Source organism: Oryza glaberrima, chromosome 2 (genome assembly GCF_000147395.1).
Source record: "Oryza glaberrima chromosome 2, OglaRS2, whole genome shotgun sequence".
NCBI classification, from domain to species: domain Eukaryota; kingdom Viridiplantae; phylum Streptophyta; class Magnoliopsida; order Poales; family Poaceae; genus Oryza; species Oryza glaberrima.
The window spans coordinates 12,074,681-12,146,769 of record NC_068327.1 but is presented as its reverse complement, the minus strand read 5'-3'; the positions used below and the strand labels follow the sequence as shown (position 1 = coordinate 12,146,769).

Here is a 72,089-nt window from a genome sequence, read left to right as displayed (position 1 = left end):
GACAATGGTGGTGACGGCTGCGACAGCGGTGGTGGCCGCTAGATTAGGGTTCAATTTTTTTTATTTGTTTGTTTCGATTTTTTATTTTCCCATGCGGGCGGCTTAAGCACCCGCACGCGAAAATCACGATTTTCGTTGACACCTCGTTCCCGATGGGTGGAAGTTCCGCATGCAAAAATCAATTCCGACTGCACGGAAAAATCGTTATTGTACTAGTGGTTTGCGCTTGTGTCATCCATCACATTTAATTTTATTTATATCTTACTCCAAAACGATCCTCTCATTTTCTACTCAAATTTAAGCGCTTCTTTGGAATAGAGTATCCTTAGGAATTTAAAGGATTCAAATCCTAAGGAAATTTTGGTTGTTTGCAACGTAGGAAAATTCCTTTGGATTACAATCCTATAGCCAAATTCCATAGAAAATTTTACACGTAAGCTGCAACCTCATTTTAACTTTTTGTTTAAGAAGTCCAATACTTCCTTCTTCTTTTTTAGGGTGAAGTTCAATACTACTTCTTATCTCTTGGTCTCTCTTTTCTTTCTAAAATCCATCCAAATTCCTTTTTTTCCTGTGAGCTATCCAAACACACAGTCTTGTAAATTTCTGTGTTTTGCAGTCCTGCGGAATTTGCTTACACACGACATTTCATTTCTATATTTTTCATATTCTTGTATTTCTAAATTTTATGTTCCAAATAAGCAGTAATGTATTTGCTATAAATCCCTCAATATGGGGTACATGCCTAGCAAAGATCGAGGGAGGACACGGCGGCAAAATCTTTTGGCGGCAGGCAGGCAGGCAGAGTGACTTTGGAAGGTCGAACGTACGTACAGAGGGTCGTCGTAGATGAGACACGCCTAATCATTCGGCACGGGCCTCGATCAACCCCGTCCCCGTTCAAAGCTCTCACAAGCCAGCTCAGGCTCAGGCTCGTTGGACGCCACCCCATCATGCCCCCTACCACGGGCAGGCCCGAACCCCGACCCATCATCAGCCCGCCCGCCCACGGTCAGCAGATCGAGAGAACAATCCAAGATCCACGGCGAACTGATTCGCTTTTGTTTCGTCCGTCCCAACTCTCTTTCTTCTCTAGGGGCCGGAAAGGAAAGCAGAAAGAGGAGAATAACCGAGGAAAAGCATCCGTCGCAGGAGCACAAAAAGACGGAGACGGAGGAGGAAGGAAGAGCCAGCCGGTCGTAGTAGCATAGCATCATCCCATGGCCTGCCTTCCGGGTTCCGGCCGGTCAGCAGAGCCCATGATGGGGCATCATCCGTGCATGGATTCCAAACTCCCATTATGATCTTGGGGAACCCCAACGTGTACCCGAGTACCACGCTACTACTACACCAGTTCTTTTTTTAATCTCTCCTCCCTCTCTTTTGAACCCTCCTTTTCAAATTTTTAAACGTATACTGCCCGGTAATAGTAGTACTACTCGCCAATCGCCATGCTATCCGGCAGCTAGCGGCCGTAGTGGCAGCATATGCTATAGAGTAAATTGAGAGAGAGCAAGGATCTTGCAGGTACTAGCCCCCGATGCCAAAAGGCAACGAGACGAATCGCAATCGGCCGGCTAGCTATAGCTGCTCCGGCTCTGTTCAGTGTGTGTGTGCGCGGTGCATGGGTGACGACGGGGGGAAGGGAAGAACGCGGCGTGCGCGGTCATAATTGGGCGCATTGTGAGGCTCGTGGCGCCCAAAGAAGATCTGGCGGGCGGCACCCGGAACCGTGCCGGATCGGGCGCCATCATCACCCACCCCCCATCCCCCCTCCCCGCGCGGGCGCACTCGATTACGCAGCCCGCTCGCTGCCCCGCACCCCCCGCTCGCCCTCGCCTCGCCTCGTGCACACGCGCACGCACCCCCACCTGCGACGACCGACGAGGAGAGGAGCCGTATCGGCTCGGTCACTGATCTCCCTCCCTCCCATGCCGTGCCATGCATCCCCCACGACACGACACGACCAGACCATGCATGCATGCATGTGCTTGTGCGGTGCGGTGCGGTGCGCGCGCGCATCATACTAGCGTGCGTGCGTGTCGTGTACTGCGCGCCCCGTCTCGCCTGCGTGCGTTAGTGGCAGCTGGTACCAACAGTAGCCGCATCGCCAGCATACTAATGCGCACGCGCGCGGCTGCGCGCTGGGCCTGGGCTACACACTAGTGCAAGAAGAAGCTGGTATATCGATCGAACGGCATGGGCGCGGGGGGCCGCCAATCAGGGTCGGCTGGGCCTCGCCGTTGCCGCTGTTGCTGTGGCTGCTGCCGGCCGACCGCCACTATACTGCGTTTGGTTTGGGTCTTGGGGTTGCCTCGGCGCGAGGACGGCATGATGGCGGCGATGATGATGGCGTCCATCGGCGATCGAGAGGACGCCGCTCCCGACACCTGCACGCCTCGGGAGCCACTCTGCACCTTGGACCTGGTCTACGGTGGACGCCGCAACCCATACATATTACCGCCACAATCATCATCATGCCCTCCATTACTCCTCCTAGTACTACTTCATTATCTCTCCATACTGATTCATCTGCACACTGGAGTAGTAGCATTTGCAATCCTGCATATTGCACCGCTACACGAACAAAAAGTTTCACTAGCCCCCTCTGCATTGCGGGCCCCACTTCTTAGCACACAATCACACATGGAATTAAATTTTAAAATATACTGTTCATTTTTTCTTTCTCGCAAATATGCAGGATGCAATTTTATTGATACAAATATACCATCAATATTGCAGTGCCACACGACGAATGGGCGAGACTATACTCGATGTCGTGTGGCGCGGTCTCGCATGCCCAATGAGCGAGACCGAATAGTCGCTAATCATTCAATTTCAGAACTGTCATCACACAAGAGCGCTCGGTCTCACCACGTCACTTGTGTGCAAGAATTTAGCGATATCGACAGTATATTGTGCTAAACAAATTACATTCAGGATATTTATGAGAAAAAGAAAAATGAACAATATATTAATATTTCAAATTTAATTCATCGCACGTGACTCTCGGTCGGTGACATATATATAGGCACGCAACTAATAGAAGTTAGTTTTCGTGCTCCATCCATGTGTATGCAGTATGGAGTATGGACTATGGTCTATGAGTATATAAGTATGCATGCATTCATACGCAACGTGTTAGTGCTTAATTGCATGCGGGTGCTAATTAATCTTGTTTGCATAAGGTGACTGTCCTGTCTAGTGTTGCCGCTGATCTTTCCATGGAATCTGCTGCTGCTACTACGAATAGTACTCCATTTTACAAAAGGTGCAGGGGATCGAGGGCGTGCAACTACAAATGTGAGGCCGCACTAGCGTATAATTGTGGATGAATGCATGCGGGCATGTGTTTTGGCCCACCTGCCTGCCCATGTGGGCGCATGGTGTTTCCGCTGTCTTTTCTTAATTGTGGGTGTACTCAAGTTCGGTTGGCCATAACAAAAATATTTGCCAATTGGTGGAGAAACAAAGTTCTACTCCCGCCACCCCAAAATAAATTTACTTTTATTCATTTCACAGATATTAATACAACACTGAAAAAAAATAGAAAATACTATCAAATCTCAAATGGGCATGTTCAGCTGTCCTATAGCGCGGCTGTATAGCCGTGGCAGCTTCAGCTGCCACTATATTTCTTCATTGTATTTTCACTGTAGCTCCTGGTTGTCAACTAGCAGCATCGAACAGATCTAATGTGTGTGGTATGGGTATTCTATTTTTTTTATTGATATGTATGGTACGAGTGAAAAATGAATTTATTTAGAAATGAGGCAGTACTAAACTACGGTTTGCTGTCAAATCTCAAACGTGTGTGGTATAGGTATTTTAGTTTGTTTTTTTTTTTTTGCATTGATACGTGGTGTAAGTGAAAAATCAATTTATTTTGGGAGTGAGTAGTAGAGGTTGTAGTACTAGTACTAAACTACGGTTTGCTGTCAGTTGATCACTGATGCTATACTGCATAATGCATGGTCAATGACTGCCCCGGGCTAATGAACAATCATGGACATGATCAGGTCGCTCAAGAACAATGTGGACAAAGCCACAGGGCCAACGTCAAGTACACCTCCCAGTTTGACAAACAAGTGAGGGTACCATATCGTAGGACTGTAGTAGGCTACTCCTATGGCTAGTAAGTAGGGTGCAGCGGCGCGGCGGGCATGATGCTGCCCCCAGTGGCCGTGACGCCGCAGCCCTCATTTGGCTGTCAGCGTCCTTGGTCCCACCGGTCAGCGTCCCGTAGGGTAGGGTTGGCTCTAGGGGGCGGCTTCTGTTCCGACAAGGTCGGGCCGGTTCGGAGGTCGCGTGGGGCCCACCCTGCTGGGGCAGTGGATTGTGCGCTTTGGCACGCGCGCGCTGGATCCGACGGCTGTCCACCAGAATCCGACACGCCCGGGCCTGCGCCACCGCTGCCCACGAGGACGATCCGACGGCCACGATAGCACGATGCGATGCGGGCTCAGCCTTTTCAGAGAGAGTCTGACCTGTCGCTCGTAGCAGCGGTGCCTGGATTTGGCTCTTCTGCCAGGACGCATCATATCCTGGCGTGCACGTTTGATTGCACCAGACCAGATCATCCATCCATGGCAGAGGACAACTGGAATATTCGTTTAATTTTTACTCATACAATGGCCAGTCTAGATCCTACACCAAAATTTTTCACCCTATCACATCGAACATTTCAACATCTGCATGGAGTAATAAATATAGGTTAAAAGTAACTAATTACACAGATTGCGACTAATTTGCGAGACGAATCTTTTAAGCCTAATTGCTACATGATTTGACAATGTGGTGCTATAGTAAACATTTGCTAATGATTGATTAATTAGGCTTAATAAATTTGTCTCGCGGTTTACTGACGAATTATGTAATTAGTTTTTTTTATTAGTGGCCGAACACACCATGCGACACCCTATATAATACCCGATGTGACACACTAAAACTCTACACCCCTGGATCTAAACACCCCATTAATGTTGTACTTTTTTTATTCCTAATATAAGGCCCCGCTTGGATCCTACTACAAAATTTTTCACCCTGTCACATCGAATGTTTAAACACTTGCATGAAGTATTAAATATAGGCTAAAAAATAACTAATTGCACAGATTGCGACTAACTTGTGAGACAAATCTTTTAAGCCTAATTGCTCCATGAATTGATAATTTGGTGCTACAGTAAACATGTGCTAATGATGGATTAATTAGGCTTAATAAATTCGCCTTGCGGTTTACTGACGGATTCTGTAATTAGTTTTTTTTATTAGTGTCCAAACACCCAATATAATATCCGATGTGACACGCTAAAACTTTATACCCCTGCATCCGATGTGACACGCCAAAACTTTACACCCCTACATCTAAACACCCCCTAAGTGCAACTTGGTGTATTTGTGACATATCCTAAAACTAGTCCTAGAAATATCACATATATACTAGATTACATTTATATTGGGACTGAGGGAGTAACTAAGATCAAACGATTTTGTACCTGGACCGAAGGTAAGCTATTTCGATATTCTGCATCGTTTGCTACTCCCTCCATTTCAAAATGAAGGGCTTGTTTGACTGACGGGTAACGTACTTCACTCATAAAATCAGCAGCGTGTAGCCATAGCCTAGATGTTGAACAGGCATGTAGTTATTATTGTTATGAATTTGGTAGCCAAAAATAGCTATATTTTACTATAGAGAGAGTAATAGTACTCTCTCTGTCTCATAATATAAGGGATTTTGGGTGGATGTGACACATTTTAATATAATAAATCTAGACAGATGTGTTGCATCCACTAAGACGGAGGGAGTATTAAACTCTAAGGGCGTTCACAATGCACACACATGGCGTGTGGCAAAGTCTATCCACCTAAGCACAATGCCTGCGTGGAGGAGAAAAGGAGGTGGGACCCACGTGAAAACCAGGTTCGCGTGGCTTGTTTTGGCTCCGAGAACCTCAGCGAAATTTGTCAGAGAAAAAGCATGCCACACACAGAGCAGGAGAGAGAGAGAGGGAAGAAGCTCGCCGGAGAAGCCACTTCCGCGTCGAAGAAGCTCACCGGAGAGGGAGTTGAGTAGGGGCGCCGACGCCACCGCCGTCGTCCGCAGTACCGCGGCCGTGAGATCCACCGCACTGCTCGACGCCGTTTCCGTCTTCTGACGTGCCACTCGAAGGCCGCTCAACGCCGCCGCCGTCTTCCGCTGCGCCGAGCTCCACCAAAGGCGGTGAGATACGGGGAGAGAGAGGACCGGACGAGAAGCGACAAGGAGGAGGCGAACGGGAAGGCATCTGGCCGCCCCGCCGCCGTCGCCGCCGCTGCTTCGGAAGAGGAGAGGGGGGTTGGATCTCACCGTCCTGCTGCCCTCGCCGCTCGCGCCTCGCGCCGCCCTCGATCCGCCGCTGGCGACGTCGCTGCTCGCGCTGCCCGACCGCTCCGTCGCCGCTCGGACCGCCACCCGCCGCCCCTCACACCCGGCCCAAGTGGGGAGAGAGAGAGAGAGAGAGAGAGAGAGAGAGAGAGAGAGAGAGAGAGAGAGCTGTCGGCGGCGAGGAAGACGCGGACGAGGCGGCGGGGGCATGTGAGAGGAGACGTGGCCAAGTCCGCCACCGCCGTCGAGCGCCGAGCCCGCGGGATGCCGTCCGCCGTTGAGCGCCGAGGCGGGTAGGGGAGGGAGGCAGGCGCCGGCGCGGGCGCCGACGGGTCGCCCGGAGACTGGAGAGGAATCGGTTGGGAGGGGATGGATTGGAATTTTTGGAAAAGGTAAAGAGGAGAGAGAGAGGTGAAAGATGAAAAAGTGATGTTGGTGGGGCTCATTTCAATTAGCTTGCACTGTGAGTTAAGTTGCTTGGTACAAATTACATCCAACGTGGCACCCCAGGCTGAACAAATACCGTGACGCATTGCTTTTTCCCTAATAGGACAACATCAGATATACAGATATTCGCTTACTCGGAGGAGCCAATGTTACGGTGCGCCCGTGCACGATACGAACAATAATACAGAGCTGTGCGTACGGTAGCTATTCCTGCTGTAGGCATAGCTGCTAGGGTACAAACAATGCCTGGAGCACTTTGGCATAGCCAAGCTCATGATCACCTTTCCTTAGAAAGAACAGCTAGGCAAGCTCATGATCCGTCCATCTATCGAGAGCTCTGCAGCTGCTGCTGCAGCAACAACACATGCATGCAGGCAAGTGGTGGGTGGGTGCGGCTCGGATCGATCGAAACACGCACGCTGGAGAGCGGAGCCGAGCATTTCGCTGGCCGACTCGATTGGCCCGGCCGTGCCGTCGTCAAAGGATCGGATTCCCCACTTGTCCTATTCGCGGGCTGCCTCTCTCGTCTCAGCATCTAAGGGACTGTTTAGTTCCTAAATAAAATTTTTCGCCCTGTCATATCAAATGTTTGGATGCATGCTTGAAGTATTAAATGTTGAAAAAAAAATCAATTACACAGTTCACCAGGAAATTGTAAGACGAATCTTTTAAGCCTAATTGCGTCATGATTTGACAATGTGATGCTACAGTAAATATTTGCTAATGAGGATTAATTAGGCTTAATAAATTCGTCTCGTAGTTTACAGCTGGTGGCATCTGTAATTGTTTTGTTATTAGACTACGTTTAATACTTCAAATGTATGTCCGTGTATCCAATGTGACATACAGAGATAAATCACTGGTGGAGACACCATCTTTGGTCGGTCGGCCAAAATACACAATAGTCCCGGTTGTAATATAAACCGGGACTAAAGATATCTTTAGTCCCGGTTAAAAAGGTTAGAGTTTTTTTTTATCTTTAGTCCCGGTTGGTAACACCAACCGGAACAAAAGATCACCAACCGGGATTAAAGATCTATTTATAGTCCCGGTTGGTAACACCAACCGGAATAAAAGATTGGCATGCGCAACATGGGCGGTGGAGAGTACGACGAGGAGCAGTTAATATATTCTATCTTCTCCCTGGTCTTATCTCTTCCTCCTCCATATCTCTTCCTCTTCCTCCTCCTCTCCTTTTAACTTCTCTCCTCTAACTCCTCTCCTCCTTTTCCTCTTTCTCCTCTACGAGCGCCGGCGGGCGGAGGAGGGCCTGGTGGCCGGCGGCGTGCCGGCGCGGCAACCGGAGGCCCTGGCGGCCTTGCGGGCGGCGCGGTGGCTGGGCGACGCGGCGGAGGGCCGGGCGGCCTCGCGGCGGGCGGCGCGGCAGCGGCAGCGGCAACGGCAACGGGCTTTTTTTTTCTTCTTTTTAGAATTTGTGTGTGATGTGAATGTGATGTATCTGTGATGAATTTTGTAAAATTTGTGATGTATCTATGATGTATCGATTTGGGGATAATTTATTTGGGATTTTCGGATGGGGATGGGGTGAAATCAATATATTAAAAACAATGAAGAAAAGAAAATAATAATGGAGCAACCGGATCTAGCTAGCCTAGCTCTTCTTTAGTCCCTGCCAACCGAGACTAAAAAGGCTCTATCGGGACTAAAAATAGATTTTTACTCCCGGTTTTTTCACTCGGGACTAAAGATCAGTCCCGGATTGGTAGTCCCGGTTTTCAAACCGGGACTAAGGGGGATTACGAACCGAGAGTAAAGCCCCTTTCTCCACCAGTAAATTTTTTGCCAACTAAACATGCCCTAAGAATGAAAAAAAAAAATTTGGTGGAGACAGGATGCAAATTAACAGGCTCTCATTCAACCCCACCCTATATAGCTGTCACGTGGACAACCGAGCGATCGAACGTCTCAGCTGGGCACGGCTCCAGGCGCAGGGCAAATAGAATGGAGGAGCTGAGTCACCCGTCATCTCCCAAGCCTGTCGGCTCACGGGCTCAGAGCCTCAGATTGCATCGGCATATTTACTTTGCAAATCCGCTGACGTCGTCTATCTCGTCGATCAGCTCTTTTGCCCGTTGTCCGCGCGCTCACCAGCGATGGCTAGGGCGAACACCGTTGGTCCACTCCTCCTTGACATTGGACGTAACCCACTGCGGCAGGTCGATCCATACCATTGTCATTTCGCTTTCGGCGGGATGCTTGCCGGTGAGGAGCTTGTGGATGGTGACGCCAAGGCTGTAGGCCGTGTCGGTCTTGGCACCCGCCTTCTTGAGCATATTTATGCCATTAGAAATAGTTAGCATATCAAGTATGCAGATTTTCAGATCATAAGGATAAAACCCAAGAAATGCAATGTGAGCGTGGAGCAAATTTGTTCAGAGACAGATAGCTGAATAATATTAATAATAAGTAAAGCTCATGAAGAAGTTTGAAATGTCATTAGAAAAAACGATTTTTCTGGATGAGATCCTCATTAGGTTATAGACGGATCATAACTACGTCTACAAAAATCGATCTCCAGTTTTGCATACGGCTCCTTAAGAGACCCACATGCATTGGTCGATTTTTGCAGCGGACCTTTTAAGGAGCCGCTAGCAAAAATGAGCTTATTTTTGCATGCGGCCTCTTAAGAGATCCGCATGCAAAAATCGATTTTCGCAGACGGATCTATTAAGGAGCCGCCTAGAAGTCTGACCTGCCTCCTATTTCCCTCTCAACAGTTCAAAAATTTTCAACTCAATCTTATCTTCCTCTCTCTCTCCTTCTCCTCTTCGCGTCCTCTCGTCTCTTCTCCTTTTCAGCCGGCGGGTGGGTAACGAGGCGTGACGGTGGGCGACAGTGGCTACGGGAATCAGTGGCAGGCGGTTAGCGGCGGTCGTCCCCCACGTGGAGGCTGGCAGAGGAGGCGCCCAGTGACGGCGTCCCATCCCCCGCGCTGGTCCGGGGACAGCCGCCCTCCCCCCACGCAAATCCGGCGGCAGCGCCCTCCCCCGCGACGACGACCACCTCGGTCATGCGGCGGACAAGAACAACGGGAGCCCTTTCCTGCGACAACGACGACGACTAGCGGAGGCCCTTCCCTTCCCCGCCCGGATCCAGTGGCGGTGGTGTTGATGCGAAAAACATACACTGGCCTGGAAGATCTGCTTAACTTCAGTGCAGGTCCAAAATCTTGCTTTTAGGTTCGTGAGCGTGCCAGTTGATTTGATCCTGCAATCAACAAGAAAGAAAGACAAAAGAAACCGCAGTTAAATCCATAAACGATAGCCGATCGGCCAGTCGCCGATGACATATCATTTATTTTTGAGCTGATGTCATATGTTAATCGATCGGCAGTTATAAATAAGCAAGATAAGACTAAATCTACTCGATCGGCTGTAGATATTAATGATATATAATGTTTCTGTCGATATATATTGAAATCAAGTGATTGAGATAGATCGGTCGCCATGCTGAGACAGTATAAATCACTTAGATCGAAGTATATGTTAACATGAAGATTATAAACGCTTATAGCATAGCCGATCAGATAGATCTAGCATGTATCGGCTAATACTCTGATACCACTCTATATTAAGATATTAAAACAAATAGAATATATCAAACAGAAACCTAATATACGTTATTGCGATAAGATCTTAATATAAAGGGCAAATCTAGCATATCAATTAAGCATATAAGATATAAAGCTAAATCAGGTAAGATCGGCTGAAACCCCGATACTATCTCTCTCGATGATCATAAAACAATCTAGATATCATAATTATAGATATTATTTAATTGATCGAACTCAACCGATGCAGCATTAAGCATAAAGACAAGTACAAGATCTAGGCAAGATGATGAAAACCTATAAGAGATGGTAGATACACGATACAATCTAGATTAATGACAAAACATAACTCTATCGATTGTTTCCTAACAATAAGAACCAGCTGATAACAAGTTATATAGCGCAACTAACATAGATTGCAACATGTATATGATAACTCGACGAATTACATAAACAGAGTTAAAGTATCATAAAGATGGAAGCATTAACCACGAGAACGCATGCCGCCATAACAAGTTTTACCTCTAGTTGAAGATCGAATCGATGCAGCTCAACCCGAAAGCAAGAACGCGTCGAAATAAACGAAAGTAAAAAGGGTGGCGATGCGTCGAGATTGTATTGAACGATTGTTAATTGATTACATGGGTTCGGGTCATATTTATACCCGAGATTACAAAATATGTCCTTGCCGGACACGACACTTATCTCTAACAAACTCTAAGATACCATAAGTCTTTGCGGCAGACTTTTGCCCAAACATATCTCTAAGGAAATTACATGAAATATCCTAATTAATAGATACAATTGCCTAATCCAAGAGCTTTATCTCCATCGTGGCAATCCCTGTGAAGCACTTTGAACGATTCTAGAAACAACCTTGAAACCATTTTCATCGGAATCGGCTGCATCACCTCTATCGGCTGTCCTCTGTCCGATCCATCTCAGCCGATGCAGACTCCAGCCGATGCCTTCGCAGCCGATGCACACTCTGTTCTTCGAACCGATCTCTTTATCGAATCCGCCTCGATCCCAATGTTGAACCTGGTTCACAATTTACCAAATTTGATCGTCAACACATGCCCGCCAAAGTCCGCTATATTTGTAATGTGGCGGATTTGCTAAAACTTCTTTTCCGAGCCGATCTAGGGTTTCCAAAACCGATTCCATTTTGGCTGTTACCGCGCTCCCTTTTAAATAGTAACCACCGGTCTTCTCGTTTTTCACGGCGTCACTTCCGTTTTAACCGCTCTAGCCAAAAACTTTTCCCAATCCTTTTCCTCGAGCCCTCCGGCGACGCTTTCAAGCTTTCCGGCGATCTAGAGGCGATCCTCGCAGGCATCAATCTCCGCCAGCAACGATGTCGTCATTCGCCAGCCCTCCGAGCGCATCAACCGCGGAATACGTCGAGGTAAGTTCCCATTGGCTAAAACTCCCTTCTTTCTGCATTGGATTGGTTCTTCTCCTTTTCTCAATCTTCGATTCCCTCTCTTCTGCAGCATCTTGCCCATCATATTGTTGTCCCTAGCATTGCCGATAACCTCCAGCTCTTCCTCGGCCCAATCGGCAACTTAGATTCCACTGAGTTCATAAACGGTGAAACCAACCGAATCCCTTTCAGATTTGCCAACCCAGATCTCAGTTCTTGGAAGGGTACCTTCAAATCCTGGTCATCGGCCGAAATCACATGGCCTGCTTGGTACAAGAGTATGTCGGCCAGCAAATCGGATCATTGGGATGAAATCGGCATATCCCAAGCTCTGGCATTAACCGCAACAAATGTGGCAAGGTATGAACCCATGATGGCAGCAGCTACTTATTTCTGGTCCACAGCCATAAATGCCTTTCTGTTTTCCGAAGGACCGATGACGCCAACTCTTTTAGATATTATCATGATCACCGGTCTAGACATCACCTCATCGGCTAACCTGTCCAGCCTCAACACCCAACTCACACATGAGTTTAAATCCAAAAGCATAGGCGTTTGGGGTGGTTATATTGCTAAGTACATGGGAACTGGGCCGGTTACCCCAAGGGAACATATAGCTTTCATCATGATGTGGCTAGAAAATTTCTTGTTCTGTGGTCCAAGCTGTGGTCCGACTGCAAACTGGCAAAGGATAGCGGAAAACTTAGTAGAAAAGAAACACTTTCCCCTTGGCAAGTATTTGTTAGGCTACTTGTATCAAACTCTCAATACTGCAATTGACAAGATGGCTTCTGGAAAAACAAACGGCACAGGAGGCCCATGGTGGTTGCTCCAAATTTGGCTGAATCTGCACACCAGAAAAGTCGCCAATCGGCCAGAACTAACCGATGTAGAATTTCCAAGATTCGAGCCGATCATCAAGGATGATGGAGAAACAAGCACTACCTGCCGATGTAGGTCTTTTGGAGAAGCAGCATCGATCAGCTCTGTATGCAAGCTATCGGCTGAACCCTTCAAAGAGTGGTTCAACAACTTCTATGATGGATTCCCAAGAAATGACAGGATCTGGTTCGCATATGAAGGATCGGCCAGCTTTGAACTCCCTGATGACTTTCGGTTTGAAGAGATCAACTCTGAGAAGTATGATAAATCCAGGGAGGTGCTTACAACAGCTATCAACCCTTGCATTATCCCCGTCGGCATCCATCAGGGCAAAAATATCCAGATAACATATGAATTTTACCATCCAATAAGTGCTGCAAGGCAATTTGGCATGGGTCAACTCCCAATCAGCCTATTCTTTGCCGATAAGATCCAGAGTAGAGGCGAAATTACATCATTCCTTATGATGGATCGGTTACTGAACCTAGAAGGACCACCTTTAGGCACTAATGAGAACATCAAGCTAAAGACATTCAGGAGTGTAGCCTTTGACCGATGGTGGATAGAGTAGAAAAAACATCTGTTTCATCAGTCGCCATCCATGTATCTCACAAATCTATTCCCTGACGATGTTCCTCAGGTAAAACCTTTCACCTTCAATCAATTCTATCAACCACAAGCCGACGCATTAAGTTATATGATTCTTGTTTCTTGCAGACGACAGAATCTTCTCCTCCTCACCACAGCATAAGTGGTGTTGAAATCGATTATGCTCCAGGGCTCCTTCCTAATGGTGGTGGTTTAGCTCCACCAGTCATCGGCTACCATGCCCCCAAAACCTCAACACTGCTGCATGGTATGCCCCGTGTGCCGATTGCTCCTGTTGCTGGAAGAAAAAGAGCAAAATCGGCTGCGGCACCATCGGCTGTGAAGAAGAAGCCCAAGAAGCAAAAGACTGCTGCCGATGATCTGCCACCCATCGATCCAGTTGTAGCAGACTTCTTGGAAGACAAAGCAATGTCTGAAGAGGTGAATGAAGCGGCTGAGCACATTAGCGAAACAAGGGAACAAACGCCTCCAGCCGATCCACCTGGTCTGCAAAGAACACCACCTCCTCCAGTGCGTCCAACTTATCAACCCAGGGTATGCATCTCTTTCTCATCCATTGCCTTCATAACTTAGAACCGATCTCTAACTTTGTATGTTACAGAAAAAGGCCGCTGCCAAGAAACCACAAGCACCAGCTCCACCGGTTAACTCTGATTCCATCAACTCTCTTTACTTCATTTTTAAATTAATCGATGCTAATTTATACTTGTATTTTCAGCCACCTCGACCTCAGACTCTGATACCTGAATCCAGCGAGAGCACTCCATCGGCTGCAGGAAACCATCATATGGAAGATGAAGAAGAAATGATAGCGCCAGCTCCAGCTATCCCTGTAAGTACTTATCTTAACTCTGAAAATCATGTCGGCTGTCACCCTTTTCTAACTTACAATCTTCAATATTTTCTTTCTTTCAGGTTCTAGACGATATGTTCTCCTTTGACATCAGGCAATTCTTGGACATCAGGCAATTCTTGGACGAAGAAGAAGAAACAACAAGCCAAGCTCTGGTGCCTCTAGCCGATGACCTCAAGTCAACTCTCTTGGACATCTCAAAAAGACTTGAAGGCTCCTTAGAATCTCTGGTGGCAAGTTGTGGATCTATCCGAGACAGATTCAATGAAATCCATGACAAGATCCCAGATGAATTAGCCGATGCCCTTACTCCAGCGGTCTATCTTGAACAACATCGGCTCAAGCTTGAAAAGGCTTAAAAGAGGATGGCCGATCGTCGTGAGAGAAGAGACCTTGAGGCAACCATCCAAGCCAATAGGGTGTCTATCAATGAAGAAAAAGCCAAACTTGATGAACTGTAGGCTGGCCCTAACTCCGCTCAAGCCAACATCGATCGGCTTAATGCTCGCAAAATAGAACTTTTGGCTGAGTTACAACAATGTAATGCAGAAATCGCCCTTGAACACCAGAAGCTTGCAGACTTGCCAAAAGCTATCGAAGATCAAAAATCAAAGTTGAAGGCATCTGTCAAGCATTTGGCCGAATTAACCAAGTCCCTGAAGCCGATTTCCAGTTCTGATGCAGCCGATGCCAAGATGATAGATGAAGTAGATCAGATTAGGCATAGGGCAATATCGGCTATTCAAAAATATGTATCTGACTGAACCAATCTTTGTAAATCTTCAACTTTAAACTTGCAAACTTTTGAGCTGTAATGAATATCTTCTGCTTTTTAGATTTCTATCGTTAAATTTTTGCTTTTTGAAATCCATATTTTCATGTATCTCTGCCCCCCTAATTTTGCAATGTTGAAGACATTGATAAAATTATAATTTGGACTAAGGGCGATATAACGAATATCGGCCATCATACATCGGCAAAACACAACCGATTATGATAAGAAAGAAAAACAACTAAGGGCGATATAACTTATATCGGCCATCATACATCGGCAAATCACAACTGATTATGATAATAAAAACTGCTAAGGGCGATATAACTATATCGGCCATCTCAAGGCGATGTAAACACATCAGCTAACATGTATCGACAACACTCTAGCCGATCATGAATTGACCCAAACACTTGGGTAGTATTTCTTCAGATATTTTCCATTAAGCGCTCGTCCATAAACTTCGCCGTCAAGTCCTTGCAACATATAAGCCCGTTTGGACACAACCTTGTAGATCTGAAACAGTCCTTCCCAATTCGGTGACCACTTGCCGAATTTGTTATCTCGAGTCCCTATCGGCAAGATTAACTTCCAAACAAGCTCTCCCTCAGAAAAAGACTTAGGCACCACTTTTTTGTTATAATGCCGAGCAACCCGTTCTTTATCCTTAGTCACCTTGGCAAGAGCTCTCATCCTTGATTGAACTAAGTCTTCTTTTTCATCGGCCATGAGATTATAATATTCATCAGCTGTCAACTCACTCTGCAAATCCGTCCTTCTCGAGCCGATTCTAACTTCCCATGGTAAAACTGCCTCATGTCCATAAACAAGCTTATAAGGAGGAACCTGAATCGATCCATGACAAGCCATCCGATAAGACCACAGCGCTTCAGCCAACCTTGTGTGCCATTGCCGAGGGAAATCGGAAATCTTCCTTTTGATCAATTTAATCAAACTCTTATTAGATGCCTCGGCTTGCCCACTGGCTTGTGCATAATATGGCGAAGAATTCAATAACTTGATACCCAAGCTATCGGCAAACTGAACAAACTCATTGGACACAAAGATTGACCCCTGATCTGTTGTTATAGTCTGAGGAATCCAAATCGGTAGATAGTATGCTCCTTAACAAATTGTATAGCATCCCCCGAATCAACTTTCTTCAAAGGAATAGCCTCTACCCATTTGGTGGAATAATCGGTCGCAACTAATATGAATTTATGCCCCTTACTTGAAGGAGGATTAATCTGACCGATCATATCCATACCCCATCCTCTGAATCGCCATGGCTTAATAATAGGATTCATAGCCGATGCTGGTGCCCTCTGAATTGCTCCAAACTTCTGACAATCTTGACATCCCTTATAATATCTGAAGCAATCCTCTAACATTGTCGGCCAAAAATACCCTGCGTGTCGAAGCAACCACTTCATGTTGTGAGCCGATTGATGAGTACCACAAATACCTTCATGAACTTCGCCCATTACAACTTTAGCTTGATCGGCACTCAAACATTTAAGCAACACCCCATCTTTTGTGCGATAATACAACTCATCATCCAATAAGGTGTACTTCAAAGCTTTGTAACGCAACTTTTGTGAAGCCGATTGAGATGGATTCTGCAGATATTTAAAAACATCATATCTCCAACCATCGGCTGTGATCATAGCTATCTCCACCTCAACGTCCTTTATCATCGACTTGTATCCTGATGCCCCTTGAGCCAAATCATTAGCTTCAACATTTTGCTCCCGAGATACATGCTTTAGAGTTACCAGCCGAAAACTATTCATCAATTCTCGGCACTTCTCATTGTAGATCATCAATGTATCATTTTTGCATTCATATTCTCCTGCCAACTGACTGATCACCAACAACGAATTACCCATAATTTCAACAGCATCGGCTTCAACCTCCTTGAGCAACTGCAAACCTTTGAGAACTGCTTCATATTCAGCTTGATTGTTAGTTGCATAAGGTTTGATAGTATAGGCAAACTCAAAACTTGCCCCCCGAGTGGAAATTATTACCAAGCCGATATCACATCCATGAGTGCAGACCGATCCATCGAAAAATGAAGTCCAAGGCACAATATCAACTGAGCCGATTGAATCATCACGATGTTCCACAATAAAATCGGCTATAGCCTGCCCTTTGATTGCCTTGGGTAATTCATATCTAAGATCAAATTCTGTTAAGGCAAATATCTACTTTCCAACTCTTCCTTTGAGAAAAGGAGCCGATAGCATATATATAACCACATCGGCTTTGCATACCACAGTACATTCATTGGATAACAAATAGTGCCTCAACTTGGTGCAAGAGAAATACAAACACAAACATAACTTTTCCACAGGAGAATACCTTGTTTCTGCATCCAAAAGCCTGCGACTCAAATAGAAAATAACCCTTTCCTTGCCTTCAAGTTCTTGGATCAAAACTGAGCCGATCGACTTCTCACCAACCGATAAGTACAACTTGAATGATATTCCCTTCTGTGGAGGAATCAATACTAGAGGAGAGCTAAGATATTCCTTAATATTATCCAAAGCTTTCTGCTGCTCTGCCCCCAAGTGAATTCTTGATCGGCCTTCAACCTTAGCAATGGTGTAAAAGGTTCCAATCTCCCAGATAAGTTAGAAATAAACCTCCTAATAAAATTTACCTTGCCGATCAACTTTTGCAGCTGTTTCTTTTCTTCTGGAGGTAGAATTTTCTTGATTGCATTAACACTCTTCTGAGTTATCTCAATTCCCCTCTCATGAACAAGAAAGCCCAAAAACTGCCCAGCCGATACGCCGAAAGCACACTTAGTGGGATTCATCTTCAGGCCATACTTCCTCGTCCTCTCAAAAACCTTCTTCAAATCGGCTATGTGGTCCTGCACCTTTTTTGATTTAACAACCACACCGTCAATGTAGACTTCAACCAACAAACCGATCAGATCATGGAATATATAGTTCATGGCCCTCTGATATGTTGCCCAGCGCTCTTCAAGCCGAAAGTCATCACAACCCACTCAAACAAACCGGTTGCACCAGGACATCTGAAAGCAGTCTTGTGAATGTCTTCTTCTGCCATAAAAAATTGATTATAACCTGCATTGCCATCCATAAAACTGATAATCTTGTGCCCCGAAGTAGCATCAACCAATTGATCAGCAATCGACATTGGGTACTCGTCCTTAGGGGTACCCTTGTTTAAATCTCGAAAATCTATGAACGCCCTAAGCTTGCCGTTCTTCTTGATGACCGGGACTATGTTTGAAACCCACTCAGTGTATCGGCACTGCCTGATAAAGCCAACATCATACAATCGAGTTACTTCGGCCTTGATAGCATCATACATATCAGCGTTGCATCTCCTTGGAGGTTGTTGATAAGGTTTGTACCCTGGTTTGATAGGAAGCCAATGTTCAACAATCGATCGGCTGAGTCCTAGCATCTCGTAATACTCCAAAGCAAAGCAATCTCTATACTCTTTCAAAATCTCTATCAACTTGGTTCTGAACTCTGCCAATAAATTCTTGATGATAAATGTCGGCCTTGGCCTATCTCCTGGGCCTATGTCAATATCTTCTAAATCATCAGCCGACATGAAACCCTGTCCCAGTTTGCCATCGAGATCATCCACCGTGTCCTTGGTGTAGAAATTTGAACCCTGCACGACGCCCTTAAAATAATAATTTGGGGTCTCCATCTTCAATTGGCTGTATATCACAATCGGACACTTTTAGAAAATCTCCATCCCAAACTTTTCCAGATAGGCAATCAATCCCATCCATCTCCCAAAGAGCTAAATTGACACTAGCAACATTAACTGACCTGTCGGCTAGCACGATCTCAATCTTGTCACTTTGCCATTGAATCACGCACTGATGCATGGTCGAAGGAATACAACAATTAGCATGAATCCAATCCCTTCCAAGCAACAGGCTATAGGAACCCTTCCCATCGATGACAAAAAATGTTGTAGGGATAGTCTTGCTGCCGACTGTCAGCTCCACATTCAAAACTCCTTTGGTCTCCGATGGATTGCCACCAAAGTCTTTGAGAAACATGTTTGTCTTGATGAGATCATCTGAATTTCTGCCCAACTTCCCGAATGTAGCATATGGCATCAAATTCACAGCAGCCCCACCATCGACCATCATCTTGGACATCGGCTTCACATTGACATAACCGTTAAAATACAACGGTTTGAGATGCCGATTTTCTGTCCCCTCTGGCTTATAAAAAATAGCTTGCTCTGGCGACAAAATCAATCTAGCAGAGGCCTCCTCAACTTCATCAACATCGGCTTGCTTGGCTTCGTACTCCGAAGGTAAGAAAAACACCATATTTACCGATGTAGATGCAACACTCTTTCCTTTGGCCAACCTCTTTGCCTTGTCGACTTTAACCTCATCGGCTGTTGCAACCTTGCTCTTGACACGCCACTCTTGCCTGGGCTTTGTCCTTTTCAGCCGATGGTTGATTTCCTGTTCCACCTCCTGAAAACGCTCCCTGTTCCTCATCCGCTGAACCCTTCTCTTTTGATTCTTTGTGAAAATACTAGAAGGGCACCATTGTGTCTTCCTGCCCTCGTCCTCATCTTGATGACGATCTTGATTGACCGGGCCCAACCTTTGATGAACATGAATTCTGTTTTGACTCAGCCGATTGCTTCTGTTGTAAGATCGGCTTGAACTCCCTACACTATCGCTACATCCAGGGCAATCTTCAATCGTTGGTAGTCTCATCCCCTCATTCCAGCAAAATCTGAAGAACTCACAACCCCAATGAGGATCGAAACCATCATCATCTTGCTCGTAGTATTTCGCCTGTTGCTTATCATGCCTTTTCTGATATTTATTGATAATCCTGGCTGAATTCAACTGAGAACCTCGAGTTTTCCCTCCATCGGCTGCTCTCCCAGCTGTATGCACCATGTTGACGGGGAAAGGATGTCCATCTACCTTCATTGGCTTCTTAGAATCATCAAATTTGATCTTTCCTCCCTCAATGGTTGTCTGGATCTGCTCTTTGCAGTCATTGGTGGAGTGGGAACCAGAATTGTGCCACTTACAATACTTTCTTTTCCCTAGCTCCTCAGCCGATGGGATTATGTGGCCAGCAGGAAGTTGTATTTGCTTCTCCCGAAGTAGCAAGTCAAAAATTTTATCAGCTTTAGTAATATCAAAGTCATACCTTTCTTCCTTTCCAAAGTTCTTCACCCATTGGCACGGTATAACCTTTTTGCATCTCACCCATTCAGCTGCTGCTACCTCAGAGTCATCTTCTTCATCAGAATCACACATATAAGGATACACGTGATTGATCTTCTTGAAACTTTTCTTAGCCTCTGCGAACCTTTGCTCATGCAGGGTCACCTTCTGTGCAAGATGAGATAAGCTTTCAAACTCCTGTGACGAAAATTTCTCCTTGATCGGAGCTATCAAACCCTGGAACGCGAGATCGGCTAACTGAGAATTTGTCAAGGACAAACTGTAACACTTGTTCCTCATATGTCTAAACCTCTGGATGTAATATTGCATGGTTTCATAATGCCTCTGCCTAACCGCCGTCAGATCGGAGAGCTTCATCTCATGGGTCCCACTGTAGAAGTAGCTACGAAATTGTTTCTCCAAGTCGACCCAACCTTGAACAGAATTGTAAGGCAATGAAGAAAACCATGTAAATGCTGAGCCAGACAAAGAGAAAGGAAACAACCGAACTCTCAAGGCATCAACAGCCGATGCTTCCCCACATTGAGCTAAGAATCGACTGACATGCTCATATGTTGAAACATTGTCCTGTCCTGAGAATTTTGAAAAATCTGGAACTTTGTATCGGTTAGGAAGTAGAACTCTCTCAAACCACTCAGGGTAAGGATGCCGATAAAAATTCCTAGTGTCTTTTGGCTTAAGCCCAAACCGTTCCCTCATCACATCTGCAATCATGTCAGCCCATAGTCTCTATTGAGGTACTCCTTGCACCTGTTGTTGTATCGGCTCTAACTGATTGAGTTGAGGAACATATTGAGGCTAAGGTGACCCCCCTTGTTGGTACTGATTGCGAGGCGAAGGAGGTTGGTATTGGTAATTCAAGTTACCCCCTTGATAATTCTGGAAATTTGGCTGAATATTGTGCACCAAGTGCTCAGGAATAACTTGGGCTGCAACCGATTGATCTGGTTGTACAGTATGCACCAAATGCTTAGGGATAACTTGAGCCACATTTTGCTGTGTTTGCCGATTATCAGGTGTCCTTAATCTAGTCGGCATCTGCTGCGCCGTCTGCTGCTGAATCTGCTGGACCGTTTGCCGTTGAATCGGTTGAACCACTTGTTGTCTTGGTGGCGTCTGCTGAACCGGCATCGACTGAACTGGTCCGATAGTCAACTGAGTTGGTATAAACATTGAGGCAATTTGCTCTTGGGAGGGCCGATTGATATTCTGACCAGCATGTTGCGGTTGCTCTCTAGACAAGAGACGAGGATTGACTGCTTGCCTTTGTGCCGAGGATGGCGCGGCTGGTGCTGGAGTTGAAGCTGTCGCCGTCGGCTGAACTGGTGGTGCATTGGAAGCGCTCTGTTGGTTACCTGTCACCAAGCTCCTGTAGTTTGGGAAGACACCACCTGGTAAGTAGACTGGCCCCGTGGTTTGATGCTCAGCTATTGTGCCGTCAATCACAGATTTGATTATATTTGTTAATGTATTGACAAGCACTCCGGACTGGTTGATCAAGGCGTGTTGTACGGCTTAATCAACTTGATCTTGGAAATTGGTGCACCTAGGAGGTTCTTCCTGCACTTCATTATCATCTTCACCAAGATCTTCAACCACACCATCTTGAAGCCCATCACCTTTATCGCCCGGGGCACCCGGAGCACCTCTACCACCTTGAGATGAGTTCGAGCCAACTTCATCAGCAGCAACCACTTTCAGCTTGTATTTCTGAACAATTGTCCCTTGACGGGTTTCCTTGAACGAGTTCATGAACTTGTCCTTCACGCCATCATCTGTTCAAGCTCCTGCCTCTGCTCGGACATCAGTTTGTCTAGTGTGATTGGAATAATGTTCGTCTCATTGACCACGGACTCAACCCCAGTTGATGGTAGATTAGTTCCTGGAGGCTTCGGAGGCTTCATTTTCGGAGGAATTGGCGGCTTGCTTGACGACGATGGAGACTGCTTTTCTGTTGACATTGTTGTCACTTATCGGTCCCACCAGGCGTGCCAAAAGCGTGTTGATGTGAAAAACACACACTGGCCTAGAAGATCTGCTTAACTTCTGTGTAGGTCGAAAATCTTGCTTTTAGGTTCGTGAGCATGCAAGTTGATTTGATCCTGCAATAAACAAGAAAGAAAGACAAAAGAAACTGCGGTTAAATCCATAAACGATAGCCGATCGGCCAGTCACCAATGACATATCATTTATTTTTGAGCCGATGTCATATGTGAATCGATCGGCAGTTATAAATAAGCAAGATAAGACTAAATCTACTCGATCGGCTGTAGATATTAACAATATATAATCTTTCTGTCAATATATATTTAAATCAAGTGATTGGGATAGATCGATCGCCATGCCAAGACAGTATAAATCACTTAGATTGAAGTATATTTTAACATGAAGATTATAAACGCTTATAGCATAGTTGATCAGATAGATCTAGCATGTATCGGCTAATACTCCGATACCACTCTATATTAAGATATTAAAACAGATAGAATATATCAAACAGAAACCTAACATACTTTACTGCGATAAGATCTTAATATAAAGGGCAGATCTAGCATATCAATTAAGCATATAAGATATAAAGCTAAATCAGGTAAGATCGGCTGAAACCCCGATACTATCTCTCTCGATGATCATAAAACAAGCTAGATATCATAATTATAGATATTACTTAATAGATCGAACTCAACCGATGCAGCATTAAGCATAAAGACAAGTACAAGATCTAGGCAAGATGATGAAAACCTATAAGAGATGGTAGATACACGATACAATCTAGATTAATGACAAAACATAACTCTATCGATTGTTTCCTAACAATAAGAACCAGCTGATAACAAGTTATATAGAGCAACTAACATAGATTGCAACATGTATATGATAACTCGACGAATTACATAAACAGAGTTAAAGTATCATAAAGATGGAAGCATTAACCCCGAGAACGCAAGCCGCCATAACAAGTTTTACCTCTAGTTGAAGATCGAATCGATGCAGCTCAACCCGAAAGCAAGAACGCGTCGAAATAAACGAAAGTAAAAAGGGTGGCGATGCGTCGAGATTGTATTGAACGATTGTTAATTGATTACATGGGTTCGGGTCATATTTATACCCGAGATTACAAAATATGTCATTGCCGGACACGACACTTATCTCTAACAAACTCTAAGATACTATAAGACTTTGCGGCAGACTTTTGCCCAAACATATCTCTAAGGAAATTACATGAAATATCCTAATTAATAGATTCAATTGCCTAATCCAAGAGTTTTATCTCCATCGTGGCAATCCCTGTGAAGCACTTAGAACGATTCTAGAAACAACCTTGAAACCATCTTCATCGGAATCGGCTGCGTCACCTCTATCAGCTGTATCGGCTGTCCTCTGTCTGATCCATCTCAGTCGATGCATTCGCAGTCGATGCACACTCTGTTCTTCGAATCGATCTCTTTATCGAATCCGCCTCGATCCCAATGTCAAACCTGGTTCACAATTTACCAAATTTAATCGTCAACAGGTGGCGCTCTCCCCTTCCACAGATCCAACAACAGCTACCATATCTCGTGACGACGGCGGCGACCTCGGCAATGACAGTGGGAGGGAGCAACGTGCACCGCCGGTGGGAGCGGGCGAATCTCGAGAGTGGCGATGGGCGGGCGGCCGGCGTGCTAGGGTTTGGGATTGTGCAACCAGCAGCGGCGGAGCTGGGTTTTCTTTTTGAGAATTTTATTTATTTATTTTGCGATTTTTTTTTTGTTTTTGCATGTGGTTGGCTTAAATGCCCGCATGCGAAAATCAGATTTTCGCATGTAGTTGTGCTGGTTGCATGCGAAAATCAGATTTTCGCATGTAGATTTTTTAGACCTTTGAGCTCATGTGGGCCATTCACACGCATGCAAAGATCGATTTGGGCCATATGAAAAATGAAATTTGTAGTAGGTGTCTCTTCTTCAAATTCAGATAAAGATATTTGTTAAACAAAAGTGTGAAATGTGTGCACTGACCAAGTGACCATAGAGAATAAAATGCTCAATTCAGTAATAAATATGGGATACGTTTATTCTAATTCCTAAATAAAAGATACCAGTCTCCAAAATTTTCAGCATGCATGTATCAAATCTACATGACGAAAGAGCTAAATCAACCCCCATTATTTGTATATGACTTAAATAGTTATAGAATAAATTGAAAAAAATAGTAACATAGATTGTGTTGATATTAGTCTATACACAAACATATATGACTAAATTTGATCTACAACTAGAGAAACAAAAATAATAAAATCAGACAGTGAATAGTACTCATATAGATAAAATTTGTTATTTTTGTTTCTACATATGTCTATCGAATTTAGACTTGCATGTTCGTATAGTGTCTTATATTATTATAGTCCATCTTATCAAATTTTACAAACATACATGACTAAATTTGTTCTACAATTAGAGAAACAAAAATAACGAAATCAGACAGTGAATAGTACCCATATAGCGCAGATAAAAATATTTTTTTCTTCATATGTCTATCGAATTTAGACTCGTATATTTGTATAGTGTCTTATATTATTATAGTCCATCTTATTAAATTTATAAATTTTTTATATAACTGTTTAAATTACATGCATAAACCTAGGTTTAGAAAATACTTTCCACAGCACAGTTAGAATCTGAAATGTTCTGACAATGTATCTTCTGAAATGTAGAAGCTAACAACTGCACTAATTTGAGTACAGAAGCCCAGATCAAGCGAACTAATCAAATCAATATTGCAATTCTGCACAATGCTAATTAAGAGGAAGCGAGCTGAAGATGCACAGTACTCCCTCCGTACTAGCAAAGGGAGTCGTTTTGCACAATGACACGGTCTCCAAAACACAACTTTGACTTCTTGTTTCTATAAAAATATTTATTGAAAAGTGTTATATGTATACTTTTATGAAAATATTTTTCAAGACAAATCTATTCATATAATTTTTACATTTTCAAACTCAACAACTTAAGAGTTATTTATGATTTATAATTTTAAGGTTTGACTTAAACATTATTTTAAACGACTTTCTTTACGAGTACGAAGGGAGTACAATTTATCAGTGCTCCAAGCACAGAGTTTGCAAATGCAATCAAAGAGACAATTAGATTGATCATTTATGTGTTAATGAAACTGCTTGTTGATAATTGCAGTGCTACTACGTACTAGTGGCAGCGGCATGGTAATTAATGGAGCCCGGGAACGTGGCACGCTGGTTGCTGGCAATTAGGTGGACTCCTCGTCGGCGGCACGTAGTCTTCGTCCCCGGCGACGGCGGTCACCGCCGCGCGGATGACGAGAGAGGTGGCAGCGGCGACCGCGCGCGGCGACGTGCGGATCGATCGGCTGCTGGCTAGCGGCGTAGCGCACGCCGCACGCTGGCCACCCACCTCCACCTCCGCCGGCCGGTACGTTTATCCACTGACCACTGGCATGCACGGCGAGGCGCCGCGGTGGAGGCGAGTGGGCGACACGTGGGAAGTGGAGCCGACGCGTCAGGACGAGGAGGAGCTACGCCGACTACGAGAGTAGTCGGGGTGAGCTGGGTTGCCGAGGCTTTCCGGAGCAGGGAGAGGGAGCACGAGGCACGCGCACCCACCACTCCAATCGAGTGCCCACGCAGCCACGCTCGATATCATCCCCCTCTTCGCTTCATTAATTCCTTCTTCGATTCATTCCTCACGCACACACACTCTAGTACTAGTATGAGTAGTGAGGAGTAGTGAGTAGTATCATCTCTCTCTGTCTGTATCTTCACCTGTATCTACTCAAAAGGAGTGAAAGGGAATAAAATAGATTGGGGGGCACGGTGAGCCGGCCTAAAGACTCCCAGTGAAAAAAAACCCAGACCCTTTTATAAACCCTGTGCCTGCCTCCTCGCCAATTCGCCGTTGCAACAAACCAAACCTTAGCTCCTCTCGCTTTGGCTTCTCACCCCGCACAGCCAACTCTTCCCGTCCATCTCAATCTCCACTGATAATCGAGACACAGGCCATGCCGTGGGTGCGCTTCCTCGTCCGGTTGGTCGTCTTCTTCCGCGTCATCGTGTGAGTAGCGCTCTTTTCTTCCCATCACCCATGGCTGCATGCAGCTCTTGTTAGACATTTGACGCGCGCCATTAGTGAAATGAATAGCTAAAACGATCGATCGTGTTTCAATTTACAGGTGAGAGCAAGCTAAAGCTACTCGATCCGTCGATCGGCCGGCGGTGACTGACTGAGAATGTGCATTGGTTTCCAAGGGAGCAGGAGGAGTAGCAGCGAGACGAGCGCCGCCGACGCGGTGATGAGAAGTGGCGCCATCGCGTACTACCACACGCTGACCAAGGTTTGCCAGGTGCTCGATCATCGCATGTATTGCCTCTCTATCTCAGCTCCTTGATTTTTTTCCCCCCTCAATTTTCCCTACTCTGCTAGAGTAGTTCTACTCTCGTTAACGTCTCTGTTTCTGTGGTGTTTAATAAGTCCTGTCTTAATTTTTTTTTTTGACGCTAAGTCCTATCTTAATTGAGAGAGTTAATCGCATGCGTGCATATGCATATGCGTTGGGGGGCAAAAAGAAGAAAACGTTTGGCATGTCAGTGTTAAAGTGGCACGTCCTGTTAGCTTGTTAGTCTTCTGATGACAACAACCGTAAGTCAAGTGTCGCACAAGGTGATATTGCTTGTGCAGCTGTCAAGCTCGCGTCAACCAACCATATCTTATGACCTCTTACTATTTGTGATATATTAACTGACTCAGCCACATTTCCATGGACACACTGAGTATACTGCTAAACAGAATTAATTAAGTTCTCTGTTGTGCTGAACCTCTTGAAGACTTGTTGCGTGTCATGTTGTTGTTAACTTGGTATGGTGTTGTGCCACTGCATGCCCACTCCTGGAGTAGATTGCACGGCATGCCAAACAAACATTGCGCCCGATCACGCGCGACTTTGCCTAGCTAGCTAGTGCATTTTGCTTGCACGCGCTCAGTCCGGATCGCGGCGTGCCCTTCTTTTCCCAAAAAACGCTACTAAAATTAGGCCGCTTTCCCCCCTTCTCTCCCTGCTTGTGTTCACAGCAATAGCAGCTCAGGTTGGCTTGGGACACTTAAAATATTGGAGCAGAGCAGCAGCAGCAGCAGCAGTAGTAGGCACCACTATGAATTGCAAGTTGCCTTGTCCCCTGTTTGCACTCTCACGAAACCGTTAGTTCTGTGCACATCTTTCCGGGCATGCCCCACCTTGTGTGGACAACAGTATGCTGTATGCAATGTGTGTGTGGGGTAGGCCAAAGTTGGTGGTACTTGCAAACAAAAAGTCGCTTTAATCTCGCACCAGTTGCTTGACCACTACAGGAACCGAGATGCGTTGCCATTTTGCCTATTCTGATGATGCCATGATCTGGGGTATATTTCTGATGTGTTGTTTTGGATTTGTGATCGTGCAGGCCGAGTACTTCCGTCACCTTCTCAAGCCCGTGACGTAGGTTGACCAGTACATAATCCTCCTCCTCCCTTCTTCACCCGACGAGAGAGCTAGCTGCGCAGCTTCTCTCACAAGAAAAAAAACAGAGACAAACAGAGTTTGGAAGTTAAGAGCAGAAGAAGATGCAGGGAGACCACGGGTACTACGGCGGGAGGGACTCGCCGCCGCAGGGGTACGGCTACGGCGGCGGCTACGGCTACGGAGGCGGGTATGGCTACGACGCCGGTGGGTACTACTCCGGCGGCGGCGGCGGCTACCCGTCGGCTGGGGCGGCGGCGGCGGCGTACGAGGACCCGATGGTCGGGAGGAGGACGCACGACTTCCCGGCGCCGATGAACGAGCTGGAGTTCCAGCCGTCGGCCACGTGCCCCAAGAACTACGTCATCTTCGACCAGACGTGCACCAAGAGCCGGGTCATGTTCCACCCCTCGCTAGCGCACAAGTTCGGCGGCGGGTCGTCGGCGTACGACAACAACGTGTACGGCGGCGGCGGCGCGCACGACGCCGCCAAGGGCGCGTACAGGGACAACGTCGGCTACGACGACGACGACAGCTGCTCGGTGCGGCAGAAGGAGGACACGGACGAGATCGACGCGCTGCTGAGCTCGGAGGACGGCGACGAGGACGACGTGGTGAGCACGGGGCGCACCCCGGGGTACCGGGACGGCAGCTCCCCGGACTCGACGTGCTCGTCCAGTTACGGCGGCGGGCAGGCGAGGCCCGGGCGCAAGAAGGAGCGCATGAAGAAGATGGTGCGGACGCTCAAGGGCATTATCCCCGGGGGCAACCAGATGGACACGCCGGCCGTGCTCGACGAGGCCGTCCGGTACCTCAAGTCTCTCAAGGTCGAGGTCAAGAAGCTTGGCGTGCGCGGCTCCGACAACTGATCATCATCATCTCCAACACCGGCAGAACGGAGGAAACAAACAAACAAAAAAAAAAGAGAGGCAGCTGCAGCGGCAGCAACAGCACCAGCAGTCAGCAGCAGCGATCGAGTGCTACTACTGACAGTACACTGCATCTGCATGCACGACATGTACCCTACTCCATCATCCTCCATTTCTCCATGCCTTGGGTCGGCATTGGCATCGCCAAGCTAGCCATAGCTAGTTGATGCCCTTTTCGCAGTGCCATGATCTGGCCAAACTCTTTTTGTGCGCTCTACTTTTGGCGACGGGCTTTATGCTCCGTCCATGATGAGAGAGGGAGCATGGGAGGGGGCAGAGGAGAGGCAGCGATCATCATCAATGTACTACTAGTACTAGCTAGTGCTCATTTGCTTTGGGTGTACTATAGTAGTAGTGGAGAGATGATGGATATGGATTATGGAGTTCTAGTTAGGCAGAGGAGAGGAGAGGGAGAAGGGCAGCATTGCAATCGCATATTTGCATGCTTTGGCTTTGTCTGCTACTACCCCTCTTCATTTGTTGCTTGCTTGCTTTTTTCCTTTCTGCCCCTGCCATGTGGCCCCCCCTTCCCCTGCTGGATGAATTATCCATTGATGATCCCCTCCTTCGTTAGCTTGACGTGTTCAGTTATACTGGTTACTGTTTCTGCCTTTGTCTTGTTCCATTTGGTCTCTCCATCCATCGATCCATGAACTAGCATGATGCCATGATCCATGCATGCATGGATGGATGCACTGCTAGTGCTTACACTCTCAATATGCCATCATTGTGACGATGTGTGGGTGTGCTGCTAGCTCATGATGGCGATGGCACGTTGCCACCCCGTCTCCCGTGGGTATATGTTTGTGTGCATGCTTTGCTTGCTTGTGTAATGCACAGCATGTTCGTGTTGGGGTTGGCACTAGCGGGAGCCTGCCTTTTTGGCGAGAAGTGATCGAGCAAGCATCGATCCCATCCCGGCCGTCTCTCGCCCCCTTTTGTGTGCTCGAATCCCACACGGGAAAAGGGGGGGTTTAGCAATGTCAACTTGATGCATGCTTGGTAAAAGTTGTCCTAATGATGCTCATTAACTATTAGTTGTTCCTGCTAATTAACTCCATGGATCTGGTCTTAAAGCACTGGGATGAGTAGCGTGTCATTTGCTTGTTGATGTTCAGATCAGAGGATGGGTTTGCGAGTAGTAAGCAGCTTTTTAGGGATTAATTCCCTTGGCCAATGATTGGACAAGAGGCTATATGTTTCTTGGCGTACTAGTAGGCTTTCTGCATGCTTTGAGTGCCACGATCTTGACCCAAGCTTTCACGTAACAGTTGACAATTTCTACATCGCCATCAGGCCGTATCGGTCGGGCTACAGTACACCAACCAATATTTTAGCTTTGGTTACCTCAGCGAGTCAGGAGCCTCGTTCATTCGTTCTTTAAAGATGTGACTCCTGGCCTTTTTTTTAAGTTCCAAACTTTTTTTTAAAACTTTTAACTTTTTCATCACAACATTTTAATTTTAACCAAACTTTCAATTTTAGCGTGAACTAAACACATCATCTATTGAGGAAACTCCACCCAAACAGTAGCGATTTACGACACAATCGAAGAGACCACCTAACCTCTTTTTTTTTCTTTTTCTTTTTTTTTTTTTTTTTTGCTGTGGATGAATGAGAAAAAGGGGGGAGGGAGAGATGAACTCTATTTGTCAGACCGCTCAGCTCAATATACGAGCAAAAAGTACTCGCAGAGTAGCGACATGAAGGGAGTATATATTTGTATTTTGATCTAGCACAATAGCCAGCATATTTGGGTTAGATTTACTTCAAAGCTTAGGCCTCCTTTGATTTGTTGGAAAACATTTTGAAACTTGGAGGATTTCAATACTATAGAAAAAAAATTCGTACAAAGGTCTTTGGAAAAAAGATTGAATCAAATGGATAATCCTACAACGATTTTGGAGGAACATTTCTTTTTAAATCTATACCTCTCATTCGATTCCTGCGGCTTAATCAAAGGACCATTCCTATGTTTAGCAAATTCCTATGTTTTGCAATTCTTTATTTTGTACTTACGTTTATGTCAAAATCTTATGCTTCTTTTATTTCTTTGTTTTCTCAATCTTGCGTTTGAAATGAACCCTTATAATTGCATATAAATTTGTTCTTTTGTCATCTTTGAATGGTACATTAGATTATTTGGTTTATCTTAGTCGTTACCCCTCCTAGTTTAATAAACTCTGTTTAATATTTGTCTTCCATATATATATATACGATTATAAATTTGTAGTGCTGTGACACTAAGTGCAACCAAGTGCTATTATTGTCTACATTGGCCAGCTCGCCACCTTGCTCCAATTATACAAACCTCCTTTTCCTAAGTTGTCATTGTATGAACTTATGGTTGCATAATCTTGTATCTCTCTTTCTAAGTTGTCATTGTCTAAACTTATGGTTGCATACTTGTATAGGTATTTAGTACATTGTTACTAGCCATATATGGGCATGTGTACTACATATTTTAAATAATTTATATATATATATCAGCGTGGTATTTATTAATTCATTTAGAATTATTAAGTCATGGATATATTATAATTCAGATTACAACAAAGAACAAGCCATTATCAATTTATTTTCCAAGTATCAAGCCATAAAAACACTAATTGAAACTTGGGAAGTACAACACAATATATTTATTTGCGGGGTACAACCCAATATTTATCAATTTCGAATTCTAGATTCGTTACCGAGTACAACTTGGTTTATATTAATTATAAATTTCAAAATTATTAAATCATACAAAAATATATAAAGACTCTAGACCGAGTACAACTTTATATTTATTAGTTTCGGGTTTTACGATTTCTAAACCAGGAAAAACAACAATTAGGAGCCCATTAGAAGTTGATTATAATCTTTGTGGTAGAACCTACCTACTCCCTTCGTATCAAAATATAACTAGCTTTAGATTGTTTAGATTATATGTAAAGATTAAGGAGAAGGGGTAAAATTAAGTAGGGATGATTGTCATAGGTTGAAATGAGTAGGCCGATGGAGAAATTAAATACGGAAATAGCTGTGATGGGTGAAGATGAGGAGGTAGGTAGAGCTATATTTTTAGAACAAATTTCGTATTCAGAAGGTACCTATATTTTGAGATAAATACTTGAGGTAAGTTTTTGACTCAGTAACAATGCTCAATAATTATTTTTTTAAGTAGTAGGCAATATGTTTGTCGGCAACAAGATGTATGTACGGTGATTTTGTTAATCTTGAAATATATGCTGCTTAGTCTTTTAGAGGTGTTCTTAGGGTTAGAATATGCATGTGTGTGTTCATATGGATGAATATTGCATTTTCAAAAAGAATAATACAATTAGATATTTAATATTTATGAATTTAATAAACTCATTTTGTGTGTGTGTGTAAGATTTCAATGGTAGATTTGATCGATGGATGAAGACAATATGATGTTGCCTTTTTTTTATTAACACAGGAATTTCTAGTTTTTCTGATTGAGAATTTCTATTTGACATATGGACGCATATGCATATATTAGGATAAATCTGGGTTTCAATAATTGGGAAAAAGAAAAAGAAAACACCGATTGGCGATATCGTGGTCCACTAGCCCTTTCCTGCGCCCTGCAGGTTGTCTTCGGAAAAGACGACCGATGTATATGCCATCCATTTGTTACATTTCTTCCACAGGAGCACAGGACGCACGCATGCTAGTTAGCGTTCGGCGCCAGCCACGACGACACCAAAATGGCACCAGCTAGCATCGTGCAGCGCTATGTGCGTTCGCATCTATTCTACGCCGACCTAACAAAATTAAAAGTCACTTCTTTCACTAGCTACAAACACACGTACTCGTGCGAGTGATCCAGGAAAGCTCTCCGCACTGCTCTGCACTCGTGAAAGGAAATTTTGTTGGCGCGAGAGAGCTCCCCGCATTTCAACCGGTCGACCATCCATCTATCTATCAGCGCCCCGCGTGCGCACGCGACGCGATCGAGCTACCGAGATTTCCACCGGCCGGCCGCTACTATAGCATCGATCGATCCAACCATCGCATCCTCGGTGCGCGCCGCTCGTGCGTGCATGCCTCCATCCACACCGGCCACTATATTTGCAGTGCAGTGCAGATGGATAGCGCGCGCGCGTGCACGATGGGTGGGTGCTTCCGCCACTATTAGTTGCGCCGTTGCACGCACGAGTAGTACTACGGCCGATTAATGGAGGCGTACATCGATCCCTGCCAACGTCCACGCGGGATGGCTCCATCGATCGTGGCATGTCAACTCGATCGTCTCGAAATAAATTAATGTTTGCGTCCTTGTTTGGATTCGATTCCGCTGGCACTGCCTCGATCATTTTCTCTGTTTGTGAGTTGTGACCTGCACACGCACTGCATGCTTGCAGATGGTTGGAAGGATCACGTAGAGCTAGCTAGGGTGGTCCAGATCGGGACTTGAGATGAGATCACCGTGCACTGCACACGCGCACGCAGGGGTGCACGGCCAAATCCATCCTGCTACTAGCTAGCAGCCACATCCATGCATGATCCATGTCTAGAACCTTCGATTGTGTCTTCACTCCGTTTTTTCTCTGCTCTCATGCACAGCCCACTCGCGCACAGCACAGTGCACCCGCAGCACTCGGCGAATTGAATGGCACACGGTGCGCGGTGCGCGCGAGAGACAGAGCACGCGCACGCACCGATCGAGTACGAGCGTAGCTAGTTCTCGGTTGATTCCACCGTACGTACGCCGGCCGGCCGGCAAATGCACGATGTAGTGCGGCAACGAGACGGATTAAGACTATCTGATTGTGAAGTTAATTAGAAGAATCGTGGTTTCCATCGTTCACAGGCCAATATATATATCAGTGACTAAGTTAAGAGAAAGTTCACGTCAGAGTGTGCGCTTTCTAATAACGAGATGTGCATGCGTATGTTGTGCGTACCGTCTTGTAGCTATCCGTGCCGGTGGATACGTAGTACGTAGTGCGACACAGCGAGGCGCCCACCCACGCGTACGTAGTGCATGCGGCCGTAGTAGCACCTGCACGCAGGCGCGGGCGCGCGCGTGGTGATGGAGCGGCCCGATCGATCGATCCAGCCGGCCGGGGGACGTCGTACGTACGCCAGTGCGCGCACCGCACGCGGGCACGCGGCCCGTCGCACGTACGTCTCTCGATCCCTTCCGGCCGTCCGCCACGAACCGCGCGCAAGGCCCGTCACGTCTCCGCACTGTACGTGCGCCACCATCGATATCATCGGTTTAACAGGGTGCTGGGTATTGTGTTGATTGGCCAGCTACACATTCTCTATACCGGCCGTACGTGCCCTGGTTTTGGCACACAATATCGCCCTTTCACTTGCCAGATTGGGATAAAAACCTCTGGATTATACTGTGACCAATTAATTACCTTGTGAGCGTGAAAGAGCACGAGTCGCGTATAGCTGGCCATATTGGTTCTGCGCCAACGAATATGGAGGATGGGGGATGGCAACAAGCACGAAAGTAAACTTAGGGTGTGTTCGAGGAGAAGTGATTGAGGAGATTGGGAAGATACGTAAAACGAGGTGAGCTATTAGCTCATAATTAATTGAGTATTAACTATTTTAAATTAAAAAAATGGATTAATATGATTTTTTAAAGCAATTTTAATATAGAAAATTTTTTAAAAAAACGCACCGTTTAGTAGTTTAGGAAACGTGCACGCGGAAAACGAAACAAACGAACTCACTCTCTCACCCTCTCGAACGCTGCCTTAGCGCCAATGGCAGCTAGCAGTCCACCAAAAGCTTTTATATATATATGGGATTAATCGGATCACCAAAACCATATATACGTAGTGACGGTACGGGTGAGCATAGATTTCTCTTGTGTCACCGATGGTCGGCACGAAGAAAATGGCGCACGATCACAACTGGACATAAGGAAGAAATTCAAGTGGTTGGGTTGCAATGCACCAATTGTGGCACTAGGAGTATGTGGTGGTTCTTTTTCCCGATTATATGGGAATACTATACGCATACACAGACCATTACATAATACTTTCTCTATTTTTTTAATATACACGACGTAATTGAATTTTAGACATATTTAATCATTTGTCTTGTTTAAAAAATACATTAATATTATTTTTTTTGTTAGACTTATTTTAGCACTATTTTAATCATGACTTATATTTTTTATATATGTATAAATTTTTTAATAAGACACAAGACAATAAGTATATCCAAAAGTTAATGACGTTCTATATTAAAAAAGAAGTATTCCATCAACCAACAATTTCTTTTGGGCATATACAAATATAGAGTCTAATATGAGCTCTTTATACTAATCAATATCATTAGAGACTATCCTCCTACAATAGTAGAGACTATAAGGTTTCTAAATCATTAATGCACTAAATAATTTTTTATTACACTTCTTTCCTTTTCTCTACACTCATGCAACAAATTTTCTGTTAATAAATGCTAAGAATCAACTTTAAGCCGTTCTCATGCGTAGCAACGATATTTCTCATTCCTTCTCTCTCTTTATTCCACATCACTAAATTTACTTGCATGACAATGAAGAGAGCCCGTCATTAGACACCATTGTACATGCCCTTTTATACGTGTGATTAAATGTACTCCAACACCATTAAAATGGAGAGGTAACAAACTCAGCACTTGTACATATCAAACAAAATCTCATGCACGCAAAGATTTTTCATACATCCATCCAAACATCTCATCTCACCACATTCAGGATCAACCAATCAAGTCAACCAAATAACCTTCTTGCATCTACTCAGCCATGCTAAAATCATCCTGGATGACACGTTGAGTAAGGGCCAGGTTCAAATGGTTCAGGCAACAAAACAGACCCTAACCCTCTTAGCTTCCACTCAACCAGGCTCAAACCATCCTGGATGACATGCACGAGTCAGAATGAAGCGGTGCAGGCAATCAAATAGGCCAATAGAGAGCAGCTGATGGGATGGGCGCTTTAAGAATTGTGTTGTCATGAATTGGAGGGGCCTAGCGTGATGGATAATAGACATGATCTCATAGGACCATTTTTCCCCAATTTTCGTATATACATGTAACCATTTAGAGCACATTAGAAAGTACATGCGTTTCGATGCATTGCCAGGAAAAAAGAACGGGTATACATATCTAAACTTTCATTCAAGTATCACAAGGTAAGCAATTAACCATAGTCCTAAAACTTTCATTTCAACCACATTTTGGTATGGAAACACGCTATATCTGCACATACTTTCTTAAGGCAATGCACGTATTTGTTTCTCAAGACCAAAGCTCCAAGTCTATAACACTACAATAACAAGAGTAACAAACACACTTTCTCCTCGGGTCAGTGTTACGTCAATGAAATAAACAGAACTCCAATGTCCAAGCTTAATCTGAAACATGTTACTTCATCGACATGTTAACTTAATCTGTTCTTTAATTATTTTACAAAGGTAGGGGGAAACTGGTTTTATCATTTAAATGAACCAAGCAATCTCTCCTGTTTCTGTTACCTGCCTGAATATATTAAAGTTCCTGTAGAAGTATGCACAAATTATTCTGACTTTTTCCAAATAGAACTCATGCCAAAGTATAGCCACCCTTTGGCAGGAAAACATGTTATCGTTCTAGAGTATCAATTTTTCTGATAACTCACATTCAAACAACAAAAAACGTTAATATAGCATATAGACTGTCCAAAGCACAATAATACATAGCTAGAAATTCTGTATTTTTGTCTAGAATGTGAATCCAACAAAATCCATGCACAGTACAAGAATTCTGAGAACTAATCCATAGCTCCACACAAATTCCATTAGTATATATGTTTCTCACATTTTATTTTCTCTGCAAAGGTCTATTTTCTCATAATCATATCATTCACCCTTTTGCCTTACTACTATGGACATCAGATGATTAGCTTATAATTGTCTCATGAAACAATTCCCACAAAAATGTTTGGTAGAGCACCAAAGCCTAGAAGCTGCTTACACTCATTTCCCCCTTCTTCAATGAGGATCTAAAATCTGGGGTTAATATTAGAAACTTCGTGGCACAGTATTAAAATTTATTGCTTGAAAAATCTAACCTATGCTAGTAAAGAAAGAGAGTAACTAACCCAAGAAACTGGTAACCCAAATTGAAAAGCACAACATAATCTATATTAGCATGGATATTTGTATGAAAGGTTCTAGCACTACAAAAGTGTTATGGTAAGGTGAAAATAGCAGGGAACACAGACAGGACAGCATATGATAAAGTGAAAATAGGAATATTCAAACCATTGTTAACTTGTTAAGAGAAAAGTGTTTTGCAGCAAGCCAATTTCAAGCATTCAAAATGCAAATATGACCAGTATAAATCCCTAATAAACTACTACCTCCGTCCCATAAAAATTGTATTTCTACTAGTGAATTAAGGACAGATTAGTAGGATAGAGAAATGACCACAATAACCTTATTTATTGAACACAATACATGCACACATTCCATATATAAATTTAATTAAAAGGAATGTTAAGACAACAAGTTAGAGATGTGATGGAAGGAATGGAGATTACAAGGAAATGTATTTTGATGTAATCAATTTGCTAGATCCCACATTAGTAGAAATACAATTTTTATGGGACAAAGGTTCAAAGGTAAAAATTCATTTTCTATGGGATGGAGGTAGTACAAAGTTTAGAGTTTGAATTATAAAAATCAAACATAAAACGGTAGGTTCACAATATCATGTAAAACCTGAACAAAAAAGTTATTACCACTACAAATTCAAAATCTCAACCGAGTGATCTATGAAGTTGAAATTAATCAGCATACAGTAGTTCCCAAGGTACATCATCTTGTAGGAAATTGGTTTTCCATAATTTCAGTATCGTTCCTAAACATATCATCCAGGCAATCCCACCTCATTCCTATAATTTATAAAGTTATCACAACTTCCCTATCTCCAAAAAAAATCCAATCGAGACAAGCAGTCTAAGATACACTTAGTTCCCACCTCATTCCTATAATTTATAAAGTTATCACAACTTCCCTATCTCCAAAAAATATCCAATCGAGATAAGCAGTCTAAGATACAGTTAGTTAAAAACTCGTTGCTAGACATCTAGCAATATCCCAAACTACACTGCTCCAATCAAAAGCAGAAAGCAGAACTAGATAGAGATAGCAGCATTTTTATGCAGTCACATTTCCATGTAAGGCCGTGTTTATTTCTATTTCAAAACGATAATCTTCAGATAACTAATTTAAACTCAAAATCATCCAGAATTTTACAATAACATCATTAGGAAGCGCAATAGTTCCTCAGCAACAGCAAACAGATCTAGAGGTAGAGAATCTTGTTACAGATCTGATCTAACGATCAAAGTAAAGAAGCTTGTTCCTCACCATAGGTAGCCCGGGATCTTGATGCGGAGGAAGAGCATGGCCATGGCGTACGCGATGACGATGGCGGCGACGCCGGAGCCACCGAAGGAGACGCGAAGGCTCCGGGGCCTGTTGCGGTCGACGGCGAGGTCGAGGAGGATGATCCCGATGCCGCCGATGACGAACATGATGCCGGAGGAGAGCCCCTCGATGATGTACTGGCCGTTGACGCGGCCGGGGAGGAAGACGACGGGGCGGACGGCGCCGGTGGCGGGATCCTGGACGCTGCCGATGCCGGGGGGCTCGACGATGACGTCGTAGACGAGGCCGGAGACGACGGCGAAGTAGGTGAGGAGGATGAGGGCGAAGACGGTCATGGGGGAGGGGAGCGCCAGGTTGGAGGGCAGCCTCAGGCGGGTGCGCGGCGGCCGGAGGAAGGAGAAGGGGAGCACGCGGAGGACGTGGAAGAGGGGATCTATGGAGTCGAAGTCGGATCCGTGGGCCTGGGCGGCGGCCGCGCCGCCGGTGGCGCTGTCCGATCTGGGGGCCATGGCGTCGAGGAGGAGCAAGAGGAGAGAAGTCTCTGGGTTTTGGTGATGGGGGATTCTTGCGTTACCTCGCTTGTAGGGATGGCAATCGGGCGCGACGGGCACGGGTAGTGTCTACCCATATCCATATCCGTGAGATTATCTGTATCCATGGGTATACCCATTACTACATGACGGGTAAGGATGATTGCCCATACCCATTGCCCGCGGGCTCCTTATGCCCACGGACGTGCCCGTTTACCCACTACAACAAAAGCAGTTGACAAAAAGTCTACAAGCTTCTAAGTTCGAATCGAACTTAAAACATCAAATATTCTCCGCCTCGGTGTCGTGTCTCTCCTCTAGCGGCGATAGAGTAAGGGGAGAGAAATAATAAGAGAAATAAAAGGGAAACTGTAAAAAACAAAGAACACGGCTTATGTATTCTAGTGGATTTTGCTCCTAGCCTACATGTAAGTTAGATTTCGCGGGTAAACGGGCAAAGCGGGCATGGGTAGTGATTACCCATACCCATGCTCATTTACCCATCGGACATAGCTTTTGACCCAATAAGATACCCATGGGTATAAAATGGAGAACAAACCCAACCCTAATAGGGTTTTTACCCACGGATAAACGGGCAAACGGGCACAATTGCCATCCCTACTCGCTTGTTCCATCTTCCCGAGAGAAATTGGACATTCTGCCACTGCCAAGAGTGGGTTTCGCCACAATGCCATTCCCCAGAATGGCGTCGTTAAAATGCCATTTCCAACCGATGCCATACCTTTGCTTTGCTATATTCACCATTTCACAAGATTTTCACCATTTTTCCCACTTCAGCTGACCAAAATACCCCTCTCTCTCCTGCAGTTTTTCTTCTTCTCCTCCGGCGAACAAAAGAGGCGGCGCTGCTCGGGGATGGGGGAGGAGCGGCCGTGTCGCAGCGCCAGACTCGACGACGAGCCAGAGAAGCGCGGACGATGCGAGCCGGCGCAGGTAGTACGACCTGGCCGCCGCGCTCTCCCCGCACCGCCCTGTCTCCCCGCGCCTCCTCGGCATGCTCCTCTCCTGCCTCCCCGACGCGCGCCGCGGCGTCGCGCTGCTCGACCTCCTCGCGCCAGACCTCCCCACCTCTGCGATCCTCATCCTGTACAACCTCCTGCTCTGCTCCACATGCCGCGCCGGATGCTCCGCCTCGCCTCCGGCCTCCTCCTGGATATGCGGGACAGAGGGGTCGCCCCCAACGCGTTCTCGTACTCCACGCTCCTCGCGGCGCTCACCCGCGCGGACCACCTCGACCACGCACTCACCTTTCTGCCACTCATGGAGGATGACGCCGTGGCTCCCGACCTCGTGCTCTTCTCCAACCTCATCCACCTCGCCCTCCGCGAGGGCGACGCGCCCAAGGCGCTCGTGCTCTTCTCCCGTCTTCGGGGCGCGGGGTGCCGCCGGGATCAAGCCCGACCTCAAGGCCTACAACGCCGCCATCGCCGCGTACTGCAAGTCTGACCTGCTCCGGGACACCAACCGGCTCCTCCTCCACGACATGCCCTCTAACGGCGTCGCGCCGGACGCGGAGTCATACTCCCCCATGCGCCGTGCTGGTGTCGCCCCGAGCGTGGTCACCTACAACACCATGCTCCGCGTGTACGGCGACGCCGCGCTGTTCGGGGAGGCGGTTCACCTGTTCGGCCTCATGCGCAGCGCCGCCTCCGATGGCAGCGACCGTGGTGGCAGCATCATCAAGCCGAACGTGGTGACGTACAACACCATGATCGCCATCTACGGCATGTCGCTGGGAGACGAGAAAGCCGGGAGCCTGGTGCAGGACATGCAAGCCAATGGCATTAGTGTCCAGAAGTTCAGATGAGAACCTCCAGTTTCTCTGACGACAAATTCAGGTGCCAGACATCAATAGACACCACACACCAGTAGTGTCACTGAAAATTCACCACACACCAGTAGAGAAGCGGGGACGACGCGAGCCGGCGCAGGTAGTACGCCTGCAGCGGGCGCCGCGCCGCGCTCGACCTCTTCTGCTGCAGAGCCACCATGGCCTCCGGCGGTGCTAGATCCACGCCACAGGGAGCTCGAGCAGTAGCTGCAACCTAGAGGCAACAGGCGTCGGGTGTCCCCGATGTCGCCGCGGCCGTGGCCTGGCCGGGGCGCGACACCGTCACCGCCGCCGCCGCTTGCAGTCACAGGCTAGCCAGAGCCAGGGCCGGAGCCGGGCCGCCGTGGCGTCGCCGGTGCTCGATTTCGTCTAGCTCGACATCGAGCTACACATGGATGGAGATGTACTCACCGATGGCCATGCTGCAGGCGTCTGTGACGAGGCCGGCTAGCCCAGACAGGAGGACGGTGCGCTTGTCGGGGGGGCGCGCTGCGCTGATGCCGAGCATGAGCGATGCGGTGGAGACGAGGCCGTTGCTGGCACCCAGCACCACGGCACGCAGCCACTAGGAGTGCACGCTGCCGCCGTCGTGGATGGCTTCCTCTTCCTCCTTGGCCTCCGCCACGATGAGCTCGGCGTCGCCATTGATGGTAGCCATGCTCGTGCTCGTTGAGGAGAGAGCAAAGTGAGACACGCGCGCCAAGCATACTCATCGGCGCTGCGCCGCTCCTCGCTACTGGCCAGCGTCACCGCCCCGCTCTTATCCTTCGCCGACACCTTCTCCTAGTCCCTTGTCGTCGCGGCACACCGCCGCCGGCACTGCCACTGTGACGATGGCAGCCCAAGGTAGAAGAATTAGACTAAAGGGCATTTTGGGTAGCCCGGGTGAGAAATTAGGTGGAAATGGAGTGAAATGGCTCAAATGGCAAAACAAGTGTAAGCCAAGTCTTAGCAGTGGCATTTTAACGATGCCATTTCGGGGATGGCATTGTGGCGAAACCCACTCTTGGTAGTGGCAGAATGTCCAATTTCTCTCTTCCCGAGCAGGCAGTGGACGATTGGCCCCTGGTAGGACATCCAAAAAGACAAAAAAAAATTAACCGAATACAAAGGCAAAATTTACACAATGGTGGTGTTTGGGATAGTTTAGTCTCTCTCATGAAAATATAAGTCCCTATAATAAGTTTCTTCCATCCCAAACACCACCTAACTTTAAAATTTTACTTATATGACACCGTAAAAGTAAATCTTTAGACTAACGTACTACCGAAAAATGTATATTTATCGAAAAACACCGTCATGCACTATTTTCTTCTTTGTGATTTGATTAGGAGAGATAAAATGGGGCAATTGCTCGTTTGACCCTGTTTTAATGTCTAACTACCAATATGACCCTGTTTTTAGGTTTGCTCATTTGACCCTGCTTTTTAAAACTAAAGATCAGAGATGACCTATTTTGTGAAGGATAGATAACGGTGTTAACTAAGAGAAAAATTGTCCTTTTTACCCCTGCTCAATTAACCATGTTAAATTTGGCATAGTTTTAACAAATTTGAGACAGATTTGTCTATCACTCATTTGTTCATTCTTATCCTCTCTCTCTCTCACAAGACCGCTGCGAGGGGTGGCGGGAGGAGCGACGGCTCGGTGGCGGCTACAGCTGCGGAGGGGCAGAGGGAGGAGCGGCGGTGGAGGAGAAGCGTCGGGCCAGCGATGAGGAGGGCCGTCGCTGGCGGCAAAGGAGCGGCGGCGGCAATGGTTGCTGAGGAAGGAGCGGCGGTTGCGGCGGAGGAACTGCGGCGGGGGAAGCTACGGAGGGCTGACAGCTGCGGAGGAGCGCCGGTGGTGGCTGCGAAGGGGTGGTGGCGGCTTAGCGACACCAGCAGCGGCAATAGAGGGGAAGTGTCGGGTCAGCGACGAGGAGGGCCCGCATGCCGCCGTTGCCCCTCCCTCCCTCTGCTCCGAGCCCAGCAACCGCCGCTGCCGCTCCCTCCCTCCGCTCCGAGCCCAACAGCCGCCGCCGCCGCTCCCTCCCTCCGCTCCGAGCCCGACAGTCGCCGCCGACGCCACTGCTCCCTCTCTCCGCTTCGAGCACAGCAGCCGCCCCGATGCCGCTCCCTCCTCCCGCGTGCCGACGCCACTGCTTCCTCCGTGCGCCGACGCCGCTGCTTGCTCCCTCCTCGAGCGGCCGCCGCTACGCTCCATCGGCGCTCGGCCATCGCCGCCGCCGCCGCCGCTCCCTCCAGCCTCGTCGACCGCAGCACTCGCCGTTGCCGGCGACGAAAAACTATGGAGAGGTGAGGATTGGGATGGGGATAGGGTTAATTAGTAATATGGGGGTATTTTGGTCACTTTGGGGTAGTATTTATTTTTTCTAAATGATGTTCTAATGGTGAAGGGAAAACAGGGTCAAACGCAAGGTCAAATAAGCAAACTTGAAAAAGTAAGGTCAGATTAGTAGTTGGGCTTCAAAATAAGGTCAAATAAGCAATTGTTCCAAACAAAATAACTATGACAAGAATGATCGCAATAAACATCGGTCGTACAACTGAATACATATAAAGATGACTGTGATCACGGTGAGAATCATAGTCCCCATGAAGATCATGGCAACTATGAGAATCGCAACTATCACGGGAGTTATGAACGTATAAGATTCTGAAGTCCTCGGGAAGATAAAGGATGCTGTCCTCGGGAAGTCGTACCTAACCACAGTGATCCCTCCTCTCCATTATCATCTCAAAAGTCAGACAAACATTCTCAGAGACCTTCTCGGGATGATAACCGCCGTTCGGCTTTTCAGCCTAGGGGAGGCTACAAGGCATTCATCCCTTCCTTGCGTAAGGTAAGGATCTATCATGAAGTACAACATACGATGGAAGTATAGACCCCAAAAATTTCTACCATGTCTATTCCACGGTCCTCTATTATGGGGTACATGGTACCCGGGTACTCGTGGTAAGGCTTTGGGCCAAGTAGCATAGGGTGGGCCGAGAGTCCTAGGCCCATGCAGCACACTTGTAAATTAAGTAAGAGATAGAGGATAAGGCAATCAATCATATTCCATGTAAATAGGTGGTAGGTATCTGGATTATAAGGGATACCAAACCCTAGTTCTATATAAAGGGCGCCGGGAGAAACCCTAGGGGGTTACTCCTAGCGGCATTGGCTAGGGGTAGCACGCTACGAGGAGGCGACGCTGGCCAAGGGCGATGGACTGTGAGGAGGTGACAACGATTAGGGGCGACGCGCTATGACAAGGCGGCACTGTCCAGAGGTGACGCGGAAGAGGCAGCACCAACTCGGGATGGTGCAACTAGGGATGGCACGTGAAGAGGCAGGTTGGCTAGGGGCGGCGCGCTAGGAGGAAGAGATGTGCGAGTCAGAGAGGAGAGAGTGTCGGCTTTATTTTGGAAAAGAAAGGGTTTTTCTTATGTAGTCCTTCCCCTAATGGGCCAAATGGACCTTAGAATGTGCGATCTTTTGACTTGTAACTCATACCATCGAGGTCCTGTGGGTCACTTGCGGGTCAACTCCCATCCCTGCCCCCGACCCCGCTCACCTGCGGGTGAGAATTTTCCCCCACCTCGGCCTCAACTGGAAAATTTCCACCCCTCGAGATAGATGGTGGAGAGGATTTGGTTTTTATATTTAGTTTCTAGTGATTTTCATAAAGGGCATCTTAAAGGATTTCCCTGCGAAAATCTGATTTTCGCATGTGACCGCTTAAGAGGTCCATCTGGAAAAATAATTCTATTTTCTCAGGCGAGTCTCTTAAGAGGTCGCATGCGAAAAAGCATTTTCACATGCGGCCCTTGAACTGACCCGAAGGAGTGATATTTGCAAGTGGGAGCAATTATGGTCCACTTGCAACCTAAATGGGGCCTCATCAAGAAAAATTAATTCTGTAGTGTGGTAGTTAGAGTCATATTAAGATATGATTTATTTGTATGGACTCCTTTATTATCTCTAGATTCGCTCTTATCTCCTCTACATTTACTCCTATATAGATTGGTTCCTGAGGCTTAATATACAACGTGTCCAATATTAGCAGTATTCCTCTTCCTCTAGCATTCAACATTGTATCATAGCAGGACTTAGGGCTGCCTGTCACGCTTCCACTGCGGTCGCCCCCGTTGTGCATAATGGCAGTTATGACGACCGTGTGTCATGGTGATGACTGGGGGATCAAGGCAGCTACAATGGTGGTAGGAGTGCAAGGTAACGAAGGAGTAGAGTGGGGAGGGGGAACGGGCAGGGGTGGCGACCCTATCAACCGGCCCGCACACAAGGGTGCAGCGTGATGCACGCTGTTGGTATTTCTTAACGACATTATTAAAAATATAATTCCCAGCAATGGCGCAGAAATACTCCTGGTATATTATGGTTACAGAGTTCATCCGCAAGCGCATAGATACGCCATTGTAGCATTTCACCCGAGAGTATTCTAAGGGTGTCGTATTTGTTTAATCCCGTGGGAAGATTATAATAGAGAGAACCATACTAATAATTTATGTTACTTGTAATAACCAAAGTCTAAACAGGGGTTAATGTAATCCAAAGGGTAGAGTGACACTAAGCAGAAGCATTAATATTCTCATACATAATTATCTGAGCTAAGTGGAAAGAAGGTAGAAAGAACTTATTCCTATACTTCTAGTATACATACATATTATACATACATCCTAGTTATATGATTACTTACCTAATACCCTCTTTCCAATGCCCTCCTGGTGTTTTGAGAAGCCACCCCTGATTGCCGAGTTTCTTACGACAATCCGTCATGACCATCCAACCGGGGCTAAATACGGAGGAGTACCCTCCCCAGGAAAGTAACTTAGGACTATATACACGCGCGGAGGAATACCCGTATTAAGCTGTCACCATCAGTGACCCACCTCGCTTCCGCAACATATAACCCCAAATAATGACATCTAGTAATCTAAACACTACGCTTAAATTACCAAATACTACTCTAATATCATCATCATGACATAAAGTCATCGTATACACGATCATTATACCCACACCATTGCATTTCCTAGATAAGCTAGCATCATAATCAATATGACTCGGATATATAGTAAAGTTAGTATTCATAAACTCGAAAAGTAATACAATACTAGAGTAGTATAAAGAAGAATATTCTAATAAAGTACAAGTCTTACAAAAGAAGGAAAAGCTACTAGAGCCATACCCGAACTCTTCCGAAGACTCCGAGGATTGAAGATTCTATTATATTTCTATTCCACTATACTCTAGAGACTATACTAAACTTGAGAAATGTATGAAGCTTCTTGCTTGAGATGTGCGGTGAAATGGAGGAGGTGAAGGCCTTATATAGCCTCCCAATGACGGTTGTGACGGTTGAAATGGTCGGAAATACCCTCCAACCGTCATTGGGGGTTAATCCACACCATCCAGCCGCAACCCTGCATCCAACGGTGCCAGGATAGGTTCGGTCGAACCATGGGATTGTCCAATCCAGCCCATGTTCGACTGGCGACCTCTTGGACTTCTTCTCTTTGCAGACTTGTGAACTTTAGGCCATTTTGGTCGTGTCAATTTGGTCTTTCTAGTCCACTTGTCCGCAAGTCTGATTCCTGACAGCGTCCGATTGATTGATCGTCCATTTTGCTGTCGATCCGCCTCCATTTAATATTTATTATCTGCAAGAGGTTAGTAATCCTAGTGCAAGTGGAATATTTCTTATTCTAACACAAATATGCGTTGCAAGCATAACTAGTTCTCATTTATTAAGATAATATTGACTGGCGAAACTGATTGATAACGACCGTCAACACACCCCTCGGACTTGGCTGATGTACAAAGCTCAAGTAAGTCGTTTTCACTTGTAATAAGTCTATTTTACCTTTGTCATCTATTGTCACTAGTTGAATCGCCTCCCTCAAAAGTAAAACCGGGTATAATGTCTTCTACATTTTCGAAAACCAATGCAAATCGACTCCTTCGTGGTTTTAGAAGTGGTTTCATCCTATGCGGCGCTCATGGGACCCACTTGCCAGTGAAAAAAATTAAAAAATTAACAATCCCACATCTCGGTCATCCCCTCTCTTGTTCTCTCTCACATCGGCATAGTAGTGCTGTATTGGTCGGCGTGCTCCTCCCAGTGCACGCCACAGACGACGGCTTCTTCCCCTGTGGGCAGTTGGTTGGCGTTCTTCTCCCCCCACGTGCCGCAGCAGACCAGGTCCTCCCCGCGTGTGCGGCTAACTGCGGCGCGCGGGCGACGACACGGTGAATGAGTCAACCCTCTTCTTGCTTCTACCTCTTCCACATATGGTTCTTCTTCTTGAAATAGACTCCACGCCACGAAATGCAATTCAAGCATCTGTGTTGAGATCGATTGCGGTTGACTCTAGCGAGTTGTGACTTGAGCTAGCTGTTGCTGCAATGATTTTGGTTTGCGTCGTTTGATTTGGTTTGGTTGATTGGCTCTAGCGAAAGTGTTCAATTGATTGATTGCTTTCTTATGATGGAGCTAGATTTGAATGGCATAGTGTAAGGGGTGCCGAAGAAGTAGGAGACGGCGGCGTGGAGCAACTCCGGCATGTTGGAGACTTGGAGTCGTCGGTGCTCAACGCGGATGCGTCGTGCATGGCCATGCCCTGCCCACGGAGGAGGGGTCCAGCTCGACGCCACCGCCTTCCCCGGTGGTGCTCGAGTTCATCATCCTGAGGAGGTTGGCGTTGGGGGAGAACAATGACAACGACAAGGAGAAGGCCACCCTGTCGCCTTGCAGCACCAGCAGCCCATCATGAAGGAGTTCATCCTAGCGCACAATGATGCCATGGAGACAAACCCAACAGCAGAGAGGGACATCGCGGTGGCGACCGCGTCCTCGCGCTCGTGTGGATTTGCTCCCAACTTCCAGCAGGTGATCCTCACCACCACGGTGCTCGCCGTCGAGCTGTGGTGACACGTCGACAAGGTAGTGGGTCCGGAGGCGAGGGCACTGTACAACATCGGGCAAGCCTGTTGGAATTAAAAGATGGGCCTTAGACCACTCGAAGATTAATTCTTTGGAAAATCACAAAAGCCCACCTCATGGGATGGCATGCATGGGGAGTTTAGTACCACCTTGCTTATTTTAAGAGGGGGGACCTCCTTAAAAGGGAGGATGCTCTCCTAGCCAGTTGAAATATGTGAGGTGGAGAGAAGAGGGGGAACACATGCGCGAGCTTGCTCGCCTCGCCTGGCACTGCATGGCGGCACGCGTGCACGACGTATGGGTCGAATGATCCGCCAAAATTGGTTCCCGCCATGCCTAGCGGCACGACGTACGCGTCGAATGGTCCGCCAAAATTGGTTTCTCACCCTTGCGCAGATGCAGCCTCTTTTGACAGTTTTGTTTTTTTTTGCGGAAAATTCGAATTTGTTTGTTTTGGAAACATTTCGAAAAATCCGGTGCGTGAAAACGGCGTGGAGTCCGGATAGGTTACGCGCGACTTATCCGGTTCAATTACGCGAAGTGGAGATCGTGCGGGCGCCTTGATCAAGCGACATTTCTATAAACCGAGCCGCTGCCTCCACGCAACAGACACGAATTCAATCTAGGGTTTGCCTCCTCCTCTGTTCTACACTGTCGCTCGTAGTCTACTCCATCCAGCTCGTCAGCGTGCACCGGCGATCGGGAGAGCAGGTCTCCGGAACCTTTGCCTTCGACATCCTGCACCGGGAGAAGGCGGCAATAAGGTTTTTGGGAAGCGCTTCGCGCGACTGCTCCCTGTTCGACCACAACGGCTCGTCTTCCTATTCGTTTGCGTGCTGTGTGCCTTTGTCAATGCCCGCAACCACGAGTAATTCCTGCTGAGCAACCGGTCCTCCGGTACCATCGATACGTGTTCAACATGTTGCTCATATTTGATCTATTCATGTTTTACGGGTTTGTTTACATGTGTAGATCTAATGATGCGTTCATGCTAGTTTACATCTGCAATGTCATGATTTATTTATGGAATAAATTAAATCATTATGTGAGCCTTATTATAGGCACTATGGTTTTACTATGGCTGGTTTTGCCGACGCACTGAGGCTGAATAAATTCACCGGTGTGCACTTTAGGAGATGGCAGATCAGGGTCACTCTGTGGCTGACCGCTATGAAATGCTTCTAGGCGAGTACTGGCAAACCTGTGGGAGTTCTTACTCCTGACCAGCAGAAAGCATTCGATGAGGCCACTACTCTCTTTGTGGGATGCATTCTTAGCGTTCTTGGCGATCGTCTAGTCGAGGTGTATATGCATATGACCGACGCTAAAGAGTTATGGGATGCACTGAATACCAAATTCAGTGCTACTGATGCTAGCAATGATCTGTACGTCATGAAGTAGTTTCATGACTATAGGATGGTTGACAACCGTTCTGTAGTTGAGCAGGCTCATGAAATACATACCACGGCTAAGGAACTCGAACTCGTTAAGTGTGTCTTACCCTTGTGGCTGGGTGCATTATTGAGAAACCATCTCCATCTTGGAGAGGTTTCGACACTGCACTCAAACACAAGAGACAGGAATACTCCGTTGAAGGGTTGATAGCATATTTTGATGTTGAGGAGAAAGCTCGGGAAAAAGATTCCACGTCTAAGGGCGATGGTGGGCAGTCCAGTGCCAATGTTATGCACAAGGCCTAGAACAAGAGCAAGGGAAAATAGAAAGCTCAGCAGACCACCAACTTCAAGAAGCAAAAGAAGAACAATTGCAATCCGAACCAGGATGAGAGAATTTGCTTTGTGTGTGCCTTGACTGGTCATCTGGCCAAGAAGGGTCCACAACGCAAGGGGATAAAGGCACCTGTAGGGCAGACTTCCAAGTCTGCTAATGTGACCATTTGTAACACTGGAGAAGGAAGCAGGTATGGTAATTTACCTACTGTTTTTTCAGTTAACCAGTCTACTAATTGGTGGGTTGATACAGGGGGCCAATGTACATGTTTGTGTTGATATTTCGCTGTTTTCTTCTTATCAGGTCACACAGGATTCCACCTCCCTAATGGGGAATGGGCCACATGCTTCTGTTCATGGTGTTGGCACGGTAGATCCGAAGTTTACTTCGGGAAAGATCGTGCAGCTGAAGAACATGCAACATGTCCGTACTATTGACAAGAATCTTGTTAGTGGCTCCCGTTTGACTAGAGATGGATTTAAGTTGGTTTTTGAGTCTAATAATGTAGTCGTGTCTAAACATGAATATTTTATTGGTAAAATTATGAGTGCAGAGGCCTGTTCCGCTTTTCCCTTTCTGATTTCTGCAATAAGTCTGTGAACCAAATTTGTGGCAGTGTGGATGATGAGGCTAATGTTTGGCACTCACGTTTATGTCATATTATTTTTGGCTTGATGTATCGGCTTTCTAGCATGTGTTTAATTCCTAAGTTTTCCATTGTCAACGGTTCTAAGTGTCATAGTTGTGTGCAATCAAAGCAACCTCGCAAGCCTCACAAGGCTGCCGAGAAGAGAAACTTGGCACCTCTAGAACTCCTACATTCAGATCTATGTGAAAAGAAAGGGGTGTTGATGAAGGGCGGAAAACGATATTTCATGACATTGATTGATGATGCTACTAGATTTTGCTATGTGTATTTGTTGAAAACGAAAGACGAGGCTCTAGACTATTTTAAAATTTATAAGACAGAAGTTGAAAATCAACTTGACAGAAAGATAAAAAGACTTAATTAGGTTTGATTGTGGTGGAGAGTTTTTCTCAAACGAGTTTGACTTATTCTATGAGGAACATGGCATCATACATGAGAGGACGCCTTCCTATTCTCCCGAGTCTAATGGGATTGCCGAAAGGAAGAACCGCACACTGGCTGACTTGGTGAATGCCATATTGGACACCGTGGGACTACCTAAGACATGGTAGGGGGAGGCATTGTTGACCTCGAATCATGTGTTAAACTGAATTCCTAACAGAAATAAGGACAAAACACCGTACGAGATATGGATGGGGAGGAAACCATCACTTTCTTACTTGCACATATGGGGGTTCTTGGCGAAAGTCAATGTACCAATAATGAAGAAGCGCAAACTTGGACTAAGACTGTGGACTGTGTCTTTCTGGGATATGCTCATCACAGCGTTGCCTATAGATTTTTAATAGTTAAATCTGAGGTACCTGGCATGCATGTTGGTACAATTATGGAGTCTCGTGACGCTACCTTCTTTGAGAGCATTTTTCCAATGAAGGATACATATAGTACTTCTAGCCAACCCTCTAAAATAATTCCCAGTTCAATCACACCACCAGAACAAAATGAATATACGCGTGAACATGTCATTGAGGAGGATGACAGTGAAACTCCTCGGAGGAGTAAGAGACAAAGGACGGTTAAGTCTTTTGGTGATGATTTCACTGTGTACCTCGTGGATGACACTCCTAAGTCAATTTCAGAAGCATATGCATCTCTTGATGCAAACTACTGGAAGGAGGCTGTCCGTAGTGAAATGGATTCCATTATTGCTAATGGGACTTGAGAGGTGACAGAGCGAACCTATGGGTGCAAATCTGTGGGGTGCAAGTGGGTGTTGAAGAAGAAGCTTAGGCCTGACAGTACTATTGAAAAGTACAAGGCTCGGCTTGTTGCTAAGGGCTATACTCAGAAAGATGGCAAAGATTTCTTTGACACTTACTCACCTGTTGCTAGATTGACCACAATTCGTATGCTACTTTCCCTAGCAGCCTCACATGGTCTTCTTGTTCATCAAATGGACGTTAAGACAGCTTTTCTTAATGGAGAGCTAGATTAGGAGATCTATATTGATCAACCTGATGAGTTTGTAGTTGAAGGTCAAGAAGGCAAAGTGTGCAAATTGTTGAAGTCTTTGTATGGTCTGAAACAAGCTCCTAAGAAATGGCATGAGAAATTTGATAGAACATTGACATCTGCAGGCTTCACAGTCAATGAGGCAGATAAATGTGTATACTATCGCTATGGTGGGGGTGAGGGAGTTATTCTGTGCTTGTATGTTGATAACATACTAATATTTGGGACAAACATTGAGGTGATAAATGAGGTTAAATCATTTTTGTCTCAAAGTTTCGATATGAAGGATTTGGCAGTAGCTGATATTATCCTAAACATTAAGCTAATTAGAGGGGACAATGGGATTACACTCTTGCAGTCCCATTATGTGGAGAAGATCTTGAATCGCTTTGTCTACATTGATAGCAAGCCTTCTCCAACACCTTATGATCCTAGCTTGTTGCTTCGCAAGAATAAGATAATAGCTAGGAATCAATTGGAATACTCCCAAATCATTGGCTCGCTTATGTACCTGGCTAGTGCAACTAGACCTGACATCTCCTTTGCTGTGAGCAAGTTGAGCCAGTTTTCCTCTAACCCGGGAGATGATCACTAGTGTGCGCTTGAGCGAGTGATGCGCTATTTGAAAGGTACTATGGAATTGGGGCTTCACTATACTGGGTATCCTGCGGTATTGTAGGGATATAGTGATTCTAATTGGATCTCTGATGTGGATGAGATCAAAGCCACTAGTGGATATGTCTTCACACTAGGTGGTGGTGCTGTTTCATGGAGGTCTTGCAAACAGACCATTTTGACGAGGTCAACCATGGAAGCAGAGCTGACGATACTGGATACTACTACTATTGAGGCAGAAGGGCTGCGTGATCTATTGATGGATCTGCCTGTTGTTGAAAAATCGGTGCCGGCTATTCTTATGAACTGTGACAATCAAACTGTAATTATCAAAGTGAACAGTTCTAAGGATAACATGAAGTCGTCTAGACATGTGAGAAGACGATAACATTGGATTACATCCAAACAGCTAGAAACCTAGCAGATCCCATTACGAAGGGACTATCACGAAATGTGATAGACAATGCATCGAAGGAGATGGGTTTGAGACCCATGTGAGTTATACTATGGTGGTAACCCAGTCTATGTGATCGAAGATCCCGTGAATTAGGTCCTAGGAAGAACAAGCCATTAGTTAACTGAAGGAGAGTACCAATATAAACCCTCTCTAAGTGAAGATGCATGTTCTCTCGTGAGCTGCAAGGCAGGTTGGCTATGCCTTAATGAGTTCTGTTGGTTTTAATTAGCGAAGATGTTGTCCTGCAAAGCATTCTTGAAAGAACTCTCCTTTGTGAGCTTGACTGTTGGTCGTAGTCTATGGAGCTTTTGGGTGAATCTTCTAGGAAGCTTACTAAAAGACCAAAGAGTATGACTTATATGCTCCACCTGAGGGGTAGTCTACAGACGGTCTAGTATCAGATAAAACTCTGAGTAAAACTTGCTTGCACAAGACTTGCAATTCAAGGCATAGTCCTTTGTTCAAGTTGTGAGTAAGTGTAGCTTGGAGTTCTAGATGGATATTCAACCTTAATCGGTCTCCATCAAACCACTGATATATAAACAGTACATTGGGAAAGGCAAATCTCAGTGAGATTTTGAGATTTGGTGGGGGATTGTTAGAATTAATAGATGGGCCTTAGCCCACTCGAAGATTAATTCTTTGGAAAATCACAAAAGCCCACCTCATGGGATGGCATGCATGGGGACCTCCTTAAAAGGGAGGATGCCCTCCTAGCCACTTGAAACATGTAAGGTGGAGAGAAGAGGGGGAACACGCGCGCACTCGCTTGCCTCGCCTGGCATGGCATGGCGGCGCGCATGCACGACGTACGCGTCGAATGGTTCGCCAAAATTGGTTCCTCACCCTTGCGCAGATGCAGCCTCCTTTTGCAGTTTTGTTTTGCTGTGGAAAATTTGGATTTGTTTGTTTTGGAAACATTCTGAAAACAAAAGGATTTGTTATGTTTAGGGAAGGTTACGCGACTTATCCGGTTCGGTTACACAAAGTGGAGATCGTGCGGGCGCCCTGATCAAGCGACCTTTCTCTATATAAACCGAGCCGCCGCCTACACGCAATAGACATGAAATCAATCTAGGGTATGCCTCCTCCTCTGTCCTGCGATGTAACGTCCCGCCTCTCCCAGGCCGGGCCCGCTTACATCTGATAGCTTTCATAGGTCATAGACTGCCCTCACAGACCAACACATGTCTTTTCTGCACACTTTGTCCTCACTCGTGTGCACCCAGGAAGAATTTCCCGGTCGGTCACCCATCCCAAATTTTGTAACGTCCCGCCTCTCCCAGGCCGGGCCCGCTTACATCTGATAGCTTTCATAGGTCATAGACTGCCCTCATAGACCAACACATGTCTTTTCTGCACATTTTGTCCTCACGCGTGTGCACCCGGGAAGAATTTCCCGATCGGTCACCCATCCCAAATTGCTCTAGGCCAAGCATGCTTAACCCTGGAGTTCTTTGGAGATTGGCTTCCGGAAAAGAAGTTGCAACTTGTTGATATGAGTATTCCATTAATCCTATTAAGCCCTAGGCCGGGATGTCAGGTGACAGGATAACTCAATTATATAATTCCTAGATTTTTCTGGGATTATTTGAGCTAAGGAAGTATTTTTAATAAATGGAATTGCATTTCATGAATAATTTAAATTGAAAAAGGTTTCTATAAGTCTCTTTTGGCTTTGGGCCGAAAGTCGGCCCAAAACCCTCTCTCTCTCCTCCTCGGCCCAAGTCGGCCCAGTCTGCAGCCGAGCCGCCGCCCGCTCGCGCGTCCGCCCGCTGACAGGTGGGGCCCACCTGTCAGTCTTCGTCTTCCTCGCGCCGCCGCCGCCGCCCGAAACCCTAGCCGCGCCGCGCCACCGCCGCCATTCCAATCCGGCCGATCCTTTCCGTTTCCGATGAAATCGATAGAGGGGAAATGATCTTCTCGATCTCCTCTATCTTTTCTCTTTTGGAATCATCGGCTAAAATCGTTTGGAAAGCGGAGGATTCGATCTCGAATCGGATTCGTCTCTCTCTCCCGAACCCTAACCTTTCCTTCGCGTCGCCGGTCGCCGTGGGCCTTCGCCGCCGCCTCCTTGCCCCTTTAAAAGGATCCCCGGTGTCTCCGCTACCCGTCGCCACCCTCGCCTTCGCCTCTCGTCGTCGGTAGAGCCCTAGCACCGTGTAGCTTAACGCCGCCGTCGCCGCCGTCGCTCCAGCCGTGCGCCGCCGTCGCTCCGGTCGTCACCGTCGCTCGGGAAGGCCGCCGTCGTGGTCGCCGTCGCGTCGCCGTCCTCGTCCGCCCCTCCGTCGTCGCCGTAGACTGCCGAAACACCGTCGCCGTCGTCAAGCCGAAGGTCGCCGCCGCTTCTTCCTCGTCGCCGACGTTGTCCGGTCCTCATCCGCCGTCGCTTTGGTCACCGGTGAGTTCGCCGTGCCGTCCGCTACCCGTAGGTGCTCTCCGTTCGCGCCGCCGCGCCGTCGTTCGCCGGCGAGCAGGCGCGCCCGAGCCACTGCCGGAGATGACGTCACCGCTGACGCCATCGGTGCCGACCGCCGTGGTCTGGCTGTGGACCGATCGATCTCGGCCGTTCGTTTTGGATGGATCAATCTCGGCCGTCCGTTCCCGTGAACCGTCGCCGTGCGCCCGGTCCACCGCAAACCCTAGCCGCTGACGCAATAAATCCTCTTTTCCTTTTCAAAAATAATTCATTATTGCGTCATAATTCAATTAAAATCTAAATAAATGATTTAATCCGATTTAATCTTTGAAAATTCATAACTAATTCATCTTAGCTCGGATTTAGTTGGTTCAAGTCTCTAAATTTTTCTAAAATTGAGATCTACATGTTAAAAATATCCACATGTACTGTTCATGCTTGTTTATGTGCTGTTTTGGTGTTTTTGCTCTTTTCTGTTTAGATTCCGACGTTTCCGGAGAGTCCGTTTTCGCAGGAGAAGAATTTGAGGAGTTCCGAGGCCAGCAAGGCAAGTCACACAGATCCCAAACAACCCTTTGAGCATGTTGATCCCGTTTAAAGCTATTGTTTCTATTCAACTATTGCATTTATTTTCGAATGTCATTGGGTGGAATTAACCTATTGTTTGTTATAGCCCCTTTGTTCTTGATTACTTTATTCCTTGATACCTTGGGTTATTATAACTTGACTAGTTGGGCTTTATATATTGGTTCAGCTAGATATTAGATATGATTGCTTAGCCATGCTTAGAAACATTAGCACACTATTGGGATAACTTATGACTCACTATTATTTAATGATGGCTTAATGATAACTTATGATGGTTAATCATGATTGGTTAATTAATTAATTTGCCAACTAAAACCTGATAATGGTGGGTTGTGAGCACATGGTTTTGTTGGTCGTGCTCATGACAATTAAGGACCGGTTCACGAGTTTCGGTTGTGAAACATTAACCGTACCAACCACAAGCCAGCGTGGGCAACGGCTTTACCTTTTGTATAGTATGGTTCATTGCGGGGCACCAGACTGAGAAGTGGCGGAGATAAGCCCACGGGGGTCGCTGGGGAGTCCATGCCTTGTTTATAAGGGAGTGATTATGATCCAGGAACGGTGCACTGTGGTGGATTGTGTTGTGCGAGGGGTACTGTCACAGCTCCTCTCCGAGGTACCGTGGTGGTATTGAGGCACATGGTGACATGTGGGGCTGTGTCTTGTGGGTACAGTGGTACACCTCTGATCAGAGTAAAACTATTCGAATAGCCGTGCCCGCGGTTACGAGCGGGTCTAACAATGTCTTTCGTGATTAGTCCCACACCTCTCATCATAATAAAAGATGCTATAACTGGTAATAATTTGATTAGCTCCTGGTTTGGAATGGTATATTCCTGGTTTGGAGATAGAACTATGCAGTCGGGATGGTTGTTCAGATTGGTTGGGCCTATGCAACAGGGTATGTTGTATAGCGTTGGATTAATATTGTTTAATTATTACTTAACTGTTTTATTAAATTTTGAAATGTTTATTAAATGCTGTTTATGCAAACGAAACCCTATTATGCCATCCTTTGTTATCCTGTGCACTTGCATATTTGCTGCGTGGCTTACTGAGTATGTCATATACTCACCTTGCAATCATTCATCAGAGGAGGAGTCCTACAGTGATGCTGATGGTGTGGAGGATTAGGTGTAGCCCTGGTCAAGATGCCTGTGGAGTGGAGTCGTCTGCGCCGTTTACCTTATTTTCCGCTGTTTAGATCTTTATTGATTGAGAGGAACTATCTACCTCTGTAATGACATTTTATTCGCTTATTAATTAGAGTAATAATTGTACTCTATTATCAATTTGTTATTGTGTGCCTCGGCTGATTCCTGGACGAGGGTTCACACACATGTAAGCGTTTGGAATTTTGGATAGAAATTCCGGGCGTGACATGCGCCATCGCTCGTAGCCTACTCCATGCCGCTCATCGGCGTGCACCGGCTATCGGGAGAGCAGGTCTCCGGAACCTCTGTCTTCGACAACCTGCACCGGGAGAAGGCGACAATAAGGTTTTTGGGAAGCGCTTCGTGCGACTGCTCCCTGTTCGACCACAACGGCTCGTCTTCCTGTTCGCTCACGTGTTGTACGCCTTCGTCAACGCCTGCAGCCGCGAGTAATTCCTGCTGAGCAACTGGTCTTCCGGTACCCTCGGTACATATTCAACATGTTGCGTATACTTGATATGTTCATATTTTACTGCTTAGTTTATATGTGTAGATCTAATGATGCGTTCATGCTAGTTTACATATGCAATGTCATGATTTATTTACGGAATAAATTAAATTTCAACAAAGCCAATGGGCTAACCATCTGGTCACCAAACGGGCTGACCCGAGGTGGGGCCGTGGCCAGGAGACCCCGATGAGGACCCGGCCACAGCGAACAGATATGCCGCGGTGTTCATGACGGGTTGCAAGCGATCGGTAAGGGCTCGCCGGAGACGACGACTCCGCCAGGGAGAGAGATAGAATGGGACAGAGAGATGTGATCAAACCAAAATAAAAGGATGATTAACATGTGTGGGTGTAAATTTTTTATTTTTTTTCTTACTGACATGTGGGTCCCACGAGTGCCACGTATGATAAAATCACTTTCAAAACCACCTAAGGAGTCAATTTACACCAGTTCTTGAAAATGAGGGAGACGTTATACCGGTTTTGTGATTGAGGAAGGCGATTTAACCAGGGGCAAGACATGAGGGACCTAATATAGACTTATTCCTTTCCACTTTAGCATGGTTGCGAGCCCTTTTTGCATGCGTTGGGGTTGGTGTTGGGCAAGGCTGAAAAGGCCACAAAGACAACCAAACAAGAGGAAGAAACACCCATAAATACGGGCCAAAGCTAATAGTGCAAGCAACTAATAGTATATCTGTAAGACTGTAACGGCACAAGAGAACATCAGCACGCACCCTACAATGACTTTTCTTCTGTTCATGGCCATGCTGATGAGCTGCTGATTGGTCTGTACTAATGTCTGATCTTAACTTCAACTTCAAGGATAAGTGTACGGTCGCTGCACACGTGTTTTTCCTTTTCCCTTTTTCTTCTATTTTCTTTCCTTTTGGGGGAAAAAGAATCACGTGTGTCCATTTTTGCGGCCTCAACACATGCATGGCCAGGACGGCCACATATATAATTTGCATATTTTTATTTTTCACTATTTCAAAACGGCAACATTGAAATAAACAAAACTAACTTGTTGGTTGTTGCTCATAATTTCTCCAGTCGATTGGTGCTATAGATTACATTAGCGACTCAAGACTTATCTAACTTTGACTACTGATATGTCGAAAACTAATTAAAATGATCAATGAAAAAAAAGACATGATTACATATCTGGTGAGATACTATTGATTTTCTTTGCATGTCATTCATTTTCGTTATTTTTTTGCTTACACGTCTACCAAAAGGTGATGGTCAATGTTGCATGTTGACGATCGCCATCCAAATTAAAATATAGTATATTCTGGATATAGGTTGTTATATCTTTGTCGAATTGGAGATTAGGCACATGACTGATTTGCGGCCAGGTATTTTTACCATAGTTACATTGAACTAAGACAACCATCCTTTTAGACTTAACACCAGCTGAGTTATATCCTCAACTTTCCCAACTTACATATCTCGTTTTCCACGTGCACACTTTTCAAACGGCTAAATAGTGTGTTTTTTTTAAAAAAAATTTCTATACGAAAGTTGCTTTAAAAATTTATATTGATCCATTTTTTTTAAAAAAGTAAATACTTAATTAATCACGCGCTAATGAACCACTCCATTTTCCGTGCACAGAAGATTAGTTCCCAACACTACCAAACGAACACAGCCATTAGGGCAGTCCCAACCCATAGTGTCCATAAGCAGTGTTTGTGGTGCCATGTCAATAAGACATCACAATAGAAACTAGACTCTACAACCCATGGTTTTCTTAAAGTGGACCATTAATAAATACATCATCTCTCTTCTCTACCAATCATATTTATTCTTCATCTATTATGAAGACACTGTTCTCTCCCAATGCAAAACTTGATAGTGTCTAGTGCATAGGTTCTCGTGTTGAAGCTGTGTCTTGCATGAGACCCAGTTTCTTGCTCTCTTCACTCTCTCTCTTAATTAATATAGTGCCACATAAGCTAAAAATCCTACATGGCAATGTAGTTAATGCCATAGACACCATTCTAGATGGAGGGTTGGGAGTGACCTTAGTATATGTTTGCACATTAGACAGGGGATTGCATAGATGATGTAAATTTTGTACTTATGGCAAGAATAAGAACCGGTGCCAACTATAGTATAGGCCGGTGATTGATCTAGTTAAATCGCATATTATTTGGTATAGCTAATTTAGGGATTTTGTGCAATGTTGCTTGCTTTATTTGTCCAATCAGTACGGATACGTCACATCCCTCCAAAATCCCTTATATTATGGGACGGAGGCAGTACTTTGTCATATTTGTATATTACTTCCTCCGTTTCACAATGTAAGTCATTCTAGCATTTCCCATATTTATGTTGATGTTAATGAATCTAGACATATATACTATCTAGATTCATTAACATCAATATAAATGTTGGAAATGCTAGAATGACTTACATTGTGAAACGGAGGAAGTATAAGATTCTAAAGAAATAGTACAGTAAAATTATATAAGTGGAGCTTTCCTATCCAGATTCGTATTATCAGGCATATATAACACATCTATTCATAATCTCTTATATTATGGGATGTAGGGATTACTTCGTCATGTATGTATATTCTAAGACTCTAAAGAATGAATACAACAAAATTATATAGGTGGACCTATACAAATTACCATATCATATCTATCATGTGTGAAGACAAGAAAGAAGAAAAACAGATTATAGGTTTGTAGCCAGCTACAGCACGAGCTCTAATAAATAATATGAGAGAGATGTGTGCCATATATTAACGGTGTACTCCCTTAGTAACATAAAAAAACTAATATAGTACTAGATGCGATACATTTTAGTCTAATGAATCTGGGCATGTCTCTTTTCAAATTCATTATAATATAATGTGTCACATCCAGTTCTAGATTCATTTTAGGGACGGGGGAGTAGTATATATGTAAAGTTAATTATTATTATTATATAGGTGAGCTATTAGATTAGATTAACTGTGGATGATATGTTTACTGTTTTAGCTAAAAGTAAAGAATATTATTAAACTTTATCCGATACATACTGGTTACCGCCCTGAGTCCTGCAATGTGTCCTGCAATGTGTCATACAGGGGTGGATCTACAGTATAACGACCGGTGTCAGACGACACCGACGACTTTCGGCAAAATCTATAATTAAATTGCTTATCCACATATTATAAGGCTCCCATCGGATGGTCCAATAAGCCAAAGAATAAGCCAAATTTTAAATTTTCAAATTTAATTTTGAGATTAATTTTGAGATATATTCAATGTAGTATTTTTTCAGGATTGGCTTTTAAGTTATAAAGAACACATATATAAAAGTTTTACCTATAAATTTATTTTTATTTCCTAATAAGCCGTTTTGGCTTATTAGAAAAAAAGCCAACCGATGGGGACCTAACACTATGATCTAAACATAATTAGCATACTATGACACTTACGATACCGACGAATCAATTTTCTGGATTCGCCACTGGTGTCATATGTGGTCAGTGTACTTCCTTCGTTAAAAAACTAATCTAACATTAGATTGGATATTTTTAAAGATTTGTTGCATAAAAAAAATATCTCATCCAATATTTTTTTAAGACGAAAAGAGTATAATATAGCATCTGAATCGGTGTGCTAGATCGACTAAAATAAGCCATACAGCATCAATTTTGCACACAACCGTGACTCATTGGAGAAGCCGCTAAAAAAACGTTGCCATCTTTTAATCCATTTACATGGTCCAAAGCTGATCAGTTGGTTACCAACTCAACTCACATCACACGAACGTGGCTGACAAAACTAGCTTAGGAAAGTGAGCAGCGCACACACAAAGTCCTACAGATCTGAATAGTCAAGTGGTACTGACTTGTTTGCAGTTAAGCTGTGGTTTTAACTTAATGTCCTCCATGGAATTTGCAAGGAAGTCTTGTCCATAATTGATATTGCTTCCGGGCTTATCCCTGAATGAGGCAGCTGGAAAGGAGGAGAAATTAAGCCCCGAATTAGCAAAAATTCTCCGAATCGAACGGCGAAAGGCCAGGTCGGCAGCACGTACGGTCAGTGCACATGCCCCTGTGCTCGCGTTTCCATAGGTCAGAGAAACGACACGGCGTGGTCGGGAGAGGGATTCTTGCCTGGCCCAGCGTTTGTTCTCAGGTACAAATCTATTGCAGTTTAGTGTGGCTTGTGTAATCCAACAATATTGCATGGTTGAAAACCTACATATTATAACACAAGAATTTCTCTGGTGCTTAAAAAAGTATCTATAAGTATCAAAATTTTATAATAAAATTAAAAAATGATATCTTGCGTATTTTCTCAAAAAAATATGTTTACAACACGATAGGGAGAGTTGTACATAATGTGGAGTTGATGTGGAGTTGATGAGTTTACACTACTACAAATCCGGTTTTTCCATACGATCCAATCCCGGTTTTCGCAGGCAGCAGGGTGATCTGCACACACTAAATGATATGTGAAAATCACTATTTTTACGTGTGGTGGTGCACCCGCATGCGAAAGTCCGATTTTTGCGTGCGGGTGCTTACATCGCTTGTACGCAAAAATAAAAAACCAAAAAAAAAACCAAAAATGGTGAAACCCTAACCCTCGAAGCCGCTGCTGTCATCTTCACCGTCGTTGCTTGAAGCCGTCGACGCCGGCGAGAACGAGGTAGGGGGCTAGGTGCGGCCAGGTCCGCCCGCTCCCGTCGTAGTCGCCGTCGCCGGATCCGCCGCCACCACGCGGGTGGAGGGCGGCCGCCGTCGGATCCGCACAGGCGATGCAACCACGCCTCCCCACCGCCAGATCCGTCGTTGCTACGTGGGTGGAGGGTGGCCGCTGTCGGATCCGCGCGGGCGACGGCCGCCGCCGTCAGATATGTGCCTTCGCACGCCTCCTCCACCCTCCCCTGCTGCTTGAGTGCTCCACCGCCGTCGAGAGGGAGGAGAGGGGAGAGGAGGAGTGAGGGAGAAGAGGAGGAAACCGTCGCCGTCACCACTGCCGCTGCCAGGAGGGAGGGGTAGGGAGAGGAGGTGGGGAGAGGAGGAGTGAGGGAGAGGAGTGGGAGAGAGAGAGTGCCGGGAGAGGAGTGGGGGTGAGGGAGAGAGAGAGGAGTGGTGAATAAAAAAAGAGTAGGAATTTTCCGGGGGTATTTTCGCATGCAGATGAGTTAGAGCCCCGCTTGTGAAAATACCATTATTTTCATGTGCAGATATTTTAAATAGTCCGTCCGGGAAAAAATATTTTTTGCATACGGATTTCTTAAGGAGCTGTATGGGAAAATGAGAGTCGAATTTCGTAGACGCGAATACTTTTGGTCCGTCTGCTACTTATTGGGTGCTCGTCCAAAAAAATATTTTTTATAGTGTTTGTGTTAACTTCTGCCTACCTCTGCACTATATGATATAGTCATGAATCATCTATGTTCTTTGGGTTGATAGCATCCATGCCACTGCAAATTTGCCTATTCAGAAAAATACCATTACAATTCGTCTATTCGTAACCGTGCCACTAGAATTTTACAAAACTAAAACCGTGCCATTGCCGTCACGTTTTCCATCCATCTCTTTTTTTTTTCTATTTTCTTCCTTCTTTCTCCTGTCTCCTCTTACTCTGCTTCGTCAACCACGGCGACAGTGACCTCGTCGATGAGAGAGCGAGGCGAAAGGAGCTTGGGTCGTCGTCGCTAGCATCTAGCGCGGCTCAAATCTGGTCGTCGTCGATCCCGTCGGTGGCCTGCCTAGACAAGAGGACGGCGAGGCGCGCGGCGTAGTCAGAGTTGCCGACTTGGGCAGGGACGCCACAGAGAAGGTCGCACCCGGCACCGCCGTGGAGGAGGTCGCCCCCGACGTTGGATCTAGCGAGCCGGCAGCTGGATCCATGCGGCGGCGGAGGAGGAGGAGACAATGGATTTGGGGATTTCGCCACCGCTCCCATTTCTTCCCGGAGCCAAGCCGGCGACCTCCGAGGAGGAGAGGGAGCTTGCTGGCGACCCAACCATGGTAGGCGGTGGCAGTGGGCGAGCGGCGTCAGATCTGAGCTGGCAGCCATCTCCACCGCCAGCCACTGCGTGTCCCACTTTTAGTATTTCTTAACGATATTACTAGAAATATAAATTCCTAGCAATGGCGCTAGAAATGGTCCTGGTATATATATGATTCACAGAAAGAATCCGCAAACGCACGGATATACTATTATAGCATTTCACCCGGGAGTATTGCAAGGTATCGTATTTATTTAATCCCAATGAAAGATTGTAAGAGAGAACTATGCTAATAATGTATACATGCACTTGTATAATCAAAGTCTAGGCAGGGGTTGTTGACGCAGAAAACACACGCTGGCCTGGGAGATCTGCTTAGCTCAAGTGCAGGTCCAAATCTCGATGAGATGCGGACGTGCTAGTCAGTTTGATCCTACAACTGACAAGATATGTATACAGTAGATCAAATAGCCGATCGGCTGACAAGCCGATGGAGTAATCCCAGCCGATGTCGATTGGGTTTTGAGCAATCGGCTATATGTCCAATGTAGATAATGATATAAAGGCAATTGGCTGATGATAATAAAATATAACAGTAATATAATCCAGTATAAACCAATCGGCTAATAATGATATGATAGATAAGCATCGATCCGAAGGTTAAAGCATACATCGGCTGGAGGTCCGATGTCATTAAATCCATAAGATTAGATAAACAATAAAATCATTGTTGCGATCGGCTAAATCCAACTTGTATGTAATCCTTGTAAGCCGATGCAACATCCAGATAACTTATCGGCTAGCACCCCGATAAAACACTAGCATGAACCTATCGGCTTAACAAGATTTATATTATCAACAACAATCTAGTAGGTCGAACCTAACCGATGCAGCACGACATTGTATATGATAATCTAATACTCGATAAGCCGATAGATCTATCTAATATGATGGATATAACAAATTTATTTATAATAGCATTGTGATTGTAAAGATATATCTGCTAAGACAGAAGATCGGACCTAACTAAGACAGTTCCAACTAAACCGATGCGTCTCTAAACACAATGCAATTAGAGATAGAATTGAGATATCAGGTAGGCAAATATATCAACCAAACCAGAGCGATCCAAGAGATCGAAGCGGTGCAGCCTTGAACAACACCAATGTAGCCGATAGATTCACCAGGGCCAGCAGAACGTAGGACTTACCCCTTCGCCGGAGATCGAACTGAACCGATGCAGCCCCGCGTCAGGTGCCAAATTCCGCCGGATGATAAGTAAAAATCTCAGTAAAGAGGGTGGCGATGCGCCAAGAGCAGTTGTATTGATCGAGAGATATATTACAATGACCCCGGGTGTATATATTTATACCCATAAGTAGATACCCATAAGTAGATACTAGTCCTTGTAGAACAAGAAAGAAACTTTTCTAAAGATAAAAGGAAAACATAAAGTCTTTATCGGACACTAAACACGCATTCCTAAAGATAAAAGGAAACTAACAAATACTGCCTAATTAATAGATAAACTGCTATGCCGCATCCTCCTTGAACTCGGTCACTTCTGGATAAACTTCCTTTAATAGATTAATTTCCTTAACCGAATATAGCAAGAATCCGGCTATTGGCGACTTGATAATTCCCATCGGCTGATTCCAGGACTCTGAAGCCGATACTGACTCTAGGCCAACGGTGACTTCGGGCTTACCAAATTTTGGCGTTAATAGGGGTTAAGATATTTATATGGGTAGAGTGACACGAAGCAAAGCACTCATATATCTCATTTAATCATTCCTAAACTAAGTGGAAGAAGAAATAGAAAAACAATCAATTCCTATAACTCTAGTATACACTCAACTTTAGTTTACACCTGCTAATATACAACCATATAGCCAATACTCCCTAAGAGTGCCCTCCTGGTGTTTCGAGAGACCACCCCAGGTTGCCAAGTTTCTTACGACAACCTGTCATTGCCATCCAACCGGGGCTAAATATGGAGGATTACCCTCCCCAGGAAAGTTTCTTAGGAATATATCGTGGAGGAATAACCGTACTGAGCTGTAACCATCAGCGGCCCACCTCGACTGACCCGTAACATATATGCCCAGATAATGATACTTAATAATCTAGACACCACATCTATACTATTAAATACTACTCTACATCCCTCGAGATGACATATAGTAACCGAGTGATCAGATATTAAACCCACACCACTGCACCTCTCTGGTAGGCTAACTATACGACTGCGCCGATACAGGTGTAAAGTAAAGACAATACTCAGATATACTAAAGTATCGAGAGTATATAAAGAATAATATTTCATTAATTCCGAGAGTCTTACAAAAGAAAGAAGGAAAACTACTAAAGCCATACCGAAATTCCTCCGAAGACTCCGAGGACTCCGAGAGCTATTCTATTATAATTCACTTAGCACTAGAATACTAAACTAATGTGTGGAAGAGATATCTTGAGCTTACTTGAGTGTGTGAAGGAGTAGAGGAGGTGATGGCTTTTTATAGCTGAAGAATGACGGTTGTGGTAGTTGGAAAGGTCGGTAATACCCTCCAACTACCATTGGGAGTGAATTCCCACCGTCTAATCAAAGCCCTGGATCAAACGGTGCTGGGACTGGTTTAGCCAAACCCAGGGTTTGGCCGAACCCTCGGCTGGGCAACCAGCCCAGTACTTGGCAGTCCGTCCCCTGTTCTGCTTTTAGACTAAGATCAGTGAATTATGGGCCCATTTGATCGTGTCAATTCTAAGTTTCTGGCCCATTTCTCCACAAGTCTGATTCTCGACAACGTCTGATTGTTTGTTCGAGTATTTTGATGTCGATTCTCCTCCATATTGTGTCTCTTCCTCTACAGATAGATAGAATCTAAGTACAAGTGGAAATAGATTATTCTAAAACAAATATGCATTGCAAGTATAGTTAATTCTCCTTTATTTTAGTTATATTTTAGTTAGTTCTCTATTTCTTGTTGGTTGCAGGATCAAATCAACTGGCACGCTAACACACCCGAAGGCGAGCTTTGAAACTGCACTGGAGTTAAGCAAATCTCCTAGGCCTCATATTTTTCGTCAGCAGTTCTTTAGCTTAAATATTTGAACGGAAGACAAGGAATCAACTGGAGGCATTACTTCTTTTGAGTAGTAAATGTGTTATTATGGATAGGTTGATGTCTTGTTTCTTTTTGGTGTACTTCTGTTGACCACACAACTTAGAGCCGGCACAAGGAGTAGTCATAGTCTCTTCTGTTTAATATAACAAAAAAAAAGAATAATCATAATCTCTTCGGTACAAATTTGGTCTCAGTTTATCCCTCAACATTGAAATGAAGAATTTCACATATTTCTAACCATTTATTATTGCTCAGTTTTTTTATATCTTTCTTTATTATCACTATTTCACATTTTATCTTTTTATTGAACGGAGACATGATATATGTTTATCTAGTATACTTATCAGCAACTAAATCAAACAAGATTAACTATGTAGTGTTCATTTGGTCTTAGTCCACGCGCACTAAATTACGCGCACTAAATTATGCATCAAAATAAGTATTTTATAAATTTATAAATTTATGTAGTAGATTACACTTACCAACAAGTCCGTGTAATACCACAATTTACTTAAAAAAAACCTGCACAAACAAAAAAAAATGCCATTATACTAAGTCACAGGTTTTAATACTAGTACAGACTACAGTGAAGTTTAACGCAGTTCCATACCTAGTAGACATACTCCAGTGCAGATTAGCCTGGAAATGCTCGCACGCATATGTTTATACGCAGTTTCTGATGGCAATTAAATCGATCAATCGATCTTGGGTAAACGATTACGATATAATCGAGGTAGATGAGTTTATGGGGGCAATCAATGGCACGTACGCAGCATCCCTCCGGCCACCGGCACCGCACCGGGTTTGCATTGGTCGGTGCGTCTAAAAACGATGGGAGTATACAATTCCAACTAGATCGTTCGTCCGTTCGTTGCTCCTACCAACCCAGACCGTACGGACTTCCGGCCGGCGACTTCTGTTGTTAGACCATGACTACCGTGTTTTCCCTTTCACTTTCATCCTCCACTTTGTTTAGCCTTGAATGGATTTATGAATAGCAGTGCACCTTCTGTTAATTAAAGATAGGTTAGGAGAGGTGAGAAGGGGACAACTTCATTTTTACAGTAGTAAAATATATTTTAGATCATTGATTTATGGTTCAATATATATGTTTAATTGTTAATTTCTCTAACAATATATTTATAAAGCTTATTAAACTATACAAATGTATTTTTCATGGTGGATTAGTCTATTAATATTAATAATCTTCGCTATAAATCTTTGTATCATATATATTCTGTAATAATTAAAAAAAATTAACGTTTGGAACGTCATCTACTTAGGGAGTACCAGCTGGTTCTTAACAGAGATGCTCTATATAATATTCCCTCCATCCACAAAAGTTACATCTATTACTTTTGTCACCAAGACCAAGAAGAAATTAAATCATTTTGAAAGTAACAAAATGAAGAAGTAAATGCAAGCATGCAACCAATAAGTATTTAGATGACTTCTTGGATTCTAATCAAACATTTAATTTATCTCTTCATTTAAGTTTTGAATGAATAAAGATTACAAATATAAACAACTTATTTGGAAAAACTCAAATGTGAAATAGGTGTAACTTTTGTGGATGGAGGGAGTACTATGATTACTGGGGCTGTTTGGTACAGCTCCAACTCCTAAATATTACTCCAGGAGTTGAGTCTGGAGTGGAGTTGTGGAGCTGCCTAAAACCAGCTCCACAACTCTAGTTTATTTTGTGAGAGAGCTCCACCTAACTCTACTTCTAGTTTTATTGGAGCTGAAACTGTTTGGCTGAGCTCCGAGCTAGAGCTGGAGCTGGAGCTGTGCCAAACAGGTTACTACCTCCATACCATAATAATGGTTTTTATAGGATTTAAATTAATCCTAAAATAGTTGTCACAGTAGAGTATTAATTGCCCGATCAATCATTTCACATTCAAAATTTTCCCTATTATACCATCAACCACTCTCCTACTCTTACCTACTTCATTTGTCTCATAAAAAAACCTACACATGTATGTCAGTTTTTTTTCTCAAACCTTAATATATACTAAATATTTTAGAATTACAATTATTTTAGGACAGAGATAATATCTTACTACTCCATCCGTCCCAAAATATAAGCATTTTTGGATCCTGATACGGTCTACGAGATGCTACTTTGACCAACAATACCTATAAAAGTAAGATGCTTTAAATAAAAAGAGTTGTATACGATGATAGTTTGTTTAATGATAAATCTAGTAACATCAATTTTACATGATTGATCTTTTTTATTTTTTTGCTATTATTAGTTAAAAATATTTGATTTGTCACTATGCTAAAAATACTTATATTTTAGAACGGATGAAGTAAGTTACTATGCATGAGAAACTGAAGTTAGTACAGTACTTATCCTAGCTGGCACCTGGCAGTCATTGACGTAGTAGTAGTGATTTGTTGACAAGGTCCTAGATTCCTAGTAGGGCATATGTGTTCTTCAGCAGATATGCTAATTAATTACTCCAATCAGGTTTAGAACCGAGGATGCGTAAATTAGCAGGCACAACTGTTTTTTGGAAAATTCCGAGAACCAGGCTGCTGTTGCCGGACCGGCCGGAAGGTTGAGAACCATCCAGCCATCTAGGCAATATTACACGATCTCAAACCGGCACGTGTCGTCTTAGAAATCGGTAAAACACAGACCCACGAATCAACCCCATTTTGAATGGAAAAAGAACCAAACTGTCCTGAAATTCTCCATTGAATATTACAATTTGTAGACTAAATCAGAAAGAATAATTCGTACCTCCAATCCCTTTTCTTAGAAAAAAAAAGTGAAACAGCTAGCCCAGCAATTAGGCCTCCTTTAATGGTTGAGCTTGTGCACTAGCTCATACTTGTCCACCTCGTACAAGAAATAGCAAAAAGTCTACCTCTCCAATAGATTGTCTCACAGCATATTGTTTAAAATGCTTTGGGTTTTCACAATTCCTCTCACATTTTCTTTACTAGCTTAGCTCTTGAAGAAGAGATAGTGCATTCTCTCTCCTTATCTTCTCTCTCTTCTACATCATACAAAAACTGATGTGGAGATTTATGAGCTAGCTGACTCACCTTATAGGAGACCTTAGGCCAGCTCGCGCGCGGTCCATCACCATGCGATCCAATCCCATCCAATCCACCTGTGAGGCTGTGACGGCAAGATCGGCACCGCCAGCCACCGCGCGCTCGAAACGAACTGCGCGAGTAGGTCGAGTCGTGCGCTCCGAAGCAAAGCAAAGCAAAACCACCTGCGATTCTCTGCGAGCTCGACCAACGAACGAATCCAACCAACTCCTCACGCGCGCGCCTATGAGTTGACAAAAGAAAACCGCGGTGTCAGCGTTGCATTCGCCGAGCGGCACACGACTCTGATCGAGGCGGCGTTGCAGATTTCCAGCTTGTTCAGTTGTTCTTTACCGGCTACTAGTAGACGAGACGTTGACGCCACCAGGGAAGAACACTGTTTCTGTCCACGCCTCCACGGCATCAGGAAGAAAGATTGCAATCATGTCATACCCTGTAACTCTGTATCAATTCGTTTGCTCAGCTATGCCCAGGTGAGATTTCGGTTCAATTATGCCTGAGCGGTCACGTTTCGCAATGAAGAAAGAAAAAAGAAACTGTTCTGATGATTGATTTCTGTATAATATTTGCACCCAGAAAGGGGAACCATCACACACAAACAGGACGACAGGATCCAATATGTCACGATCCTAACAATACTACTAGTTGTACTACTAAGCTATCAACACCAGAGAGATCAGAGCAAGCTGGAGAAGAAAATTCTTGCGAAATGTTTTGAACCAAAATCTGTATACAAACTGCAATCTTTTTGGTAAAAAAGTATTCCTAATTATTCCTAAAAAAATCTCTGTTACTTGGAGATTTCGAAACCTTTGTGCTACATACAACTTTGCGTGTCAACCCCCTCCTCCTGACCTTTAATTTCCGCCCCCAAAATTTCTACACCCAAATTTGCCCCAAATTTGGCCACACCTAAACCCGAATTCGATCAAAATGAGGACCTTCAAATTGGTGGATCCTCTCGTGGCCGGCGCCGGCTTACACCTCGGCGCACCGCCGCGGCGCAAAGCCGAGGCGGTTGTTCTGCAGGTCGTAGAGGACGTGGAAGTTCTGCTGCTGGAAGTTGCCGATGATGGACATGGCGGAGCGCGGCGTGCCGAGGACGGCGAGGCACATGATGCCGTCGGGGTCGAGGCGGACGAAGTAGTTCTCCGCCGGGAAGTCCCAGACGGCGCCGTCGGCGAACAGGAGGGAGAACTCCGGCACCTCCACCCTCTCCACGCCGGACACGTTGTAGCACGGGCTCAGCACCGGGAAGTCGGCGACGAGAGGGTACGCCTTGTCCATGCGCTCCACGAACGCCCGCCGGATCACCTCGTACGCCGGCTCCGCGAAGTAGCTCAGCGTCGTGCCGGAGTCGATGATTGTGCCGCCGGATCCGTCCTTGCCGACGTCCCACGTGGACGGCGAGATGTTGAGCTTCTCGCCGCCGACGAGGACGCCCTTGAGCTGGACGTAGTAGAATGTGTCCGCCGCCGCCGCCGCGGACGGCGCGAACGCCGTGTAGTTGAGCCGCGGGTGGCCGAGCAGCGCGTCGTCGTCGCCGAACACGATCTTGCTCCCGACGCTGCTGCCGTGGTCGACGAGGCAGTAGGAGAAGGCGTGGCCGTACACGGCGCGGAGCTGGGACGCGAAGGAGAGGGCGCCGCGGCCGAGGCCGAGCAGCCCCGCGGCCCCGTGGAAGAGGCCGCGGTTCGAGTGGCCGCAGCCGAGCACCACGTCGTCGACGCGCCGGGACGCGCCGGGGGCGGTGAGGTTGACGGTGAAGGCCTCGAGGGCGAGGTCGCCGGTGGTATTCGACTGGTCGCCGTACCAGTAGTAGTACGGGCACGGGTCGGACTGCGGGCGGCGGCACGCCCTGGGCGCCGTCGGCGGCGCGACGAGGCCGCAGCGGGGGTCGCCGCAGGTGACGTTGCGGTAGGAAAGGGAGGCCGCCGGGTCGAACACCGGGCCGCGCTGCTCGAAGCAATCGAGGCAGGGCACGCACTGCAGCCAGTTGAGGTCGCTGCCGGTGTCCATGATCATCTGGAACCGCCGCGGCGGCGTACCGACGTAGAGATCCACCAAGTACTCCCCGGACCCGACCGCGACGCCGGACTCCACCGTCGCCACAATCCGCTCTGCCAGCGCGCGCCGCGGCGTCGAATTCGTCGCTGCCCTACCTCCGCCTGCTCCGGCCACCCTCCTGAGCATCGTGTGGATCCGGGCAACGTCCTTCCCCGCGGAATCCAAGAACGACTCCTTCCTCGTCCTGCCCGCCGCGGCGGCCTCGGCGGCGGACCGGTGGGTCATATGCAGCTTCAGCGAAGGGGACCGGCTCACCTCCTCCACCCCCTGCACCATCAGCTTCCCGTCGCATCCGCCATCCGCGACGCCGGCGTTGAACGGCGGGAACTCGATCCCGTACAGCGGCGACGACGACGACGACGCGTTGAGCTTGGCGCCACCACCACCAGCAACAAGAAACGGCGAGGCCACAGCCAAGAACAAGACCACCAGAGAGCGCACGGCGAGCCGCGTCATGGCTAAGCCCACATGAGACAGGCGGCGCCGATGTGGTGGTGGAAGAAGAGGAAGAAGAAGAGGGCGGTGGCCGCGCGCTGGGAGAGAGAGGAAAATAGCGAAAAAGGCGCGAGGTGGGGAGAGAGGTTGGAGGAGGAGGAGGAGGAGGTGGGTTTTGAACGCGGCGAGAAGAGAAGAGGGAGAATGTTAGGGGGAGGTGGCCGTGGAAAAACGCGGCTTCGTCCAAGATGGGGGAAGAAGAAGACTTCGGACCAGAGCTCAGCTGAGCTCAGCTGCCGAACCTTTTCAGAAATTTCCTTCTTCCTTTTTTTTGTTTGAATTTATTTATTGATGAGGGGGAGATTCTTAAATGAAAATGCTCTCAAGCTCGCGGTCGCAGCACCTGCTAGGCTGCTCTGCGTAACTGCGTTGGTGCGCAGCTTACACACACGCCCTGCACGAAATGCACGTTTTTCTACCGAAAATATTATAAAATTTTCAGCAAGATTTGGAATTCTCTTTAATTGCAG

At 45.7% G+C, this 72,089-nt stretch overlaps 4 protein-coding genes across 6 annotated transcripts; 2 read left to right on the top strand and 2 right to left on the bottom strand.

Moving 5' to 3' along the window:
- Nucleotides 1-25,843: 25,843 nt before the first annotated feature.
- LOC127764540 (transcription factor bHLH144-like) lies at nt 25,844-29,156 on the top strand. 3 transcript variants are annotated; one of them, XM_052289434.1, is made up of 3 exons: nt 25,844-26,222; nt 26,341-26,502; nt 27,605-29,156. In XM_052289434.1, exon 3 carries the CDS (start codon nt 27,765-27,767, stop codon nt 28,527-28,529), a length of 765 nt encoding a protein of 254 aa, XP_052145394.1. In that variant the 5' UTR covers nt 25,844-26,222; nt 26,341-26,502; nt 27,605-27,764; the 3' UTR covers nt 28,530-29,156. The 3 variants fall into 3 exon arrangements, with proteins under 3 accessions (XP_052145394.1, XP_052145392.1, XP_052145393.1); XM_052289432.1 differs by having other exon boundaries at nt 26,341-26,528; XM_052289433.1 differs by having other exon boundaries at nt 25,845-26,222; nt 26,341-26,511.
- An 8,043-nt stretch (nt 29,157-37,199) lies between these two features.
- Nucleotides 37,200-38,559, bottom strand: LOC127761478 (uncharacterized). Its single transcript, XM_052285776.1, has one exon. The coding sequence runs from the start codon at nt 38,485-38,487 to the stop codon at nt 37,954-37,956; it is 534 nt and encodes a 177-aa protein (XP_052141736.1). The 5' UTR covers nt 38,488-38,559; the 3' UTR covers nt 37,200-37,953.
- Nucleotides 38,560-39,796: 1,237 nt separating this feature from the next.
- On the top strand, nt 39,797-40,336 carry LOC127762508 (pentatricopeptide repeat-containing protein At5g39980, chloroplastic-like). The gene has a single exon (XM_052287022.1). It carries the CDS (start codon nt 39,797-39,799, stop codon nt 40,334-40,336), a length of 540 nt encoding a protein of 179 aa, XP_052142982.1.
- A 29,207-nt stretch (nt 40,337-69,543) lies between these two features.
- Nucleotides 69,544-71,848, bottom strand: LOC127761242 (aspartyl protease family protein 2). The gene has a single exon (XM_052285508.1). The coding sequence runs from the start codon at nt 71,578-71,580 to the stop codon at nt 70,036-70,038; it is 1,545 nt and encodes a 514-aa protein (XP_052141468.1). The 5' UTR covers nt 71,581-71,848; the 3' UTR covers nt 69,544-70,035.
- Nucleotides 71,849-72,089: the final 241 nt, after the last annotated feature.

Excerpts from the sequence above, each read along its gene's own strand:
- LOC127761242 (XM_052285508.1), bottom strand. The coding sequence starts at position 71,580 with ATGACGCGGCTCGCCGTGCGCTCTCTGGTGGTCTTGTTCTTGGCTGTG.
- LOC127764540 (XM_052289434.1), top strand. The coding sequence starts at position 27,765 with ATGCAGGGAGACCACGGGTACTACGGCGGGAGGGACTCGCCGCCGCAG.
- LOC127761478 (XM_052285776.1), bottom strand. The coding sequence starts at position 38,487 with ATGGCCCCCAGATCGGACAGCGCCACCGGCGGCGCGGCCGCCGCCCAG.
- LOC127762508 (XM_052287022.1), top strand. The coding sequence starts at position 39,797 with ATGACGCCGTGGCTCCCGACCTCGTGCTCTTCTCCAACCTCATCCACC.